At 36.5% G+C, this 72,089-nt stretch overlaps 2 protein-coding genes and 1 long non-coding RNA gene across 3 annotated transcripts; 2 read left to right on the top strand and 1 right to left on the bottom strand.

Annotated features, from left to right (window-relative positions):
• Window positions 1-3,131: 3,131 nt before the first annotated feature.
• Window positions 3,132-7,573, bottom strand: LOC137813994 (uncharacterized). The gene is made up of 4 exons (XM_068616507.1): window positions 7,365-7,573; window positions 6,926-7,259; window positions 3,609-6,809; window positions 3,132-3,450 (listed from the first exon to the last, which is right to left on the bottom strand). The coding sequence occupies exons 2-3, from the start codon at window positions 7,247-7,249 to the stop codon at window positions 3,669-3,671; spliced, it is 3,465 nt and encodes a 1,154-aa protein (XP_068472608.1). The 5' UTR covers window positions 7,250-7,259; window positions 7,365-7,573; the 3' UTR covers window positions 3,132-3,450; window positions 3,609-3,668.
• Window positions 7,574-15,211: 7,638 nt separating this feature from the next.
• Window positions 15,212-16,090, top strand: LOC137816162 (uncharacterized). The gene is made up of 2 exons (XR_011081772.1): window positions 15,212-15,437; window positions 15,790-16,090. It is a non-coding gene; the product is annotated as an uncharacterized LOC137816162 (long non-coding RNA).
• Window positions 16,091-36,744: 20,654 nt separating this feature from the next.
• LOC137813992 (triacylglycerol lipase SDP1) lies at window positions 36,745-41,804 on the top strand. Its single transcript, XM_068616505.2, has 3 exons — window positions 36,745-38,795; window positions 39,791-39,934; window positions 40,614-41,804. Exons 1-3 carry the CDS (start codon window positions 37,377-37,379, stop codon window positions 41,574-41,576), a joined length of 2,526 nt encoding a protein of 841 aa, XP_068472606.1. The 5' UTR covers window positions 36,745-37,376; the 3' UTR covers window positions 41,577-41,804.
• Window positions 41,805-72,089: the final 30,285 nt, after the last annotated feature.

The raw sequence follows: 72,089 nt of genomic DNA, 5'->3' as shown, positions 1-72,089 counted from the left end.
CATGGGATAAACTAAATAAATTTGGTGTTCCACACAATTATATTAAGATTGTAGTGAAGAATTTTAGGTTATTATCCTTCTGCACTTTTAGTTATATACTGAACATAAGATTTTTGTATTAGTGAAGAGATTATATAAGGAGATCAATAACTTATATTTTTCTAATTGATGGTCATCATATTGAATGATGTGTCATCACTACTTTACATCCTTATAAATAAAGAGTATTGTATACATGTCACTTTAGATGCAACAACTACAACATAACTTCTAGTGTAGCATAAGGATGCATTCATAAAAAGTGGACATTGTTGAGGTGGACATATGTGTCTTAGTTGGTTGTGTGATGTATATGAGGATATCACATCAACAATCTTAAGTAAATATAACGTATACATGTTAGTTGTGTATGTATTATTTATTAACACAACTATATTAGATGTATTTAGTAATTTCACTGAATTTGATGTGTCAAAAAAAATTATCTCTAACAACTCCTAAACTCTCGTTAAACTTATTAGTTGTTACATTATAATTTTTTATCCTCTTTCTAATCTTTCATATTCATACATCACATTGTAATTTATTTTACAGTTGTGACATTATCTTCATTGTACTCCTTCAAAGTTAATAGAATACTTATAGACTTCATTAAACTTAGTCATGTCAACAAACATATATTTCTAATTACTTCTTAATCTTCTATCATGTGGATGACCAATTAATACAACTCATCCACCATTTTTCATTGGGTTTCCACTCAAGTTAGAAGGACAATCACATTTTTTTGCTCCACTATAAATTCCTTTTGTAACGCATGTATTTGCCACTTTTTTCACACCTAACAACACATATGTCTTTCCTTCCTTATTGATTGTCAGTTGTTTCTCACCTCAAAATGACAATGACAAATTCAAACTAAAAGATTATCCCTCAATTCAAGTAAGTCTTCCCATGTACCAAATGTTTACACAAATACGTTACAACATATGTATGCATTACTTGCTCACATTTTGAGTAAAAACAATAAAATGCATTATTTGTCATGTTTGTTGTTAAAACATCATTGCAATTCCCTTTAACTAATGAATTTGTAGCTTAACCAAATTTCATAATATCACCAACTTTATCCATATCAATCAATATATCAACTTTTATTTGATATTTTACTCAAAAATTGATTACCTGTTGCAGTTTTGTCAAACAATTTATTATATTCAGAAAGATAATTACATTTCGGAACAAATGGTCCAAAAGTGTCAAAAAAAACCTTCAAACCACATAATCTATAACACTTGACGACATCATTCTAGATTTGTCTAGATTTATCAATAAGAATTTGTTAAAATATTTTTCGGATTGACTATTTCAAAATTTATAAAATATCTTCCAAATTAGGTGATCTAGAAGAACCTTATGAATGAATCTATTTAGAATTTTATAAAACACTTTCAAATTGCTTTATCTAAAATAATTCCAATGAGATCTTTTTCTCTCTATTAGTGCAATTAAAAACATCTACCATTATAATTATAGATTGCACTTTTTGAATAATAATTGTGGCCTTCTGAAAAAGTACAGTTTGTAGCAATACAAAATTCGGATTATTTCAGATTGCCTTATCAAGGCAACTTCCAAATAATGTAATTTAGGAAATATATAAAAAACAATGTTGGAAAACTCTGGGCACTTTCCAAACTATATCTTAACACCTACCAAATTCAACACATTGGACTCCACCAACACTATTTGTCAATCATTGTACCATCCACCATTAACCACCACATAGGGATAAATTGAAGTCTCAATACAAATTAAGGATGATAAATCAAGTTAGGCTTGACAGATCGAGTTGGTCTTTCTAACTCGATGGGCTAGTTATTCGTGTTTTTCAATTAAAATGAAAAATAATTTAAAATATTAATTTTTTTATATAATATTATTTGAGTGATACAAATATGCAATAATATTATAATTTAAATAAATAACACTTACAAAGTAAATTTTCATTATTAATTATAATAGAGTAATTTAACAAATAAAAGTAATAATTCTTTTAATTTAACTAATTTGAAATATTAACTAATCAATTAAAGATTTAGAAAATATTTATAACGAGTTGTCATTAGCCTATCCTTTGGAGGACAAACCAAGTAAGGCTAAAACAATTTAGACTCACTTCTTTTGCCACCCATGTTGCAAATGTAAAAGAGAAAGAGGAAAGAAAGAAGGTCTTTTTATTAATTTTCTTTACACTTAAACCCTAAGTGACTCAGTCTATTATATTATAAGTTAGGTGTCTAATTATGTATATTAAACCTAAAACCCAGCTCAATCTCCAAAACTTACTGTAAAAAGATGTTCATTATTTGATAATGTTGTTATTTATTTTTTTTAGTTTTAATTATTAATTTCTAGCTATAGTTTTTTTGTTTAGTTTTATTTATAATAATTATATAATTTATTTTTAAAAAATCTAAAATTTTATTGTAAAAATGTTTAGAAATTATAATATTTTTTTTAAAAAAAAATCTAAACTTGTGATCCAACTCAATCCAGTTAAAGAACTTGGAGTGAATCTAAAAGGAAACACAAAAACTCACTCGAGTCCTGTGGATTGGGTAATGGATTTTTGGCAGTAGTTAACTGATATTCTTTTTGTCGGTTTTTCTTTCTTAAGGAGATGCTACTTGCTAGTAACCACTGTCATTGTTCATGAATATGTTGGCCAGAATCAAGAGGGCAAAGCTTCATTGCATTACTGCATGGCTTTAACATGCGTTTTATTTAACCTTATATTTGAGTAATAATCGTCTTTAACAAAAAAAAAACACTTTTTCAAAGTAAAATTAGGCATTATATACTTTGCATATTGTAGATTATCAGCAGAAGGAGTTGGACTAATCCCATATAGTAACTAATGTAATGGACAAGAATTGGACATTAAGACAGAAGACATTATTTAAGTCCATGTAAATAAATTCAGTGTTATACTCCAAAGAGGAGAAGATATTAGGCAATCATCACTTTTCATTTTGTGCTAATTTTTTAATGTTTGATAACAGGATAAGAAATCTTACTATCAGAAGAGAAAAGTATAAATATGCAATATATATTTGGCCATTCTGAGGTGTTCCACAAAAAGATGTAAATGGTCTATGGTATTTGTATTGCAAATCTTTTATACAAAACATCCACCTGAGAACACCAAGAAAAATATGAATGGGAAACAAGGGGGGAAATATATACTGTGTTTAATTTTTGTTGATGCTGAATCGTGAAACATTCAATTGTGTTTAATTTTTGTTGATGCTGAATCGTGAAACATTCAACACTCTTAAGTTTTTTACCTAAGAGACTATCGAAATATACCAGGTCTGACAAAGTTTTCACAAACAAAAAACTCCAGATATCCCAAAGGATTAGGATCATCCATATCTCCTTGTTTACCTGCACATTTAGAAGAAACAGTGAATCAGATTTATCAAGATAGTATGAACACAACTTGAGACTATTGGTTAAAATGCGTGAATCTTCATGGAAATCATTCATATAGAATTCGTTTGCCTCAAATAAAATTTATCATATGACAAGAGAGTAATTTTTACCTTCCAGCTTTAGTTTATTTTGCATATAAAGCTATTCACTCTCTGCCAGTTTGGCCAATTTTAATTTTTGATGGTTGGCATGACTGTTTCAAAAGCTTCCACTAGCAGCCCCACTTTTCTTTTCCTAGCCGGGGTTAATTTGGAAACAACCTGTCGAAGTGCATAATCAAGCATCCATTCTTCAGTTCCTTTTCTTTCTTCCATGTCTTGATGCCTTAAGTTAACTTTTTCAGCTTCTGAATCAGCCTCTAGAGGTAGATGTCTGGGCCCTCTTGGGTTGAACTTCCTTACTTTTTCCAATGACTTGATGAATCTCCTAAGAAGGATAACTTTTTTAAGATTGCTCCAGCTTCTTGACAATGGCTGGTTTGTTTTGTTTTGTTCCTTTGGTGCTGATTCTTCTTGCTGTTCCTGGGTTATTTCATTCCCAGATTCCATCTTTTCTTCTTTTTGTGTCAGGCCTTCACTGTACACTCTTTCAGTTCTGTCAGATTGTTTGGAGTTGTCTGATATTTGGTTGCCAGTGAGTGGCTCCTTGTCTGCTAAGTCATCCTGATCATCTGGAAGAATTGAATCAATTGCTTCTTCTACCATCTTGATGGCTTCAATCTTTTGGAGTGCAACTTCTGGATCAGATACATCATGGTCCTTGAATTGCATCTTTTGATCACTCAGAGGTGTATCTTCGTGAGAGATGGAAGATCCTCGTGTTCTACTTCCATCAAAATTTGACTCTTTCTCATCTTCACCATCAATCAGTGACTTGGGATTGCTTTCATCCATATTTGATACCATGTGTTTATACACCAAGTACCACAATCCTGTGTTGTTCTGTTTCTCCAGAGGGGTCTGAGGTTCTACAGCAGCACTCGTAGGAGCTTTAGATTGTTGCTTTGTAGGGAACTCTTCAATGTTCTCGGTTTCCAACTTAGCTTTTTCAGTTCCTTCTTTTCCGTCAGCTGATGATTCATCTAATAGATTTGCAGGTGCTCCTGAACCAATCAAGTTAGATCTGAGTGATCTAACTAGACCTTCTACGATTAAACTTTTAGACATGGAAAGCTTTTCACCATTATCGCCAATCAGATTCTTGGTTTCAACATCTCTTCCAGGTGACTCAGATTTGATATGTTGATTTTCTGAATTCAAACTGGATAGCAAGTCTTCTGAAACATCATTGATTACTGCATTGGTTGAATCCTCCACATGACTGCTTGTAAATTCAGTTGGCTTATTTAAGGAACTTGATCTGGTATCTTTGATCTCTCCAAGAATAACATTATCATTGTCACTTGATAACTTCTTCTCATTATCATAACTGCTGGCTAAGCATTGCTTTCCATTTAACTCTTCTCCAATATCTCCAAATGCAGGTATATTACTGACTGTCTCGGTCTCAGGATAGTCAAGACATCTTTCTTTGAGCATAGTAGCATTATGCATTTCTATCTTTGGATCATCACCAGTAGTAACAGCCAGTTCCATGGTACTGTTATGAGAAAGTGACGCTTCTTCCTTGCTATGATTTGAGGAACTGTCAAGGGATTGAATTGGATTTGATTGAGGCTCCGTTGTTGCAGAAAACCGTGTACCATTTTCAACATCTTCAAATGGCTGAACTGTTTCAAAAGCTTCTACTAAAAGTGTCACTCTTCGTCTTTGAGCAGGTGCTAGTTTAGAAATAACCTTTTGAAGTGCATAGTCAAGCATCCATTCCTCAGCATGTTTTTTCTCTTCTGCTGTTTGGTGCTTGAGAAAAACTTTTTCCATTTCAAAGTTAGCATCAGAAGGAAAATGTCTTGGTCGTTGAGGGTGGATATTTCTTACCTTCTCTAATGCTTTTACAAACCTCTTCCAGAGGATTAACTTTTTCAGATTGCTCCAGCTTTTCGGTGCTCTTTGGTCAGATTTGGTCCCTGTCCTCTGTGCTGTTGGAGAGTCTGTGGATTCTGAGGTTTTCCATTCTCTCTGGCCTGCACTTTTTTGTAAGAGTACCTCATCTGAATCAGTTCCTTCAGATTTGGAATTATCATCAGAAAAGAGGTCTTCAGGTTCTGGGAGAAGAATTTCATCAAACGCTTTCTGCACCAGCTCAATTACATTCTTATTCTCATCATCCATATCCTGATCTGTGTCACAATCATTGCGACAATTAGAGTTGTTTACTTCATTAGTTGCAAGGAAATCTTGCTCTTTTCCTTTCTTGTCCCTCCCATCAAAGGACTGCTTGTCTTCACATTTCCTTGTGTCACTTAATACAGCATGCTTGTACACTAACTGCCACATGTTGATAGACTTTTTATCTCTTTCCTGCATTCCACATGCTTTATCAGTAGTGCTAGCACTCACCTCCAGTACTTCATGATCTGTCTCCATATTTTTGCCTGTGTTGCTTACTTCTCCCTCCGATATCTCAATACCAGGAGAAGAAAACTCGACTCCATCTGTTGATGCTGATTCCACACTTTCAGTAACTGTGGATTCTGGAGTGTCATGAGGCCTAATACATGAGTCCCTTGCCAGCTTTTTCTTGTTTTGAAAATGAGATTTGCCACCTTCTGTGTGGACAGTTTGAGTTTTCTGAGTGGCTTTCTTTGCATTACCAAACTGATTTGATCTAGTAACAGGTTGATGATCCATTTTTGTTGGCTTTTGGCTCTTGGATGTGCGCCTCCTCATTGACACAAAGCGCTTCAGTGGAGGCAGATTCCCATGGCGGTGACCATGAAGTGAGCAGTAAGAATATGGACAAACCTTCACAACAGCTGATACTCCTTGAGAGTCACTTTCCTCTTGAGGGATGTCAATGTGGTCAGGAAAATGGGAATCCTTCAGAGCAGAAGAGCAAGTGGCTCTAACCAAGTTTGTGTCTGGGGATTGAGAATTCTTTGATTTGAAACTGGGAATCTTTGCTAAGATCCTCACAGGCTTCAAGCTTAATCTTCTGGTAATGACTCTCTGGGTTTTGTTATCAACATCACTTGCACTTCTCCAATTCTTGCTATCACTGCCATAACTAGATTCAGATGACTTTCTTGTTGACTTTTGGCCCTTGACAGTTACAAATATGATTGATCTAGAAGGCTTCAGTTTCCTCTTTGGTTCAGTCCTTCCAGATACTTTTCTGGTCAGACTCCTCTTCAGTTTCAAAGTAGACATTCTTCCCAAAGTCTTCTTACTGAACAATAGTCTTTGTGTATTCTGCCCAAAAGCAGCATTGTATTTTTCTTATTCTTACTATTCTACCAACAATTGAAAACCATTCAAAATTCCAAATCACTTTTACAAATTCAGAATCTTCAAAATCAAAAAATTACCTGAACACTATCCTTTGCATGAGAACTGCTGGTACCCTTCATGTAATGTGGTGATGCATCTGCCATATCAAGTGGTGTTACCCCCTCCAAATTATCTGTGCTAACTGATGAGGGAATGGAGAGATGATCATATTGGGGTCTCCCTCTAGTGGATGATCTCTTGCTTGGCAGTCTTACAAGCCTTCTTATCGACCTCACTTTCTTCAGTTTCTTCTTGGATTCCAATCTTCTATTTTCTGGTTGGCTGGAAACAGATTCATCTGTTCCAGACACTCCCTGAGATTCAGCACAGTCACTCTGGTTGCCTTCAATTTCAACCTTCATTCTGCAGAATCTGTACAATTCATGGAATCAAAATCATGGAGTGAAAAATTATATACACCACATCAATGAAATCAAATCAGGAAATGAAAAAAAAGAAAAAAGAAGTCTTCTTTACCTAACTATGAGTTACAAATTATGCTGGAGATGGAGAAATGGTCTTTTTTTCTACCCTTAAGTGGGGATGAGGAAAAAAAAGTGTATCTTTGGGAGAACAGAGAACAGAGAATAGAGTTATAGGCAAAGAAAACTGAGATAGAGAATCCAGAGTGTGGAATTTTCAGACATGTGTCTTTGTTTTCTGAAGTTGTTACAAGACCAGATATTAATCTTAATATTAAAATTGTTAGAATAATAGACCAAAAAGAAAAAAAAAGGTGGGTTTTGGCTTTTAATTTCAGAATTGAACGTGTCAAAAGATAAAAAGTAAGCAAAATGGGACCTGGAGGTGCTTGACCAGTAGGTATGAGAGGGAAGAGTCTATTGTGCCAAATTGACTTGGCCTGGTCAATTCAATTGGCTCGTCGTGGAAACTACTCCTTCCTATTTACATTATTCTCACAAATGTTACTAAAACTTTCTTCAACATACACACTCATTTTATGAGGTGTTCCTTCCTTTTAACTTTAACTCAGTTAGTATTATTAGTTATTTATTAAATAAAAATGTCATGTGAAATTTATGAAGTGAACTAATTAAGTAATTATTAGCATATATTGATTATAGTATTTTTGCTTTGGTGACAGTGGAGATCCGAGAACTAATAGTTGGCACAGATCAAGTGAGGTGTGTGGAAAAAGATAACGCGTTCATCATTGATGAGATCAGAAAGGTGGGACCCACAGATTTTCTCAGAAGCAATGCAAGCAATTTATTTTCTTTATACCGGAGACAATTTTATAGTTTAAATTTAATTTGGTAAGAACGAAATTATTTAAATTAAGGTAAATAAATATAAAATAAATAGAAAGTTTATTAAAATTGTAACTTATTTAATAGATATAATGAATTTTTAAAAATTATAAAAATAATATGTATATATATATATAAAATAACTAATTAGCTTATATTGTTATAATTTAAATTTAACTAAAGTTAAGATAATTATATAATTTTATAATTATTTAATAATTTTAATTTTACTATTATTATATATTTAATTTTATTTAATTTTATCATTATAATTTATTATTTATAATTTAATAATTATTTTATTACAGTTATTAATTCATAAATTTATTATTAATATTTTTATTTTTATTATCATTTTATATATTTTCTAATATTTTAATAATTATTATTATTTATATTATATTATATTATATAATTAATTAATTATTTTATTATAATATAAATATAAATATTAAATAATTAATAATATAAAGATATATATTTTATTCAATATAATAATTAATTATTTTAGTTTAAAAAAAATAATTTTTATTTAATAATTTTCTTGAGTATAATATTATTAATATTATTTTTTATTAATATTATTAGTATTAATCTTTTTATTATTAATAATAATAATAATATTATTATCATTATTAATCTATACCTATATATAAATCTATACCTATATATAAAGGGAATTCTTCTCATTTCTTATTTTTTTAAAATATTTAAAATAAATGGAGCAACCGTTTTGAATTAAAAGAGATAATTTATTTTGAAAATTAATTGTATAATGAGAGAGAATGTGTCTGTTTTATGAGAGAGAAATAAATTTAAAAAATAAATGCAGCAACCGTTTTGAATTGAAAGAGATAATTTATTTTGTAAATTAATTGCATAATGTGAGGGAGTGTCTGTTTTATGAGAGATAAATATTAGGAAACTAAGTAGTCGTCAAAAGTGAGCAATTTTGAAAATTCTGGAGTATATTGTCATTTTCTCATTTTCCATTATTACTGAGCGGTTACATAAAGTAGTTTTCAGTGGTTGGTTTGAATGAGTAGTTTTCAGTGGTTGGTTTGAATGAGTAGTTTTCACCAGTTACATTCACTCCTTACGAATGAGTAGTTTTCACCGGTTACATCCACTTTCTTTTCTCTTTTATATTTCGACTCCAAAGAAAAAAATGGTAATAAATTTTTTACACATCTTGAACCCTCTTCCTTTATGCTCCATGTTCTTCTCCTACTCTCACCCATCTCAGTCCCTCTTCAATCACCACTGTACAACAACAACCACCATTGTTTCCTCCTCTTCACACTTCCGAAAGCGTTCGAAGCAGAGACGCGTCTCATTTTGTAAGGCAATTAAGAGGAGAGTTCGACATGGAAGCAATCAAATTGAAACCACAAATACTCACCAAAGAGTTCAGTTGCAGTGTCCCTCAGAGTCAGAGAACACCTAAAGTTAAAGAGAATCAGCAATACCCAAAGAGAGAGGAACCCGAACAAATGGTTGCAAGTGCGAGAGAAAGAAAAAGGATATGAGCAAGTTATGCTTGTTTTTTTGTTCATATTTGGTTACTTTTTAATTTTTATTATTTAAAATTAATACTATTTAATAGAAGGTTGTTTCAAATACTATGTGTTTTGAAGTTCGGGAAGGTTCTTTACTGGCAATAGACGTCGAAGCCACATCGCTTAGTGGAGATTAACTTGCCAACCGTTTAGGGATAAAATCGGTGAAATGTTTCAATGGCTCTCGATGTCGTTTTGAAGTTTTGGAAGGTTCTTTGTTCGCAGTAGTCGTCGAAACCACGTTGCTTAGGTGGAGATTATGATGCGAAAGCCAACCATTTGGGAATAAAATCGGTGAAATGTTTCAATGGCTCTTGAGGTTTGAGATGTAAATGAATAGGATAATTAGTACAGATTCAGAGTTTTATAAAAGAAGTTTCAAAGTTTCATTTCATTCACTATTATAGGATTTGAACATTTTTGTTTCTATTGCTTTCTTAATTTTTATTATATTTTTGTATGAAAATGTTTATTGACAGATTTGAGTTTTCATTTACCATTCAATTCTCTCTCAATTCTGGTTTAATTTGAGCGATTTCCTTGCGTTCCACTCCAAAAGTACACACCTAACAAAGCAATGGAAGATTTTTGAGTTTTTTTTTCTTTTATATGAAAATTTTGGATCCTGAATTATTTTTGGCAAGTTATTTTGTTTTCATGTCAGATTTATGTATTTAGTAGTGTTCTTGTAAATTTTAGTGATCAATCAAGTCGCCAAAGATATTGTAAAAAAATTAATAATGGATAATTTGGTGAATAATAATTTTTAAATAAGATGTTAAATTTAGTGAATCCTAAGCCCAGTTTGCGGGCAAAACTTTTATGCCTATTGTTGCTTTGATCTATTAGATATTACATAAATTGGAAGTTTGGTAATTTGTATTTAGTTAGTTTATTATTTTATTTTTTTCAACTTCTTTGTCATGGAAGACGCGAATCCAATTGATATGGTGATATATTCTACAACTTCTAATATACAACCATTGCATAAGGCATTTGATGAACATTAAAGTTAGTCTAAACTTGAAATGGGAAGATCTTGAAGAACATTACCATCTGCATTATGTTTTGACATTGTTTGCTGCTCCAATTTTTTTAAGCCTTAATCTTAATCTTGATAACCTTACAAAGTTCAACATTACACTCAAATCAAATCAAAATTTAATATTCACAAAACAATAAAATAAAAATATAAAAAAATTAATGTAAAATCTTAATAAAACTATTATCAGTGGTGCACTTAGATAATTTACATGACTTCTCATATAATTTAATATTGATTAAAATTAAATAATATATAAATAATATAAATGAAAAATACGAATAAATAAACACTTAAGTGTCTGTGTTCCCACTAATAATAATAATTATTATATTAATCTGATTAACAATAATATTAATAATAATAATATTTTATTAATAATAATAATCAGATTTAGTTGGCGTAAAGCTGTTAGATAATACATAAATTTTGATTACGAATCAAAACACACATACGCTTGAATATTCTCTTCTGATGTTTATATATAATTTAACATATTTCAATAACTGACTTTTTAATTAATTTGTAAGTCAACTAACGCACAATTGAAAAATAAAATTTCATTTTGAAAGAAACGGATTTATCATATGTAGTTACATATGAACAAATTCACAGGTTTATATATGAATAAATTCATAGGTTTATGTATGAATAAATTCATAGATAATTAAATACGGATAAATTCATAAGTAATATACATATATATAACTACATATTAATATTACTTACGAATACCATTAATTTACTTTTAAAATCTACTGGTAGTAGTTACTTATATCCAGTTTATTTATAATTTTATTTTCATAATCCGTAACTTCCTTGCCTTTGTTTATTTGTCATTTTTTTATTATTATTTATAGACTTTTGCAATAGGTAATAACAAATTTTCTTGTAATATATTTTATGTCGGTTCATAATATAAAAAACATGTTTGAGTGGTGGGAAGAATTTTTAAACGTGCAACAAAAAAAGATAACAAAATGACCTTTCCAACATGTAACAACAACAAAGCAACATGTAGGGCGATTCAGTGCAACTGTGGGCAGTGTATGGGACAATAACAATCGCAAAATATGACACAACATGGGACACGAGAAGAGACAAGAGGTGGGAGCAAGAACGACCTGGTGTGTCGACTAGGTAGGGGGAGTGGGTGACACATGGATGACAAATATGGATGGATGTGACATCAAGCTCAGAGACGGACGCAAAAGTGACAACACGAATCATGAACAAAGAAGAAGACAAATGAGTAATGACACAAAAGAAGAAGTGTCATGAATGAAGTTTTTTAAAAGAAGTCAAACTTTTTACATTAGTTCACCATAACTAATGTAGATAGTCATTTCTACATTAGGTGCAATAATGAATGATATAAAAAATTTAAGTCTGCATTTAGTTACCAAAATATCATTGTACATATTGTTTACAGTTGTTTTTTGGCCATTCAACATCAAAAGTGTAATGTAAATGAGTTTTCTACACTAGTGAACCCACAAGGTTGTTGTTAGGAGGGATTTAATTTTTATGCAAAATAAACTAAAAAATGAGCATAAACTAAAAAACTTTAAAATCAAAAAAACTTAGTTTGTAGGTTGACCAAATCTCAAGTACTAAATATTTGATTCCTTTATTATTAGTCTTGGTTACATAACTATTTGGTAAGAACGAAATTATAGTTTAAATTTAATTTGGTAAAAATGAAATTATTTAAATTAAGGTAAATAAATATAAAATAAATAGAAAGTTTATTAAAATTTTAAGTTATTTAATAGACATAATCAATTTTTAAAAATTATAAAATAATACGTATATATATAAATTAACTAATTTGCTTATATTATATTGTTATAATTTAAATTTATCTAAAGTTAAGATAATTATATAATTTTATAATTATTTAATAATTTTAATATTACTATTATTACTATTATATTTAATTTTATTCACTTTTATCATTATAATTTATTATTTATAATTTTTTTAATTATTTTATTACAGTAATTATTTAATAAAATTTTTATTTTTATTTTTATTTTAATTATCATTTTATATATTTACTAATATTGTAATTATTATTATTATTTATATCATGTTATATAATTAATTACTTATTTTATTATAATATAAATATAAATTAATAATATAAAGATATATAATTTAGTCAATATAATAACTAATTATTTTTGTTTTTAAAATTAATTTATATTTATTAATTTTCTTGTACTATAATATTATTAATATTTTTTATTAATATTATTAGTATTAATTTTTTTATTAACAATATTAATAATGATAATATTATTATTATCATTATTAATATTATTATTAATAATAATTATATTAATCTTATTAACAATAATATTAATAATAATCAGGTTTAGTTGGGCGTACACACCAAGAAAAATTGTTTTTATAAACTAAATTTTTAGATTTTAAAATGATTAAATTAGTCACTAACTTAATTAGAAACTAATTTAGAATCTAATAGTGGGAAGTGGCTAAAATCATGATTGCTAATTTTAGATACCAATTTAGATTCTAATTTAGAAACCAATTTAGTTACCATTAAATAAAAACTAATTTAGTGACCAATTATATAGAAACCAAATTAACAACCAATTTCATTGAAATCAATTTAGTTACCAAAATATATAGAAACTTATTTACTGACCAAATATATAAATTCCAAAAAATGGTCACTATATTGGTTTCTAAATAATATAACTTATTATAAAATATTATTTTATTTACCTTCTTACTGTTTCATATTTTATATTTATTTGTAGATTTAAACATTGTGCTTATTTCTCATTACTTTGTTGTTGCTAGTTGTTGCTAACTATTGCATCTATACCCTTTCGTAACTTAAATTTTGTTCCTGCTTTGTGTTTGGCTACATTGAGGAAACTCAAACTAGAGAAGGTCGTGCACTATTATTTTAAAAATAACTAGTGCAACATTAGCTACTTTGCATGTCATTCCTTATGTATTTCATATTTTGTATTATCTAAGGACTTTTGCAATAGGTAATAACAAATTTTCTTGTAGTATATTTTATGTCGGTTCATAATATAAAAATAATTGACATAAAAAACATGTTTGAGTGGTGGGAAGAATTTCTAAACGTGCAACAACAAAATGATAACAAAAAGACCTTTCCAACTTGTAACAACAACAAAGCAACATGAAGGGAGACTCAATGCAACTTTCGGGGCAGTGTATAGGGAAATAACAATTCCACAATATTACACAACATGGGACATGAGAAGAGACATGAGGTGAGAGAAAGAACGACCTAGTGTATCGACTAGGTAGGGGGAGTGGGTGACACATGGATGACAAATATGGGTGGATGTGACAACAAGCTCAGGGACAGACGCAAAAGTGAAAACACGAATCATGAACAATGAAGAAGACAAATGAGTAATGGCACAAAAGAAGAAGTGTCATGAATGAGGTTTTTTAAAAGAAGTTCAACTTTTTACATCGGTTCACCATAAGTAATGTAAAAAGTCATTTTTACATTAAGTGCAATAATGAATGATATAAAAAAATTTATGTCTACATTTAGTTTCCAAAATGTCATTGTACATGTTTTTTACCGTTGTTTTTTGGCCATTCAATGTCAAAACTATAATGTAAATGAGCTTTCTACACTAGTGAACCCACAAGGTTGTTGTTAGGAGGGATTTAGTTTTTGTGCAAAATAAACTGCAAAATGAGCATAAACTAAAAAACATTAAAAACAAGAAAACTTAGTTTGTAGGTTGACCAAATCTCAAGTACTAAATATTTGATTCCTTTATTACTAGTACTAGTCTTGGTTACAACATATTTAGTTCACACTTGTATCTATTACGATAAGTTTGATGAGAAGGATTTTATCATCTTAGTATTATATATGAATGATATATTAGTGGTAAACTCCAATAATTAAAATAAAGAATTGGAGACAAAGATGACAAGCAAGTTTAATATAAAAATTTAAAAGCAGTAAATAAGATTTTAGGAATACATATTTATCGAGACAAAAAAGACAAAAATGTTTGATTTTATCGAAATAATTACTTTTTCTACCTAGTTTGATCAATTATAAGGTATCCAAGTAACAATGAAGAAAATAAGAACGTTATGCCATTTTTCCTTGCTGAAAAGGTTGTAATGTTTTTTTTTTCTTTGAGCAAATTGGGTTCACAGTATAGATATCTTCTCAATTCAACACATGACAAATTGATTAATCACAAAGCAAATTAGCGTTGGACCACGAAAGGTGGAAGAAAACAAGTATTTTAAATTATTAATCAATTTGTTTTCAAATTCTTTTCTTAAAGTTAGGATACTCTAACTATCAAGCACCCCAAATTTTAGCAACAGACGTTGACTCTGTTTGTGGTTCATAAACCATTTACACAACTATATATACTCATCTATCTTTCAAAACTAAGGTAAGGGAAGGAGGAACATAAGCCACCAACAACAGGACAAAATAATTAAATGGCAAACAAATACGTTGCATTGTTGTTGGTGGTGTGCCTCATAGGTGTTGCAACAGTTGAAGCTCAAAGAAACGAAACTACATGCTTTAACAATTGTATCGAATATGAATGTCCCGAACACCCCTCAAAGTTTTGCAAGTTCATATGTCATTACGGTTGTTCAATTGGATTGACAAACAGTAAGTTAATTTATTTATATACATGCATGATCTTTATTTTGTATGTTCTGTGAAATATTGGAATAAATTTTTTTAATAAAGCCTCAATTGTTTTAATAAATTACATAGTGTATTGATATTTTGATTCATTTTATTTCTTTATTTATTATCAGAGTATTTTAGTGTATGTAATAATATACAAGATAATTGTTTATTTTACATAATTAAAAATAATAGAAATAAATAAAACTATTCTTATTTAAAATAGTTATTATAGTTTATAGACATAAAGAGGATTGACTATGTTTATGTATGTAAATTTCATAAATATTTATTATTCTTGAGTTTGTGATTTTAAAAATGTACCATGCAGCAAATAAGGTAGGAGTAAGGGCAAAAGCACCAGAGTCATCATGGGCAGAAGCACCACAATTCTCAAGGAAGGTTCAAGTATAGTTGGAGAAAGACTATAAAGCAGAAATGCAAGGCTTTCACTTAGACATCAAAGCTTTGGAGCCTAGATTGGGCAAAATACAATTAATAAGATTTAATATGAGGTTTTCTCATTAACAAGAGGACATAATATTGTAATTCATGTCCTTATCCTCCTTTCCTCCAATTATTTATTATCATTAAATTAAATATTATTCATCTCCTTCTCATTCTTTTTTTTTTATTTTCCGACCAATTCCACTTATCAATGTTAACTAAGCGTAAGTGCTACAACTATGCACCAATTTACATAAAAAAACATGATCAGTGTCGCTAAAAAATAATTACATTGAAAAACATCAATAATCTATTCTGAGTTGAGTTACATGTTATAATAGAAAAATAATTTTAATTGAAATTAAGTATAAATAATCATAGTTGACTTTAATTGAAAAAAATTATTTGACATAATAGAGAAATCTCATCAATATTGATTAATGTTTGTTGAAAATTAACACTAGCTTGCATAAGTAAAAAAGAAGTCTAACGATGGTTATCACAATGGATTTTGACCTAAAATAACTTTTTGTTAACATTCAATCTAAAAAATAATGTTGAGTGAAAAGCTCTAACTTTGACTGGTACAACAATGTCTCGACTTCGATGAAGCTACCAACATTCCAACATTATTTATTGACACCTAGCCAAATCAAGATAGTAACAATTTAACCAAAGTGGATGAGAAAGTATGGAGGAAAAATTGTTCGTATGAAAGGCAAGAAAGTATACAAAATTTGAAACTCTTATTTTTTTTTCCAGCAAAATTGTTATCTATTTATAAATAACAACACTTAAGGTGCTCCAACCCATATACAAAAATTGTGTAAGATAATATGTTAAAAAAATCAGCTTATGACACTCAAATTCTTGCCTAACCTACACAATAATGGTACATTCCTTTTCAGACTTCATAAAGACAATTTTTATTAGCTACACAACTACCACGTGTACTTGCCTTTGACTAACATCTTTTATATAACTCCCTTGCATTTAATATTTCATTATCTAGAATATCACCTGCCATTTCGCTTTATTGCCTTTCCATTAAATGTATTGCTACTTAGACTTAGACATTGTGCTTATTTCTCATTACTTTGTTGTTGCTTGTTGCTAATTGTTGCACCTATACCCCTTCATAACTTCAATTTTGTTCTTGCTTTGTATTTGTCTACATTGAGGAAACTCAAACTAGAGAAGGTCGTGCACTATTATTTTAAAAAAAACTAGTGCAACTTTAACTACTTTGCATGTCATTCCTTCTGTATTTCATTTTTTTGTTGTTTCTACATTCATTTTGGTTTTCCTTTTTTTTTTGCTATGTATGCCTTTTCACCTTTGATAATGAGAATGTGCTTGTAGATTGTTGTTCATCTTAGATCTTCCCCTTAATTTCTCAAACCATCAACCTTCCATCATGTTTCACTGAAATTTGGATCAGTCTCAATGTTCCTATCTTAGACTTCATATTCCTCTTATAACATGGTTACACCTTTTATGTCTCCTTTCACCTCCATTGTGAGTCCACTTTATTCATAAGAAATTCTAGTATGTTTTCATTACTTAACTTGTCCTTTAGAGTTGTCCTCAATATCCTATACACAATGATCATATTCTCTTAATGGTCTATTACCTTTCATGCTGCTTCTTGGACCTATATATCTCCTTCTCTTTCAGTTTCATATAGGTTTATATCTGCACTCTGGGACCATCTATTATTTAGTACATCCACTAAATTCAACCTTACTCATGTTCACATTGATTTTGATGTTTCATCACCCATTTGTTTCTCTTTCTGATGGCCTTTTGCCTTGTCTATTGTTGTTGGGGACCTATAGTCCTCCTACCCTTTCATTTTCCTACTGATATTATGTACAATCGAGTATTAATCAGTTAAACAATTTTTTTTTTCTTTTATAAAATGACTATGTACCTCATTACCCATCTTCCCCTTCATTTGTGATTTTCCTTCTCATTGATCCGGTTCTGGATTATTGAATATATTCTAAACATGCTAAAGGCTTTAAACACCAATCTGATAATGAGTAGGATGTTGTTGGATATTCATTGGTTATCCAAGCCCAAACAATTACTTTTGTTTTACCAATAACATCTTTTTTATTATTCCTTTCATTCTTAAATATTAATCCATTTTTATACTTCCAAATATTCTAGATAATGGCTACCACATGCACTTCTAGATATGATTACCTTTCCTTTTCAGGTTTGGAATATAGAATTGGTGAAAATGCTGAACTAGTTGGTTAAGATGTGTTGCTTTAACACATATCCTTATATTACACATATTCTATATTTTACACTATACACTCTACCTTAGAATAAAATAACAAATGACATAATGTCTCATCGGTTAGACCGCACATAGCACACATTTTATTGCCACAACTAACTCTCTTATGACATAAATTATCCCTAGTGTCCACTCTATCCAAAAATACTTTCCATACCAAAATTTGAGCAGACAATAATGTTTATATTCCAAAAATGGCTATAAAACATGCCATCCTATCCATTATCCTTCTTTGTAGTTTATTATATCCAACCTAACAATGTACACCTGAGTTTATCCATCCTTCCATAACCATATATCATTCCTAATTCTAATAGGCATGTTCTTCGTTAGATCTTGCATAAACATCTCAACCTATGGTTGTTCCTATTTGAAGCATACTATTCTCCACCCCAAGCACCATTCCTATACATTACCTTTCCATCTTCCTAATTCTCCAGCCTTTGCATTTTATTGTATAATCTCATATATCTATGTATTAATCCTTTCCATTTAGCCATCTATCGTCCCAAATTATTATCTTAGTGTCATTTTTGAGCTTCCATGTGGTATTTTATACATACTAGCTTGCCTCCTTCCTTTTCCCACACATTTTTCTTAAATCTCTCCACCACCATGAGTCATGTTTTGACATAGAAATTTCCTTTAAGCCCTTAATTTATTCTAAAATATCTATCCACGTGCTTTGACTTTCTATTTTGAATTCTCCATTCCATATTTGTTAAAAAGGCATAGTTGAACATATTCAAATCGTTCCTACCTAGATTGCTCTTTTATTTTGGCTTACAAATATTTTCTCCTTTATCCAAGCAGTTTTCATGCCATTTTCTCCCTACTTTTGTTTATACTTTCCTCAATTCCTTTCTCACTTTCAAAGGCATTTTGAAAAAGGGAAAATAATACAATAGGAACACATTAAGGATAAACTTTATTAGACATGTTCTCCCTACAAAGGTTAAGTTCCTTCCTTTCCATCTCACTAGTCTTTTTCCTGATTTTTCCATTTATTGCTTCCCATAACTTATAATTCTGAGGATTGTCCCTAATTTTCATTCCCAAGTATGTAAATGGTATATTCATCATATTAGAATTTAGCATAGCTCAAAATCTATCTAGAATTTGTCTCTCTACACCCGCACCCTATATTTTTCTTTAGGCAAACTTGACCTTTTAAGACTCGAAATCATATAAAAATACTTGAGCGTGCTCCTTACATCAAGAACATTTTGCCTCACACAAAAGCAAAGTATCATTTTCAAATTACAACATACTTACTTCTATCTCTTTAGCTCCCACTTTCACCCTTCTAACATTCTTTTTCTTAGTTGCTTGTTTGACAACACCTACTAAGAATTCAAACATATTAAGAGCAGAAAAGGTTTAAATTTCTTTGTAGGGTTCCCATTGTTTAAGATTGAAATTGTGGAGGACTCTAAGCACTCCATAATCTAACTAATCCATCTTGTATAGAATCATAGTCTCTCCATCATAAAATAGAGGAACTCCCACCTAACTAAATCATATGCTTTTCAGAAGTCAACTTTGAGTATAACATAACTTTTCCTTTTGCGCCTCACCCCCTCCACAATTTTATTAGCTACCAACATACCATCTATAGCCCTCTACCTTATATAAATGCTAATTGTGTACTATTAATGACCCTGTGTACCACTCTTTTTAGCCTATTTGCTAGGACTTTTGGTAGGATCTTGTACATACTTCCTAATAATGATATGGGTTTATGTTCATTTAGGCCTTAAGGGTTATCTGTCTTAGGTATAAGTGTAATCAATGATGCAATACATCCTTTTGGCCATTTTCCATTATTGCTAAAAAGAGTTAATTGTCCTAAGTATACTCTCTCTCAAGATATTTTAGAACTTTTTTATGAACCTAAATTTGGAACCATTTAGGCTTGGGGTTTTACTACTATCACAACTCCACACGTCATCTTTAATCTTTGCATCTATAAATTTTTCTATTAACTAATATTGTCCTCTACTGTTAGTGATTGGAAATATATATTTAACCTCAGTTTTTCATTATTGACACATCCTCTTACCATATTCGGTGTATGTAGACTCCACTTATCCCATTTCTAGTTCTCTTCCAGTTTATAATTGAATGGAATAATTAGTGTTTAAATTTCCTATAGCTATCCGATTAGCTATAGATTTTTGCCAAAGTAAGGATTCCTATCTGAATTTGTTTTGTTTTAGATAAGCGAAATTTTTTTTCCTTGCCATCTTATTTTTCTCATCTAGCCTATTCTCCCTTGTCGATAAAAGAGAGAGCCTATTCTCCCATCTAGTTTATCTAGCTCATTCATTCCCATGACAATATTATGTTTTGTTTGATGAACATTTCCAAACATTTATTTATTTTATACCTTTACAAATATTTCATTTTGTATTTCAGATTAGATACACATGTTTCATTGTAAATCTTCCAAAGATCTATGACTATGCCATCAAGTCTACAATTTGATTTCCAAATATCCAAATTTCTAAATGGTTTGGGTCCCCAATCCATCTAACTGGGCTACAATGATACGGAACTATCTTATCAAGTGTATATTGCTTACATCCTAACCATTGGTCCATCTACTCTTTTGATACTAATATTTTTTTCAATTATACTCTTGGTTGTGTCATTCATTTTATACTAGGTATATTTCCTTCCTATTAGTAGTGTGTCTAACATTTCTATACTCTCAAGAAAATTGTTAAAATATTCTATCTCCTTCCTATTGTTGTCATCATTTTTGGAACCTTTTCTCTCATCTAGTTTCCTTATGGCATTAAAATCATCTGTTATCCACTAGAATTTGTTGTTTATATACCTTCTTATCTTCATTATTTCATCTCATACTCTTTTTTTCTCATTATAATTGCATGGAGAGTAAATATTAACTATTGTTATGGGTACACCTTCCTCCTCCCACCTCCTGCAATGACTATATATCATTTAAAGATCACAACAATGATATTTACAAATAGGTTAAATAGATTTTGTGTCCATATTTTAATATTTTTAATGCCCTTCCATGTTCTTAATTCAATTTTAATTTTATTTAAAGCGATGTAATGCCATTTTTTTTATTAAATTCAAAAATTCACTTACAATCTCTACAAGAATAAACTCCATCAAATTTACACAAAAAATATTCATCCTCCACACATCCTTAAAATATCAATTTGTTGCTCCATAACCTACTTCCAAGTTTCTCTAACTTTCATACACACTTCACAATACCACAAAAGGAATAAAGCATGCCAAAATCCACAACCATCTTATTATATATTCTCTAACGCTCAATTTATTTTAGGTTCGAGATCAATTTACAAATTCTGGATTAGATTTTTCGTACCTGACGACTTTGGGGTGTTATCTTATTTATAGAAGCTTTCTTGGACTTCTAATGGTACAGGTGAACGAGTTAAGCTCAACAGGACCTCATAGACCAATTGTATCTTAATCCGAATTTGTAGATACTTTATTATGTACTAATCGTTAATAACGTGATTTAGTTCTTTCACACCAGTCACATGCAAAACGTGCCAAAATGTCGATATAGGTTCGATGTTCTCAGTACTCTGGATCCTAGTAGTACATTATATAAAAGTTTTTCTTTTCTCTTTCCATTTCCTTCCCTTTTCTACCTTAGCCAAGGGTGGGCAAAAAATCCACTTAGGCTAATCTGATCCAATTTTTGCAATGCTCTGATCCATTATAAATTTGATTATTTAAATCTAGTTTTTGTTTTGATCCAAATTTTATAATTTTTCCAAATCAGATATCCATTTTTTTATACAGATTTAAAAAAAAATAGAAAATCCAAATTTTCAATCCAAAAACAGATATTCATTCCGCTCTACATCTGAAAACTGTGAAACACTCTTTCTCTACACCTCTGCAAAACGCAACGAAGCACTTGTTGTCCATCGCCTCCGAATCTCTCTCCACCGCCTCTGAATCCCTCTCCATCTCCTCTGACGCTCTCTCCATCGCCTCCGATTCTCTCCACGACCTTCGACTCTCTCTCCACCACCTCGACAAATTGATTTCCTTGCATCAAAGCACTTTGTCCCTCCACCGCAACCTATAGTCTAATTTTATTTTTCGATTTCAAAGAACTTTCTCTCTCTCTTCACCACCTCTAGCAAAAGCAACTTGCAGGTATGTTTGTTTTCATCCATGACCACTTCTTTTTGGATGGTTGTTCTTGATGCATCTTAATATTCTTTTTAACTCATGATTACTTCTATGTTTGCCATATTTTATCTAAATATGAGTCACCTCATCAGTTCCAAACCAAGACAAAGCGCCAATAACAACTAAATGGTGAACTGGGTCTGTGTTAGAAATTGTTTGAGTTTTTAGTACCAATAAGAGGTAAGTGCTAATGTTGTAAATGTTCTAATGATATAAAAGTTTAATTCAACACCTTATGAAAATGTCAGATAATTTGATATTATATTGGTATGAGCTTCATTTAGATATTCTAATAAGTGACTTTATATTATTGCATGTATGATTCATTTTAGTAGCTCATAAATTATTGTTGAACATTAAAAGGTGGTTCATTGTACATTTACACATTTATAGGGTGTTTGCTTGTTTGGGGAACTATTCCCTGCTGCAAAATAAGCAAAATAAACGTATGGGAAACTAATTCCAAGCTTACTAGAGACTAGAAAGTGATATAGTCACAATTTATCTGTTCTGCATATTGGGATGTTCATGGTCTCCACTATTATTACACAACAAGGTAGAACGTGTCTGGGCCAACCTCTTTTGGTAGCAAAATTGTGACTAGTAAGGTCTTTTGTATATCAAGTTTTCTTAATAGATTATTAGCTCATGTGTGCTTATAATTTTTGCAGTGCCCATATCTGTTTATATTCTTTCCCTTCCATTACCATATCTTCTTGAGGGAACAAGCTTGAGTCCATTTTTTTTCTTGGTTGTGCAATTCTTTTGTATGGTCTTTTACTGTACAACACATCCCAACCTGTAAGGAACAACTCTGAAGTGGACTGAAACCGTTCCAGTTCTGAGGAGGAACTATCAGCTAGGCACCCTGTCCAATTATCAATTTGGTATTCAACATATCCCTCCTTAATGAAGTAAAAACTTCTTTTGCGATTGTAGCATCTCTTCTTGTAATATTGTCAGGTACTTGTTAACACTACATCTCACTTGAATGTTTTTCTATGCATTCATAAACATTCATGAATAAGATCAGAACCTATACACACCATTTAGACACAACAACTAAGTAATCAACACCTCTTTGGCTCAATATTTTGTTCCATTTTAGTAGCTTTATTCTTTCATTCATTCTTCATATGGTTTCAATTCCAAAGAAAAAAGGTATGCTACTTTTTATCTGCTATGCTTCTTAACAAAGTGCATCACACATTAATTAATCTCAAAGGACCACTTAATTCAACTGTATAGCCTAACTTTGATGTGGATCATTGTGCTTCATCCAATTTATTTTCTACCAGTAACACTTAATTGGTTAGTTTAGTCTCTAAATTTATGATCTCGGCATTTTCTTAAATTTTAAGACAAAGTCTAAATGAACAAAATGACTATTTGTTGAACTCTAAATAAAAGAAATTTTGGTTTTATTGTGAATTAAAATTTGATGTTTTAAATATGTTGGAATCTATGTACTGAATGTTGGAAAGAAGATAACAAGGAGATGAAGACAAATAGGTGTTAGAGTTGGAATCTTCTAAAAGACAACCCTGAAGCTTCATTAACAACTCACTAGAAATAAATGCATGTCAGTTTATACTATGAATAAAACATTTTTTCTCCACTATTATGGGTTTATAAATCTGCTTGCTTGTTGGGCGAGACTCTCTATAGGCAATATGATGCTCCCTCATACAAAGATATATGAAGCTTAACTAGCTTTATGACCATCAACGGTTGCAATAGACTCTCTATAGGCTTTATAGACCTAGTATGATGGTCCTTCATACAAAGGTATATAAATATAGTACACAAGTACACTTGTGTAACACAACCTTGAAATTGACAGCTACCAACTTATCTAAGATATTGCATCATCTAATTGAACTTTTAACTATAGAGATAGTTAGACGCAATAATTTTTTTGGGTACAACAATATTAGGTTGTATATTTTACTTTTATTCAATGTCATCAATGCACGAGGAAGATGATTATTCAAGGTCTCAAAACCAATTGAGCATGTGGTTTCTACTCCACCAACGGTCTCTAGCTCTACAAATGTGAGACCTCCTTGCCATGAGGGAAGAAAAAATCGTTCAAAAGCTTGGAATCATTTTATTCAACTAGATCCTAAGTCGGATAAGAGATCTCAATGGAAGTATTGTGATATTCTTATTCGATATGAGAAAGGAACAAGTGCAATGCGAAATCATGTGTTGAGATGTCCAAATAACCCTAATAAAGAAGAAAACAAGAAGCAAAAAGTAAGTGCATTTTCAACCGTTGATGGAAATATGAACTCTCCTTCTTATTGTAGATTTCAACAAGAATTTTGTCGAGAAGAACCGGTAAAAATGTTTGTGGAATACAAAAGTCAAGATAAGATATTTCTTTGAAGTTGTTGTTTGATTAATATAAAACTCAAAAATGGGGGAGCTGAAAATAACACACAACAAATACATGCAGAGATACCTAGTTATAAGAATGATTTGTATGGTTGGAATAAATTTTCGCAAACAATTGGGTTAACCTCTTCAAACAAATCTGAGCTTCAAAAATATTGAGAGGAAGAGTTTAATACAAGTGCAAATTTGAATATTCTAGATTGGTGGAAAATTAATTCATGTAGATTTCCAATCCTTTCAAACATAGCACGAAAATTATTAGCTATGCCTATTTCTAAAGTAGCATATGAGTCTGTGTTTAGCATAGAAGAGTGTTTGATCCATATCGAAGTTCTTTATCACATCAAAAGGTGGAGACACTTATTTGTACATAGGATTGGCTAAAAGATACACCTTTACCGTCATTGTTAGACTATGATTTTGAAGAGCTTCAATGAGTTGACCAAGGTATGTTGATGTTCCAATTATGTATTAATGTTACAATTAAATATGTATTAAGTAACAATAAGTTTTTCATTTCTTATAGAGTTGGTTTCTCAACAAGATGTTGGCGGATCAACCAAAATTTCTCCTAAATAGTATGTTTGTTTTCATGACCACAACTTGATTTCTTTGAGGTTAGGATGTTATGATTCACCAATGATTTTGAATCACAAAAAGTAAATAAATTAAATTTTCTTTGATTAATTTTTTATTTATTTTTGGTGTTGCATACAGGTTGTAGAAAGGGACTTCTTGATCCTTTATAAGCATGAAATCTTGTGAAAAATATGCAAATATCCAAGTCACATGAATTTATTTTCTTAGCTGATTTTGTTTTTAGGAGTCATGCTGTTTTTGCTTATAATTTTTCAGTTTATGATACATGGAATATTTCAAGGTTGGAGTGGAGACAAGATAATGCACGAAGATAACAAATATGTATTGAATTTGTTTACGGCTATTTTTTTCTAAGGGATTAATTATAATTATTATGGTTTCACTTCTTGAAGTTATGGTTGCAGTAGTCGTTACCATCCTTACACAAGATAGTTTGATTACTAAGCTTTGTAGTATAATTTGCATGCATGTTTAAGAATTGTCTAGACACAAGGCATTTACTGTAGGTGACCAACATCAAAAGGTACTTCTTATTTAATGCTTAGACAACATAAGGTAGAAACAACATCAGTAGAGCTTCCTGAGCATCATCAATCTAGAGATTCCCATCAGTTATCAACGTATATGATTTTAGATAGGCACATTGTGCTTTTGCGATATTTAGATGTTTGCAAGTTAGTCGGTCACAATTCCGGATATGATATTAAGTTAGAATCGTGGTGGAGTTGTGTGATTGTGTACTATCGTAGGTCATACTTACTAGAAATTTGTTTGAAAGAGTACTTGTTCTTAGTTTTTCCTTAAGTTATATTTGGCTAGCCTATGTTAAAGATGTTGACTCAACCTTTTCAGGTTAAACTAGTTGCTGCAATTGTCGTGATTTAGTTACTTGCCTAGTTAGATCATATCTATGAGATAGATCTTACTTAGTCTCGAAAGGGTTTCTCATGTCATGTTCTAAAAGCAATTTTAAAGACTTTTTTGACAGCATTCCATGTTAACATTTGTAAATTGGATCATAGAGAAACAAATTACTGATTTGAACTCTTTTTTCTCTAAGACACTTATGAATTTAGCATTTAACATTGAATGGTAGACATTTTCTCCATGTGCAAAGTGAAGTTAAATTCATGACATTGCCAATTAGACATTTTATATCCTATGCTTCTGCTACCTCTGTACTTAAATATGAAAAAATTAACTAGTTTCAAACTTCTCAAGAATAATAATTATATTTTTTGGTATTATTAAATTGTAATTTTATTATATTTTTTTAATATTTATATGATTAAACTTTTGATACATATTTTTATATTAATATTATGTTAATTTTTTTAGAAAATATAAATTTAAATTTAAAATCCAATTATTTTTTGTTTATAAAAATAAGGATTTGGATTTTAAAATCCAATCCAAATATTTGAATTTTGGATTGGATTTTCCAAAAACTAGCATGACCATCTTAACCGTACCTTTTATTAGCTCCTCCAACCTCCTCTTTAAAATACAAATCTTACACATTAAAATTAAGAACAAAATCCATACAAAATTAACATCAATATAAAATTCAAGCTTTTAAGTGAACATTTATTTTAAATATACTTTCACATAAAAGAAAATAAGAGACCCCGATCTAATAAGTGAAGGCTAAGAAAACCATTTCTTGTATCTAAAGGATCGTAAAGAAGAACTAACTAGAATTGAAACTCTTAAAATAAATAGTTTGTAGGCAGCGTTAGAGTTTATATAGTTAAAGCAGAATCAGGGAATGGAAGCAACAAGGTACACAGAATAGGGTTTATTAAAGACAAAAAAAAATCAAGAAACTTTAACTTGAAATCAACAAAGGAAGCAAATTAACACATACTTATTATGTAACATTATCACTCATAATCAATCTAATAGAAGTGATCAAATTCACTAATTTCAAACAAATCTGACACCACGTTGAGAACTTTCAAACTATAGGACTACATTAATAAAAAAAAGTCATAACACAAGAACTAAGAAATAATAATTTCATTCGAGTCTTATTTTTTCCTTATAATAATTATGAATTCAAAATTTTATAATAATCCAGATATATGCACACTCCACAAAAAAAATCTTCTATATTTTTTTAAATGGGTTTTGTCAAAGGAAGGTTTTTATTATTTTTAATTTTCTATCATAAGTTTAATCGTTTAATTTTTTTTTCATCGTAGTATTCATATAATTATCATCAACGGTATCTAACAATAGTAAATTTTGTAACGATACGATAAAATATTAAACCAATAGTTATTATGATTTAAGGTAAATTGTTACAAATTTAATTTTCATCAAAAACTTCATTTTGTTAGGTGACTTTTATTGAATAAAAACTTTATACTAAATTTTATTACTATCTCGTTTTACAAAATATGTATATATAAATCATATCACTAGTAAATTAATATTCTCAGCATTCATCTGAAAACCTTCTATGAATCTATAAAAAAAATGTTTGTAAACCACTCCTAACTGAGGTCTATCCGTAAAACTTTTTAAAAATTATAATAGATGAAAATTTATTTTTAATTTTTTTAAAAATATCTCTTCAGTTTCTTAAATTTGGGTTAGCTTTTCTTTTAATTCACAAATTTAAAAGTAATTTTTCTAGTGTTCCAAATTTAAAAATAATGTTTTATTCCCTAAATATGAAGAGATTTTGTTAATCTTTAATTTGAAAATGATTTATTATGATTTAAAATAATTAAGATAGTTAACATTGTGATTAATTTTATAAATATATTATATCAATTTTAAATATCTTTTATTTTATTTTTCTGTTGCGGTTCTTGTTCTCCTATTTATGGAGGACCATCCCACATATCTAGCCACCTAGGGCTTTCTCCATGCATCTTCATACATTCTTCCTATACCTTCATATTTTTTTTAATTCCAACCATACCCTTCTAATTTTATGTTAGGATTTTTGTTTCGGTGGAGAGTGTGGTGACTTCGTCATTTCCAAGTGGTATTGGTTGCTTGAGGTGGTTGTTTTTGGTGGCCGATGGTGGTTGGTGATTGAGGTATGTTTTATGGTGATTTTACATTCGTTTTTTGTTCATTTATTTATTAATTTTTTTCATGTATACCGGATTGTAAAATCTGTAACACCCTCTAACTATAATATGTATTTAGGATTAATTTGGGATACATATTAAAATTATATTTTGGATTATACAATCCGGAATACATATTATCGTTAGGGGGTGTTACAGTTTGTCATGGATGAAGGAGTAGAAACTGGATGAGCCAAAGGCCTTGCTGAAATTTCAGAGGCTTAAACCTTTCCTAGAAATAACAGAAAAGGTATATCCCAATTTGATCAAGGTGTTCTACACAAATCTCAGCCTTGATGGGAAGAATCTGGTTTCCACTGTGAAAGGAGTCACTATGATGATAACTCTTGATGTTTGGAGCAACATTGCTGGATTCAAATACAATGAAGTAAAAGTTGGCAAGGGAAATATATCAGAAATTAGTGAGTTCAACAAGATGCAATTCTATACAATGGAGCAACCAATTCATTCAATGAGTTTCATTTAGGTACTCTAAATTTAACACCTAGATTTTTAGCCTATATCATTGCATGGCGACTAACACCTAGGGGGGAGGGGGCAACCGTGCTATGCTGAATGAGGAGGACTTGATCTTAATGTATTGCATTATGAAAAAGATCAAGGTTAACTGGATCAATATAATGAAGGAACACATGCTCAAATCCAGAAGACTCTCTTATTACAAGTTTCCCTATGCAATTATGATTTCCAAGTTCATAGATTACTTTGAAGTTGATATGAAAGATGAGCTCAATGAGACCATCAAAGCTGGCAATGAAATTGACTGCTCAAACTTACTGGAAATCAGATTCCAGAAGCATAATGATGTGTGGGTTAGCAAAACTAGTGCAACTTCAAGTTCTGAACCTCCCGAATTAAGCAATGCAACAACTAAGTCTCAAGCAAATGAGATGAAAGCTTTGATTGCTATGTGCCACCAATGGAGAAGGAGAACCTTTGTCAAGCTTAGAAAGAGTGATGCTCAATAGGTTGGATACAATTTCTACTGAGTAAAGAGCCTACTATGAGATGACCACCTCAAGATTTCAGCATCTTGATGACCAAATTCAAGTTGTACAAGAGCAATTGTCCGAGCTCTACCATCGTGAGCAGTAATATGTTTCTTTTAACTTGTTATTTCATCTTGTAATTGGTTAAATTTCATATTTCCTAAACTAATTATTTTTCTACTTGTTATTCTAGACTGTATGGGTGCTGGTTTTGCACCTTGAACATTTTCTATCCTCATAAGCATGGTTATCACTATTATAATTGTTATTCTTTTATGATTATAAATTGTTTGATGGATTGGTACATCCATTTAAATAGCTTTTATTCATTGTTTTTGTTTGATGAACACAACGAGGGAGAAATACTAGAGATGTTCTACAAGACAGGGGGAGTAGAAGTTCTTATGTCTATGTTCAGTGAAATAAAGCTCAAGACAGGATTCAAGACATGCTGGATTATTTGTCTCCATCAAACAAGGGGAAATTTATGGATATCTCAAGGTTCTCAACTAAATGTGTTTGATGAAGCCAAGTGTGAAACTTTGAAATGAAGATTGTTGCCACATAAGAGTCTAGATAGCTTAGTTTAGTATATGGGTGTCTTGACTTATCTTCTATCTTGATTAAATAATGAAGGGTCCAAGAACAAAATCTCTTTCAATAGTTAAACTAGTTTTTAATTTATTAAAACGTTTTTCAATCGATTAAAAATGTATTTAAATGATTAAAATTTTGTTTTATAGAAAATTGTAGTTTTTCAATTGACTAAAACTATTTTCAATTGATTATAATTCTAACTACTTGAAAGATGCAATTTTTCAATTTGTTATTTCGTAGATCAATTGATTGAATTTTTTTTGAAGTGTTTTTAATGAGTTAATCTCAGAAAACTGTTTTTGAGTTAGTTTTGTTTCAAGCTATTTCAGTTTAACTATTTCCTTTTATTCAAAATAAGTTTTGAAGCTAACTATGTGTTTTAAGTAAAATCAACCTATTGTTTCTAGTTTTAAATTGTTGATCTTATTAACAATACTCAAATCTGTTTTAAATCTATTTCAATTTTGAATCTATAAAAAGGAGGGCTTGATCTCTAAAAAGATATCCCTTCATTACTCACACACAATACATCGTTTAGAAATTGAGATAATTCTAAGTGAATAGCTTTTTGGAGAGAATTAGTCTTTGAAAGTCTTTGAGTGTTCTTGGTTCCTTAACTTTCATCATTCACTTGAGGTCAAAGATTTTTCAAAGTGTGTTGTGGATTTGGAGATCCTCTTGAGTCTTTTGATTCAAAGCAAAGGTGATTTCGTTCCCGTACTTTGCTGTTTTGATAATTTTGTGTTTTTAGATCCACGATAGAGTTTCTTGGAGTGTTACAGAGTTATGATAGAGTTTTACAGTGTGTGTTTTGAATTTTGTAGAGTTCAAAAGTTGTTCTTGAATAGTCTTTTGTAAAAAGATATTTGTGATTTAGTGAAATCCATCTTAGTGTGAGGTGAGACTGGATGTAGCTCATTTTTGAGTGAACCAATATAAATCTTGGTGTTCTTTAAGCTTTCCTCTTTACTACATTAGTATCCTGCATAACTCTATTAACTGATATAAAAAAGAATCTGTTATTTTAAAATTCAATCGATTGTTTTTTCACCTGCCACTTATGTTTTTTTATTTCTAAACTAAGTTGCTTTAATGTTCTTAGTTTTTTTTTTATTGTGCTACTATTTGTCTGGAATTCTTAAGAGGGTTTTAAAGCTTATGTTTTTTTATATTTCTAAACTAAGTTGCTTTAATGTTCTTAGTTTTTTTTTTATTGTGCTACTATTTTGTCTGGAATTCTTAAAAGGATTTTAAAGACTGAAATATATTTTGTCTTAATTGAAATCATAAATTTAATCTGTTATCTTGATATTTAAGGAAAAAATGATATTTTTGTCTGACCTATGAAGGTGAAGTTGGAGCTATGGAGTTGGAGGAAGAAACAACTGTAAATATTTGTAAAAAGTATATTAGATTTAATTGAGTCTTGTATTCTGGGCCAAGTAGCATATGGATCTATTTTGGGCCTTATATTTGGCCATATATAGAATAGGTTTGAGGCAAATTCTCCCCCCACCTCCATATTAATTGTGAAAAGTCAATTTTAACCATTTTAAAAAATTTAAATAATCCTAAATAAAGAATAACCTCATATTTTTAAATAACCTCAGTTGCACCCTCGCACCCCCATACCTCCCTTCCAACCACAACCCTTCCATTCTCCTTTATTCGCAGCGTTTAAGAGAGTAGTTCATTTGAGCGTGTGTGAGAGGGTTGACGAGAAGATTTGTTGTATTCGACGTTTCCCAGTGCAAAAATAATTTTTTTTTGTTTTGTACTCCATTTTTGCACATCGTTGGTTTTTTGTTTGGGGTTTTGTGGCTTCCAAAAAAATGAAAAAAAAACAAGTGATAAAAAACACAACCACCACTAGTAAAAACACCACAAAACTTACCTCAGCCACCAACGTTGACCCTTGATAAGTGTCATATTTCAGTAATATTTCATATTAAAAGACAAGCACTTATGTATATTTATTGATAAAATAACTATAATTTAACCCCTATTTTATGAATTTAAACATTTTTACATGTTTTGTGATTATAATATAAATAAGAATGATTTATTCCCAGATTTGTGTTAATTTCAGGATTCTAGGGGAAATGGAGATCAAAGAGCTAAAGGATAATACACAAGATGAAAAGGGAAAGTTTGAACGCTCAAAACTCGCCCAAGCCAGATCACTCTAGAGGAACTCGCCCAAGCGAGCCCAATCTTGCCCAGGCGAGATCACTCCATAGAAGTTGGGTTTTTTCTCGTCCAACTCACCTAAGAAAGTTGTAGCTCGCCTAGGCGAGAAGTCACTTAGCCCAAGACCAACTAGGTTAAATATGAGGCATGAGACATAACCCTAGACATCATTGAGAGAATAAAAGGAGGTAGAAAACCCTAAAGGAGGTAGCCGTCAGGGAGAAACATCCTGGATCTTTTTTTTTCTTGTTTTCCGTGCTTGTAATGGCCAACATGAGTGGGTAATTGTACCGTTTGGGGGGGAGTATTTTGTTCAAACTCTTATATTCTTAATTGATGATTGATATTGTCATTTTATTCTTAGCGCTGGTTTTATAATGATTTTGATCCTTAGATTTGACTAGAAAAAGTACTTCTAAGCTTCTAACCTAAATGATAATGCTTAACATATTTGAATGCTAGGAATAGATTTGAAATGTTCATTGCTATCAACATCTGCTTGTAACAATAAAGAGTTTTTATAAATATGTGAAGAATTGATATTTAGGAGACTATCTTAATAATTTTATATGCGATGAATCGATATAAATGAATTTTATACAGACATCAATACCAATCAAAGATAGAATATTATTATGCTTTTCAAAATACAAAAAAGTAAGAAGGATGAACCACAAAAATCCCAATTTTCCCAATTGAATCAAACAACTCTTTATTTTGCTTTATTTACATTCTTGTAATCTCATACACAACAAATATCCAACAAAATTGTATGTATTATTTTCTATTTAGTCAATCTTATACATGAGAATTCAACTATTCCTTGTGGGTTTGATATCCGTCCTTAGGGACAAATTTATTACTTTTGACACAATACACTTGTCGTAAAATAGTCATCAACCACCAGTCACTACAAGCAACCACCACCACTTGAAAATAAAGAAGGCACCACATTGTCCACCATACTCAGAAGGGTATTGTTGAAATTAAAAATAGTATTAAAGTGTTGGGAGAAGGTATGGAGGTGCGGAAAAATTTGCCTAGGTTTACTAACTTAACTCTAGGCGCCACTTATGAGACTTGTGGGAAACTTGCTCCACAAGTTAGGCTTAGGGTTTGAGAAACTTGCCATGCAAGTTTTCCTTCCTATAAATATGACCATCTCCTCTTTTATTTTCAACCTTGATTTTGGATAATGAAATTCTGCTCAATTTCTTGCAGATTTTCTACTTGTCTTGGTTCTCTCTAGAGTAGTCTTCTTGAAGACACTCTTCAGACTGCTCTCAAGTGTTGACCTAACCTCACTCTAGGAACTCAAACATTCCTTTTCACCTCACAAAGTATGACTATACTACTCTTCCTACACGTTTTCGCCTTGTTCATCATTAAAAGAAGAAGATATATCAATGAGCAAGTAACGACTTCCATCAATATAGTGGTGAGTGTGACAACAATTTTTACCTTAATGCTTTGTTTGGATTAGGGTGTGGATTTAAGATGATTTGAAGAGAAAGGGTCAAAATGTTGTTTATATTAAGGTAAATATAATGGAAAGTGTAGGCAAAGTTTATGAAAATTTGTGAGTGATGTGATAAGTGTGATTGAAATTATATTTTTTTAATTGATAAAAATGTAAGATTACAAACTTGTCCTTATATTTAAAAATTGTTGGAAAATTAATTTGATTCCTTTATTTGTGGATTATAGTTGTTTGTAATTTAAGCATTATTTTCAGTACTTTCTAAAAATTATGTAAAATTGTCAGAACATATTTATGATTAATAAAAAATTTATTTGGTTCAATTAAAAATATTCGTGGAAAATTGGGAATGTAGTAAAAAAAATTTATGTTGAAGTGAATTCATCAATAAAGTACCTGCATAATAAATATATGAAACAAAGTACATTGCAATATATATGTAAAAATAACACAATATTATAATAATGTCTCGGAAAATAATAACAATGATAGGTCAAATATGTATAACTCAAAAGACTCCTGGAAGTCATGAAGTTGATGTTGTAGGTCATCAATTGTTTCATAGACCTTGTCAAAACGTCTGTTGATGTTTAGGTTCATAGTCTTGATCGATTCCTGTAACTCTCGAAATCCACTCCAAATTTGTGGTATCATTTCATAAAATGATCCTGGATTGGGGCCTGGGACGCAGTGCCATAAACATGGTCGTTCCGTATTGTTGGGTTGATGTCATCTCCATCATTGATGGAACCCTGAGAGTTAGAGCAACCACTAAGCTAGCCCATCATCATCTTCATCTTATTATTGTGTTTTCTCTTTTGCTTTCTAGAAGATAACCTTCACACTTAGTTAATCACTTGGTTAAGTTTGTATCCAATGACAATCTTCTTAAGCTTCTCACCATATTCTGCTAATTCAAAAAAAAAAAAAAAAAAACCTTAAACAAAGGTGTAACTCCTAAAATGTGTCAATCTAAAATCAACTCACATCAATCATCCTTGTGTTAATCCCTCCCACGTTGCCAAACACCATGTAACTGATGGATATTTAACTTCTTTCAATGTTTTTTCCCAAAAAATTGGTTCATCTGAGCACCATACTTGATTTGATGCATAAATCGACTTCACACGCATTCATGATCATTGTGATTAGCATGACATAGGGAATATGCATGTTGTTGTCCCGACATTTGATCATGTGTTGCATATATAATGGGGTCATTTAATCACGATATTATTTTTTATGACCCATAATATAAAAATATCTTCATGCAACCACTGAGAATAATTACTTCACCGAGAACTCAAGATGTGAACAAACGTGTAATGAAGTAGTCTATCATTTAGTAATATACCACCTACAGTCCTGACATTATGACCTTGCATCCTTGGCCCCATCATGACTATCAATTTCATATCATGATCATAGTTCAGGTCATCAAAAGGGTTTGCAACATTTAATTACAGTCCTTCATACTTCAAATGAGCCAAATGCATCCAATCTGGAAGGGTGACAACAATCCAATTCCGGTTAACCTCGGAATAGAGGACACCATGGTCTGTGATCCTAAGATTTGCATAAAAGACTCTGATCATATCTTCAAAACATTTCAACATCACAAATTATTTAAAACCTTGATGTTCCAAATGACGGTGAAACTCAAACCCTAAAGACTCAAAGAAGGTGAAATGCATTACATTAGGCACAACTGGTTTGAGGTAAAACCTTGTGCCACAGTCCATCCTCTACTCTTGGTCAATAAACAACCGTGACTGGTTTAGGGCTTCCTTAATATCGGGGACTCGTGGAGCAAGAACTGCATCATTTGTAGGGGCTTTTCCCTTACCTTTCTAGTGAGTGCATTGTCTCTTAGTAGATGAAGAAGTCATTCTTGCAAAACTTAGCACATTTTATGGAGGCAATAAGTGAATAGTGGTATAAAATTCTATCATAACAATCAAAATAAAGATATAACATTAAATAAATAAATTAATAGTTGCACACTATATATTTGTAGGTGTAACACCGACTATAATATGAATAACTGTTATTTAATTTGAAATTGAAAGTAGATTTTTTTTATAAGATTTTTTTAGAGAAAATATTAATTATAACATAACTTCAATGTTTTACATTTTGGTAATTATTCACAATATATTCTAAAAATATACAAGTTTTACAATAAGAGTTCTACATCAAGATAAAGAACTATACATATATTTTATACATTCTAGAGATATTAAAGCTAACTTATGTCGGAGTTAAAGATTTTCCAAAATCCTCTCGAACATTTATTATTGAGCATGTTCTACTTTGTACCTATAAAAGAGAGAAAAAAAAGTGAGATCTAAAAATCTTAAATATCATTAAATATCAATCTTAATAAAATTAATATAGAATAAAAAAATAAGGACCTGTAACCTGACTCAACTGAATACTATTTCTCCATTTAAGCTTACATTTTGTGAAGGCATATTACGGGGCACACTTGCATTAATTGCAAAATTTCTTCTTGCAATTAGGAGTAAAATTCATAGTAACAAAATTGGGTGAGTGATGCTGCTCTTCTCAAAGAAATTCACCAACACAAAACTCCAAAGAAGAAAGAGTAAGAAGCCCTTTGTATCAGCAGCAAGAGCTTCAAGATATGGGGTTGTAAAAAGATACGGGATATTTTGGTCTTTCACATACCCCTATGAGGTGCAGATGCAAGATATGGGGGTGCAGAAAGAAAAACCCCATTATCATTGGAGTTGTTAAACTACACATTTTTTGTTGAGTGGCTCGTTTTCTGCTGCTTTCTTATTCTTAGAAGGAAAATAAAGAGCATGTTTTTGTCGTTTGTTTTCAGTGTCTGAAACAAACTATAATTGGATCACGTTATTGTCCAATTACAAAGCTCCAACGCTTCAAGTTGCATCTTAAAAGCAAACCAAAATCATATTTTTCTGTGACATTTTCTTTTTTCCTTTATCTGAGTCAATTCTCTAACGAACCATAAATCTGGATGTTCATTCCACGTCATCATTTTCGTGACGAGGCTCCCTGTCACCCTATGGGGTATCTTATCCCCTCTTCCCAGATTCCAATGCCCCCTTATCCCACTTGCATCCCTTCCTAATTATAAGACCAATAATTTGTTACCCTTTTGGCTCTTCACTAAGATTTGTTTTAGAAATCAACGGTTTGGTTCCTTGGGTTTGATTAAAAATTTCATCTTTTTTATTCGAAAGATTTTTAGGCTTCTTGGGGTCGGAAGAAAAACAAGAACTTGTAGTACTGTTCATTTGCATAGTCTTTTCTATTTTAGTTTCCTTTTTATTTTGATTTGGTTTAAGTTAGGGATTATACGAGTTTTGGAGTTAAACACAGGACAAACACACACGTTTATCATTTTGTGAGATCCTAGTGAAGATTCTTTTCTTTGTAATCTTTTCATCAGCCTTGCCTTTTCACAATGTGTACTATTTGATTCTAACATCGAAGATACAGAGACTGGCTTTATTGTATATTATTAATACGTTGGTAGTTTTTAGTTTTGATTTATGAGAAAGATATTGTTTTTCTTTTGATCAAGGAAGAATGGATCACATTAGTAATGAGGCTAGGGTTTACGGTTTTCCAATCGGTCCTTCAGACATTCTTGGTAGATCAATTGCTTTCAGGGTTCTATTTTGTAAGTCCATGTCACACTTTAAGCACCAGATATTTCACGTGTTGTTAGATCTCTTCTATAGGTTTAGGGGGGGTTTGGCATCCTTTATATCATGGTTGCATCCTAGGAATCCTCAGGGGATACTGGCAATGATGACAATTATTGCTTTCTTGTTGAAACGATATACAAATGTGAAAGTAAGGGCTGAAATGGCATATAGGAGGAAGTTTTGGAGAAACATGATGAGATCTGCTTTGACCTATGAGGAGTGGGCTCATGCAGCTAAGATGCTTGATAAAGAGACAACAAAGATGAATGAATCAGACCTTTATGATGTGGAATTGGTGAGGAACAAGCTTCAAGAGCTCCGCCACCGTCGGCAAGAGGGATCTCTTAGAGATATATTTTTTTGTATGCGTGCCGATCTTGTTAGAAATTTAGGTAATATGTGTAATCCTGAACTACACAAGGGTAGGCTTCAGGTGCCCAAATTAATCAAGGAATACATTGATGAAGTAACGACTCAATTGAGAATGGTCTGTGATTCTGATTCAGAGGAACTATCATTGGAAGAAAAGCTTGCTTTCATGCATGAAACTAGGCATGCATTTGGGAGGACAGCTTTGCTGTTAAGTGGGGGTGCTTCTCTTGGAGCTTCTCATGTGGGTGTAGTTAAAACACTGGTAGAACATAAACTCTTGCCTAGGATAATTGCTGGTTCAAGCGTGGGATCTATTATGTGTGCCGTTGTTGCCACCAGGACTTGGCCTGAGCTTCAGAGCTTTTTTGAAGATTCATGGCACTCATTGCAATTTTTTGATCAAATGGGTGGGATTTTTACAGTTGTTAAGAGAGTCACGACATTTGGTGCTGTTCATGAGATCAGACAGTTGCAAATGATGTTGAGGCATCTAACAAGCAACCTTACATTTCAAGAAGCTTATGACATGACAGGTAGAATTCTTGGGATTACAGTTTGTTCCCCAAGGAAGCACGAACCACCTAGATGTCTTAACTACTTGACTTCACCCCATGTGGTTATATGGAGTGCAGTCACTGCTTCTTGTGCCTTTCCTGGCCTTTTTGAGGCTCAAGAATTGATGGCAAAGGATAGAAGTGGGGAAATTATTCCTTACCATCCTCCTTTTAACTTAGGTCCCGAAGAGGGCTCCACACCAGCGCGCCGTTGGAGGGATGGTAGCTTGGAGATTGATTTACCTATGATGCAGTTGAAAGAACTATTCAATGTCAATCATTTTATAGTTAGCCAGGCCAACCCTCATATTGCACCATTATTGAGATTGAAAGAATTTGTGCGGACTTACGGGGGCAACTTTGCTGCCAAGGTACATATTAATGGACTTGGATTTTTGTGCAAACACAATGTATGTTTATTGTCATGTGTATATTTTCTTCTTAAATGAGTTGTCACTTCTATAGTCCCCCGTTACCTGTTACCATTCCCCCTTCCCCTCCCCAAGCCCTGAGTTGATGTGTTAGATAGTTTATCACTGGTTGACTTACTTTCTAAACAGTTTGCTAAAAGTTTTATGGATGATTACTTCCTTGTTCTTATCATGCTGTTTATGCTGTAGGACCAGTTTGGTTTGAAAAAATATTTTATAGTTTCACTCTGTTTCCTGTTTTCAAAAAGTTTATATAGAAAAGAGAGCAATTTCTTATTGTTTTCTGTATCCTGTTTTCATTTCTGTTTTTACTTTTTCTTATATAAATTTTGGAAGAATAAGAAATATGTTGAGCAAAACATTCTCTCAGACTAATTTGACCCATTGGCTTTTCTATGCTTTATTCATGCATGTTATTTGGATGTTCTGTGCATGTCTCCTTCTGTCTCTGAAATATGATGCGTCGTGTACTTGTTATTTATTGATGGAGAAAATAACCTGTGGAGTTTTACTCCCTGAAAACTTGTAGGGGAAATCCATGCATATTTTTAATCACAATAAGAGATCATTGCTCACCTATTTGCAATATCACCCAATATTGTCGCATCATGCAATTGCATTTTTTAATTGAAGAATGTAGTTACAGGCTATGTTTGTAGCATAACCTATGCGTTGAAACAGTTGTAAAATTTCCCTCATTTCTGTTGGTTCCTCCTATTCGTTCCAGTGACAAAAATGCATTTTAGTCTGAATATTAGCAGCATATATAGGAATTTTTAATTTCAAAATATATACTGTGAAAATTAGGCATGAATAGGAAGTGGTTGTATTGTATGCTTTGCTAGTGGCCATTCATCATTTATAAGGCATCAAACTTGTTAACCACTCTTACTACATAATGATTGTATCAAATTAGGATGTTTTATTTTTTTCAGCTTGCCCATCTTGTGGAGATGGAGGTGAAACATAGGTGTAATCAAATACTGGAACTTGGTTTTCCATTAGGTGGACTTGCTAAGTTGTTTGCTCAAGACTGGGAAGGTGATGTGACTGTTGTTATGCCTGCAACTCTTGCTCAGGTATGTACCTACGAACATTAAAATATCGGCTAGATAATTAAGGAGAAAATAACTTCAGCTAGATACCAATTCAAATGAAAGTGCTAGGGGTTTCCAAGCCTTCGGTTACAAAATAGAGGAATATGTGACAAAATATGAACTTTGTAATGAAACCATGTCTTTTTCTTCTCCTCTGTTTTTTACATTTCTTTTTTTTTGTTTCCTTCTTTTGTACTGCACTCTGTTGTGGGAATCAAAAGACAATTGAACTACAACAACAACGTTGAAAAAGGTGAATGCACAAACGAATTTTATCATTCGAAGCATGCAGATGTTGCACAATATTGGGTGCTTAAAAGAATTGGGATTGGGATAGGTCATATTACATTAATGAGCTAGAGGCATGTTGGTAGTGTTTTAAAATGGTACTTCAATCCGTTGATTCCCACAACAGAGAGTGCAATACAAAAGAAGGAAATAGAGAAAATAGAGAGAAGATGTGGTTTTGTTACACATGGAGAGAACTGAACAGTGTGTGTGTGTATATATATATATATATACACATCATGGTAGCCATTACTCTTTCTCCAATAATACATTTTTACTAAAGGTTTAGGTTATTTATGCATCATTTACTAAAAGATGATTCTGTTAGTTAGTGATTAACTTGTACTCTTGTCTTGCTGGTGTTCTGTTCCAGTACACCAAAATTATACAGAACCCTTCTTATGGAGAGCTTCAAAAGGCAGCCAACCAAGGGAGAAGATGTACCTGGGAGAAACTTTCAGCCATTAAAGCAAATTGTGGCATTGAGCTTGCCCTTGATGAGTGTGTTGTGATTCTCAATCATATGAGAAGACTAAGGAGAATGGCTGAGAGAGCTGCTTCTGCTTCTCATGGTTTGTCAAGTACTGTCAGGTTTAGTGCTTCAAGAAGAATTCCTTCATGGAATTGCATTGCACGGGAGAATTCGACCGGTTCCCTTGAGGACCTTATTGATGTTGCTTCCTCATTGCACCAAAGCATTAGCAGTTCTAATGTGGCCAGTGGTAAAACTTGGAAGACCCACCGTGGCATACACGAAGGAAGTGACAGTGACTCTGAAAGTGTTGATTTGCACTCTTGGACAAGATCTGGTGGGCCTTTGATGAGAACTACTTCGGCAAATATGTTCATTGATTTTCTCCAAAACTTGGAAGTTGACACTGAACCAAATAAAGGCTTAGTGAGTCATGCTAACCCTAATGATTTTCAGTATCGTAACCCCAGGCTCACAACACTGGATAGGAACTCCGATAGCACAGAATCTGAGCAAAGGGAAATTGGCAACAGGGTGGTCAATGGGTCCCGCATACTGGTGACTGCAGGTGATTTTTTGCAGCCGGAAATGATCCATAATGGTATTGTGTTTAATGTTGTCAAGAAAGAAGACGTGACACCCTTAAACAGGAGTCATGATTTTGAAAATTTCACCAATGAGATTGCTGAATGTGTTCAAGATGAGTGTCCAGGGAAGGAGATGGATGCTGCTAGCTCAGCCTCTGAACATGGAGATGATGAATCCACTCCAGCTACGTCCTTTACTGCATCTCCAGATTATACTTCTGTGGACCGTCATTCGGGCACAGATTCAAGTATGAATGGGAGCATTGTTGATGGCTAGATTCAAGTACCTATTCTTTTCCAGTGGCTTTTCAATATTTTGTTCTTATTGCTCTCCCTGTCGTAAATAGTATTCATGATATGATGTGAATAGCTCCTCACCATTTGATTTACTCATAAATATAACGAAGATAAAGAAATTTTGTACAAAAATTTCTCGACCACATCCATGTCTTTGGTCACCCCTTCTCAGATGAATGAAACACGGTTTTTTTAGTTTCCTGTGACAGCTAGCTGTGTTAAAAGTTTAAGAAAGGCAAAAAGATTATATGACCTACGCTAACTCCATCTAGGGGTGTTTATCTAACACTGTTACCATACGTGAGTTTATTCAATTCAATTATGGTTGCATAAGAAATTATTTTTCAGTCTACAATAAACAGAAAGAGGAGGAAATAGATGCTACTTGCCCTGAAACTAGAATTTTAAAAAATAAAAAAATCAAACTTTCACGACCAAAATCAACTTCATAATCACAAATTTTCAGGCCCACGTTCAGATAAAATCAAACTCAACCAAAAGACCCACCCTGCACTCCCCTTCAAGCACAAGTTTCTTATTTATTTTTGTGGGTCATGTGTAAGCTTCTATGTTTAGTAAATTTCAAAATTGATGGGTTGGAGAAAAGAGTTGCTCAAATTATAAAAAGCTAGATCTGCACAAACAATGTGTAATAGTGAGATCTGCGTAAGACCTAAAGTACCTTATTCTTCTTTTTCACAAGTAATGCTACTAGGGGCAGTTACTACAAATGACTTATGAAATTATTCGTTTGTTTTATATTAATAAGTGAAGATGATTAAGTTTAAATTAGTCCAATCATAAGCATATGTTACAGAGTGTAAAATGGATTTTGAGCTTTGAACTTAGACCAAAAATGCTCAAATAACTGAATAAATCAAGTGAGGACAAACTTTTGAAGGTGTTGTGAATATGGGGAAACATAAATGTGGACCATCATCACTCACAACAGAAGTGTGTCGCAATGTCTCTGCTTTAATTTATTGCATGACAGTATATGCAAGGATTTCCTTTTGGTTTATTAAGCGAGAGAGGTACATAAAATAGAGTCTTATCCTTAAACCAAAGTCCTCATACTAATATTCCATTAGCTGTAAACGTGTTATTCTCCCGTGGGAATGTTTGAAAAAGTAATGCATGAAAATCCTTATTGTTTTGTTCCTTTATTGCATGAAATAAAAACCCTTCAATCAATCATGCCACAATCACATCCATTACAACTCGGATCTTTCATTACAGCTGAGATTACATAGCAGCTCCCATAAAATTATATTCAAATCTACACTTTCTAAGATGTAATACTTGGTCTAATATTTTTACCAAGATTTTCAAACTTCATCATATTCTATAAGATAGACCATTATCTTAAATGCAGGCTGAGCTTTTTCATTTTTTGTAAATAGTTGCAAGTACATTGTATTATTGCGTCAATTCTATCCTCTTAACAGCTAAAGACTCAAGTTCACAGGTCATCATCATATAGAAATTTTATACCACAAAAAGTATGGCGGTCATGATGCTTAAATACTCAATGAAATAGATTAATTGATTTAATATCAACGAGCAGACACCTAATATGATATTTTCGAGTTCTACAAAGTATTTTAGTTGCAAACATATAAAAAAGGCTATATTTGATATAAGTCTATGTAGATATGTAGATATATAGACTTATATGAAAATAAATGATACTTGTCAACATGTCTCAATCAAAGACTTGTAAACTATCTAAATCAACCGGGCTCAATCAAAGAGTTCAATTCTTCGACATATTGACCAAACAATACGAACCGTCTATTAAATATTTCGGTTACATATATTAATTATTCATGGGTCAACGTCATGATAATGTCCTAATTAAAAATCTTAAACAGGAATCAAACCGTTAAATAAGTCATTATCATGGATTAATGAGGAGGTTGAGCTTGGATAAGGTCCTTAATAACAAACTCACAACTAAACAATATAAATAGGTGACTTGGAGACAAGTAAATATTAGATTCAACAACATTTATGACTCATTAATACCTTCTACTTATTTGAGCATCAGAGTGCTCTTTGCCATTTGTCCAGAAGACTGAGAGGACAAAAGGAGTGTGTTGGGTACAATTGTATAGGAACATCGTAATTGGGGTTGTACTTGAGCTTACATTGCCTCCGGCGGAGACCCTTAATCTCGCCTTGGAGTCGTTCTTCTTCGACCAACATGTTGGAAATAAGCTCTTTCGATACCTTTTTCTAAGCGCCACACTACAAATGAGCCTCGGTTAGAGTTCTCAATTGCCCACTAGAGAAGTATTGGCATAAGAGTGGCCCGAAGAGAATGACGCGAGTCAGCCAACTTCTTCTTCATTGGCTAAACCTCATAAGGCGATACTCCCTTATCGACCTCCTCTCCTAACCTTTGCATAACAAAATGGCTAGGGTAGAGAATTCTATCGCAATGTAATCTAGTGAGCTTGGAGGGGTTGACCGAAACAATTCCAATTCTGGGTCGTTCAAGTTGAAGGAGAGTGTCTTCGACAACCTTAAGTTGGTGCAAAAAAAATACCCATTGGAAAGGGAGTTGAGGAATCTCCTAACCCCTGCCAACTCCTCTTTGGTGAACGAGTTGTTGGGAAAATCAAAACTAATTTTCCCTCTTTAGTGTAGATACAAAATGGACATTTGCAGAAGCAATAAGAAAATAATAGAAAATAGAGCAAATAGAATAATGACACAAGAGAATTTTTAACGTGGGAAAACTTCATCAACTTGAGAAGTAAAACGCACGAGACCTAGTCCAGAAAATGTCTTCAGTATGAAAGTAGGATTACAATAACTGTTTCTCTCACTCTTTGAGGATAACACTCAATCTCACCCAACAAGGATGGAATACAAAGTCTCTCTAGCATCCCACTAGGATTTCTAATCTCACCCAAGAAGGATGGAATACAAAGTCTTTCTAGCATCTCACTAAGATTTCTAATCTCACCCAAGAAGGATGTTATATAAAGTCTCTCTAGCATCTCACTAGGATTTATAATCTCACTCAAGAAGGATGGAATACAAAGTCTCTCTAGCATCTCAGTAGGATTTATAATCTCACCACTATGGTGAATATTTATTCTCTCCTTTCTCTCTATGTTGCTTTTCTCACTTACTTGTTTTTCTCTTCCCAAAAGTTTCCTTTATACAGAGAATGAGAGGAAGGCTTCTTCATAAAGAAATTAATGCTCATTACATTTTCAAGAGAGAGTTACAATTCCAAAAAACTTTCGAATAGCCATCATTGAATATATTCAATGGATCAGTTACCAATATTCATTGGTCATGGTCTCCCATTAAATTAAGGAGGGATCCCTAACAATTCTCCCCCTTCTTGACTTAATTGATGGGTATTAATAATTTAGCTCCCCATAATAATGTTACCAATATTCATTGGTCATTGTCTCCCATTAAATTAAGGAGGGATCCCCAACAATTCTCCCCCTTCTTGAATTAATTAAGGGGTTTCAATAATTCAACTCCCCCACAACAGTATGTTAGCTTCTTAGCTGAAATTGCCTTGGTCATCATGTCAGACCAATTGTCATCTATATGAACCTTCTCTAACTGTAACGCTTCATCCTCCAAAGCATTTTGTATCCAATGATAACGATAATCAATGTGCTTTGTCCGAGAATGAAATGTAGGATTCTTAACTAGGTGGATTGCACTTTGGTTGTCACATGGAGAACATGTCTTTCTTGAACATGACCCAATTCATGCAAGAGATTTTTCATATATTTTACCTCTTTGCCAGCTTCAGATGCGACACTGTACTCTACTTCAGTTGTTGATAAAGCAACACATCTTTGTAACTTGGATTGCCAAGATACAACTCCCCCTGCAAAAGTAGTTAAGCATCCTGATGTGGATTTTCTGGAATCTGCATCTCCAACCATGTCTACATTTGTGTATCCTACCAACATAGGATCTTCATTACCAAAACATGAACATCTTTCGGTAGTTCCCCTCAAATATCTCAATATCCACTTCACTGCATTCCAGTGCTCTTCGCCAGAATGGGACAAGAATTGACTCACAACACCAACTGCATGGGCAATATCTGGTCTGGTGCAAATCATGGCATACATTAGGCTTCCTACCACAGAAGAATAAGGCACTCTGCTCATCTCTTTCTTTTCTTCTTCATTAGTCGGACATTGCATTGTGCTTAGCTTGAAGTGTTCGGGAAGTGGAACACTGACAAGTTTTGCCTTATCCATGTTGAATCTCTTGAGAGCTTTCTCAATGTACTTCTCTTGTGATAGCCATATCAACTTCTTGGAGCAATCTTTGATCACCTTCATCCCAACGATTTTTTTTGCAAGATCCAAGTCTTTCATGAGTAATGACTCCCTCCATCTTGTATTAGAACCAAGCTCTGATACCACTGTTGGGAAAATCAGAACTAATTTTCCCTCTTTGGTGTAGATACAAAATGGACATTTGCAGAAGCAATAAGAAAATAATAGAAAATAGAGAAAATAGAATAATGACACAGAGAATTTTTAACGTGGGAAAACTTCATAAACATGAGAAGTAAAATCCACGAGACCTAGTCCAGAAAATGTCTCCAGTATGAAAGTAGGATTACAATATTTGTTTCTCTCACTCTGTGAGGATAACACTCAATCTCACCCAACAAGGATGGAATACAAAGTCTCTCTAGTATCTCACTAGGATTTCTAATCTCACTCAAGAAGGATGGAATACAAAGTCTCTCTAGCATCTCACTACGATTTCTAATCTCACCTAAGAAGGATGGAATACAAAGTCTCTCTAACATCTCACTAGGATTTATAATCTCACATTATGGTGGTTATCTATTCTCTCATTTCTCTCTATGTTGTTCTTCTCACTTAATTGTTTTTTTCTTCCTCAGAAGTTCCCTTTACATAGAGAATGAGACGAAGACTTCTTCATAAATAAATTATTGCTCATTACATTTTCAAGAGAGAGTTACAATTCCAAAAAACTTTGGAATGACCATCATTGAATATATTCAGTGGATCAATTACCAATATTAATTGGTCATGGTCTCCCATTTAATTAAGGAGGGATCCCCAACACGGGTAGAGGAGCGCGAACGACGCGAAGAATTTTCCTTTCTCTTATGCCTCTTTTGGATGCCGAGAGACGGATGATTTTGGGGATATAAATCAGGAAATCGAGTAGGGGTCAACACCTCTCCAACCACTCAACCCTTCTTGGGCCCTCCCTCTTGCTTCTTCTGGCAGAGATTCTAAAAGTACACCTTCCCTTTAGGATCAATGGACACCAATATTCCTGCATTAGAAGAAAAAATTCAATGAAGTTAAAATTTACTAACAAAAATAACAACTACCAAAAACTATCCATAGCATTTAAGTCATCCCCAGGACGTGGAGATAAGTAAACACGTAAGAGGTTCCAAGTGGGAGTTTTGAGGGAAGTTGATCAAGGACCAAAAGCGTCTCCAAATCCTCGATATTCATCTGGACCGAGGCTACGAGTTATACCTCAATGGATCCCTTTCCTAATAGAACAGGAACTTCGACACCTTGTCATTATAGAAGTATTTTCTTTTGCCACGCTCTACAAGGACCTTGAAAAATCGTCCCTTGAAGTTTTAGTAGGACGACAAAAAAGGAGCAAGCAAGCTAAACTTCGATTGGCTAATTAATGAAAGCCAACCCACTCGCTTGTCTAGCCAGGTACTACAAAAATGAAAGAACACTTGAGGAGTCGACCTCAAGTTTAGTGCCTCGCACAGTAGTCAAAAGCTTGGAGGGATGCCTAACTGTTGGGGTGAAGTTGGGTCGGCACCACGTTTAACACCTGAAGCACCCCCATTGTGAATTCATTAAAGGGGAACCACATGTTCACATCAGTCAATAAACTCGTGTAAAAATAAAAGAAATCCTCGGATGCCCCCTCACAACCATGGTATAAGTTTTTTATACTTTAAATACTTAATTTAGATAAATCAATTTACTTTTTAAAATTTTAAATTTTGAATCAGGATATGATCATTTAATTTTTTTTATAAAAGTTTTCATGTTAGGCATCATTATGCAATTTGACATCTCAACTAGACTGACACCTCAAGTAACAACAATCATCTGCTATCACATGACAAAAGTTTTATTAAAAAAAAAAGAAAATACAAAAAAATGGAGGGACTAGACCAAAACCCATATGTTAATAAAAACTATATACAGGTAGACTATACCTATTCATAAGGAATTCTAAGAACAGACTAGATTGAAGCCTATTATACCAATGAAATGATTCTCTATGAATAAATCCTAAATTGGCCAACTTATTAGCACACGCATTCCCTTCACAAAAAATGAGTAACTCTAAACCTGATTTTCCATAGTAATTAAGACAAGTATTTTATCGATTACGAAGCATCCACGAAACATTAGTCATAACACTAAATGCAACACAAACCAAGGCAGAATCATATTTAAGCCATTTTTTATCTTCCTACATAGCATGTATAAATCCATAAAACACAACAACCATAGTAGTCTGAATTTAAAAATAGTAGAGAAAACACTAATAAACTCCCCCATACTCCCACAAAAAATTCCTCCACAAGTAGCAAGACCAGGATATCCCTTAGCAGCCCCATCGATGTTAATTTTAACACAACCTGGTGAAGGGAACTCTCATCTATCAGGAAAAGGACGAAGAACTTTACCATTACGAGTATTAATACCAAAAAACTTAAGCATGTTGAAGCTTTAGACGAATTTCCGACTTGACAAGTTATATCTTTAATTACCGAAATTCCTCATATACCAAATCATCCAAATAGAAAAAGTTATCACAACAAGCTTAATCAATTTAACCAAAGGACTACCATCACTCTTAATAAAAGAAAGAAGATCATCCTTATTAGAGAAATGAGAAGTAAGAAAAATCTGTTGAACCCAACTCCAAATATGCAAAGCATTAGAACATTCAAAAAAATAAATATTGAATAGATTCCTCGTGCTTTTCACAAAACGTGCACATAGAACATATATTGAAACCTTTATTCTGAATATGTTGATATGTAGGAAGCCACCCATGAAAAAATTTCCAGAGTTTTGGATGGTGAAATATATTTGGACCAAATGAATTTACCCCAACCACCGGGAATTCCTACTTCCAAGAAAAAAGTCCTAGTCGATAGTGAAACGAGGAAACTCATCTAGAATCCAATTAGGAAGATCCTGTTCCCCCCTAACCATGATATGATTAAAAAATGAGGCATCTACTGTAAAGATAAGGGAATATTCCAATCACAACCTGTCCAAAACTGAGAGACTGTATCCGGAATGCTAGCAACATCAAATAACCCTGCAATATTTGCTAAAGAAGTAGTAGAACACCATTTATTATTCAAAAAATTAATAAAAGAACTTGTACCAACAGCAAAGAAGTATGATCAAGTATAGCAGAATAAAACTGTTTAATTCCGGACCAAATGGATGGGGATCTATAAACCATTCTAAACTTGTATTTTGATTTAAAAACCCTGACTTTCGGGAGAAAAGACCAAGGTTTGCTGCTATAAGCAAAGTTCCAAGCAAGCTTAAGAAGATACACGTTATTTTCATGATGAAGGTTAATGATCTTCAAACCTCCATTCTCAAGAGGAGAACAAATCTTAGCCCAATTAACCGTAGTTATACCTTTTTTCATAATATCACTAGTCCAAATAAAATTTCTATACCACTGCTCAACTTGTTTAAGAAGGGAAACAAGCCATTTATACATATTAAAGCTATAAGCTAGAAATTCAGTAATCACCGTATTAACCAACTGAATCTGACTCATCATGCTAAGAGATTTACCTTTCCAAGATGCTAGCTTCAATTTAAATAAGTAAACAAACATGACTACAAGAAAGAAAACATTAAATTTTGGTGACAAATCTTGCAAAATTATCCATGGTGAAAAAGATACTCTTAGAATTATTAACATATTAACCCAAAAAATGTCCATATAGTTTAAGAAAAACACTCAAATTTCTAAGAGACTTATTATTCGCCCTACACAAAAACAAATATCTCATCAACATATAAAATATGATAGGGAGTGACATAACCCTACGAACTAGCCATATTAGAATGTTATTATCATTCACAAGCTTAGAGATACCTCTACTAAGAACTTCATTTGCAAGACAAAAAAGTAAAAGAGAAAATGGATCTCCTTGTCTAACACCTTTACTACAAGGAAAAAAACCCACCAAACTACCATTTATCCTGATAGAAAGCATAGCTGAACGGAGAATTGTACTAATCCAACCGACAAATAAGGGATGAAAACCAAAACATGTCAAAACTAGTAATAAGAACTTCAAAATCAGAGTGTCAAATGCTTTATGAATATCAAATTTGTAAGCCACATTACCTCCTCTAACCTTTTTAGAAATCATGTTAATAGCTTTAGAAGCAATACCAATACAATCTTGAATTTGTCTACCCTGCACAAACCCATATTGATTAGTAGAAATGATTCTAGTGTTGAACAAGATGCTTTGATGTCTCCAAATCCATGTGGAAAGCTTGAAGACCTTGTTGATGGGTGTGTGTGTGTTGTCTAGTAGTTTTTAACTTGTTTATTCATTCTTTAAGATGATCCAAGTTCATTTGAATCTTAATCTTTTTGAAAAGATGGGTTTTCTAAAAGGGTGTGAAATTTCAACCTGTTGAAATTTCGAATCAACCTGTTGTGTGACACTTAGTGGTTTTTAAAATGGTTTGGAAAAACTTAGCTTTGTTTTGACTTTTTTTATCAAACAGAATCAATCAGTTGTTTCGATAAATCAACTGGTTGTTTTTATGAAAACCATAACAAGAAATTTATTTCAATCGATTGTTTTGGAAAACAACAGGTTGTTTTCATAACAAAATTTTGTTTTGTGTTTGAAATGATTCCAACTGCTTTTGGTTTTTGATTTAACTAGTTTGACCAATTCATTGAGGTTATATAAAGGTTTTTTAACACTCTTTTGTATTAACTAAGAACAAGAGATTATCAAAAACGATTTTAAATATTTCAAAAGCTTTGGATCATCTCAAGTGTGTGGAATAAGATAGGGTTTTGTACTTCTAAACCTTAAGCTTTGTATTACCCAAATGTATTTTATTCCTCTTCTTCTTTGAACACTGTATTTCTGTATTAGAGTGTAAGGTAGTTTTAGAAAGGAAATTTCTGGAAACTGTGTTGCCAAAGAGTGGTATGTGTTCTTGAGGGGTTCAAGATCATCATTCTTGGTGTGTGTTTTGTAATCTAGGTTTGATTACGTAGTGAATTCTCAGTGGTGAGCTGAAGATTGGATGTAGCTCTTAGTTAAGAGTGAACCAGTATAAACATCTTCTGTGATTCTCTTTATCTTTCTCTCATAAATTGTTTTAACTTTTTTTAAATTTCTTATGGTATAAACAACTGGTTGTTTAGTGAAAACAACAAATTGATTTTCTGGAAATAAAATTAAAACATAAATTTTATTGAGTTGAACAGATAATCAATTGGTTGATTTTTCAGAGCTTTGGACTTTACCTTCATACTTTGCGAAGTTCTTTAAAAAATAATTCTCCCCCTCTTGTTTAGGCCTCTAATTCTAACATCTAACCGCCACAATGGCAAGCTTATCCGCAAGTATTTTGGAAATAATCTTAAATTTGAAATTAGCAACAACAATCGGCTTGTAATCTTTAATGGATTCAACACCCTGAATCTTAGGAATAAGAGATACCACATCACTGTTCATTCCAGGAAGAACCCATTTTTATTTAAAAAACTGATGAACAACTTTGCAAACATTTGTCCCAATACTTTTTCAACAAGAATGATAGAAAACAACACCAAAACTATCAGGACCAGGAGCACTATTACCTTTAAGATTAAAAACAACAATCTTGATTTTTCCAAATAATCAGAGCATTTAATCAACATCATATTCTCCTAAAAGGAAACCAGCTCAAGAATATAAGTACCGATAAAATCTTCCATATTACCTGTATCCTGATCATTAGAAACAAACTCAACTTAAAGATTTTTATAAAAATCCAAAATATGATCCTCAATTAGTTGAGGATCCTCATTAACCTCATTATCAATTCGTAGACGACGAATCCCACTAGAATTATTTCTCCTCTTAACCACAACATGGAAAAAACCATTATTTGTGTTCCCATCCTTAAACTAGTGCATCATGGCCCTTTCTTTCCAAAACAAATATTGACAGTGAAGAGCATGATCAAGCTCCTCCTTAGCAATCTTTTCTTGACAAAGAAGTCCATCAATATCAAACAAACTAGTAGTCTCTAAAGTTTATTGAATACCAAGGAGGAGATCCTGCTTAAGAAGCACTACATTGTGAACATTATTACCAAAAAAACTTTTATTTCAGACTCAAAGCTCATTTTTCAACCTTTTTAACTTATGTTGCAAAATAAACATAGGACAACCAACAACCGTATTAGCCTAAGAATCATGAATAAGCTTCATACATGAACTATCCTGAAACCACATAGAAAAGAAACGAAAATTTCTAACTTTCCTTAAACAATTACTAGCAAGACTAGCAAGAATAGGGGAGTGGTTATAACAATTTTTAACAAGAACCTCATAAGTACAATAATCTCATTCATCTAGGCACACTCCATTACATAAAACCCTATCCAGTTTTCTATGAATTCTATGTAACTCTCTCCTCCCATTACACCAAGTATAACAAGGTTCAGTAAAAGGCATATAAGTAATAGTATTATTTCAATCAAGGAATTCATTACAAGAAACCTGATTAGGAGTCACCTCCCCTTTGCAGCCATCAAACGAGAGTACAACATTAAAATCTCCCAAAATACACAAAGATACTTTGAAAAACTAAGATCTCCACAGTACACCAAGATCCTTTGAAAAACTAAGATCTCCAAAATACACCAAGATCCTTTGAAAAACTAAGATCTCCAAAATACACCAAGATCCTTTGAAAAACTAAATAAATTAAACAACATTTCCATAGTTTTGTGGTTTGCCAGTCCTCTAACGTTCCAAAAAAAAAGAAGAGACCTTCATTGCGACTTTTTGGATAGAACTACCTTAGCAATTTTCCTTGGATTTACCAGTCCCCTTAGGTAGTCTCCCTTGTTTTCTAGTAGTGCGAACAATTTCCGCCCCAATATCACTGGCATTCTCCTCCATCTCACTAGGATCTGCCCAAAATTTGGAGACGACCTGATTTTCAACATTTATGTTCAGAATTAATATCAACAATGGCAGACGAAATAATTGGCGTACTAGTATTAGGACCACCTCTCGCATTTGTAATTTTCAAACCATCAAGAGATGAAAAGTGATTTTTCAAAATGTATCATGACCCGAGGCATCCTCGAGAGGAGGCATATATGCAAAATCATCCTCACCTTCATTTGTTTTATTGGAGTCAAGTTGACCCAAGAGTGACCCTACATTAGTCTCGTTAGGAACATCAGTTATGTTACCAATAGGGCCTTCCACAAGTGTCGACTACAAATCTTTCTTCTGATACTCTTTATGTTGTTTAGGAACCACGGGTTCCCCACAACCTTCCCCTGTTTTAGTTCACCAGGAATTTTCTTCTAAGAAGACTTATGTTGAGATTCAGTAACACAACCCTGAGCATGAATCACGCAACACTGAGCAAGTTCAGGCCCAATCATCTTACAATGAGAGCAAAAAGGAGGGAGTTATTCATATTCCACGTTGGCTATAAATGCAAACCCTGAATGTTCAATCAAGAGTTGATTTGGAAGGAAGGACAAAAGATCAATATCCATCAGCACTCTAGCAAACAAATCCTTATTTTTTTTTTCATGGTATGACCATCCAAAGTCAAAGGAGTACCAATGCCTTTAGAGATGGAAAATATCGCCCTTGGTCTCCATTATTCCAAAGGTAAACTTTAGATTCTAACCCAGGCCTGAGTTTTAGTAGTCTTCATAGTAGATGGAACAAAGTATTTTGTCCAGGCAAACAATCACAAGAAACCAGGAGATAACTGTCATGAACCCATCCCGAGAACAACTGCATGTCTTCTAAAGAAGAGAACTCAAACTCATAAAAACCCTTCCTAAGAGGGATTACTTTCCATAGTCCAATAGCCTTCCACACAAGCTGCAACTTTTTAGTTAAATCACGGTGTGTGAGAGGTTTTCCTATGTCCAAGGCCTAAGCAAAGGTTTTCCTATGTCCTGTCATAGCAACCGCTTTCTTAATGGGAACCACTTCATTCTCTTTCAAACAACCCCATATGATAATTTAATTTATATTTTCAAAAATTTAATATAAAAAATTAGTTAATTTTAAATATATAATGTGAGAAAATATGTGTGAGTGTGAATGCGTGTGCGTATGTTGTGTATGTGTGTCTCTACGAATGGGTGTGTATGTAAAAATGAGAGACTATTAAACATTTATTATTTTTAACTGTTTTAGGTAACCAGTTTTATAATTTTAAATAATTAAATTATTTTTATAATTTGCTTTTTATTGTTTTTATTTATATTAGATATTTTCTTATAAAAATGAATTACATTTAAAACACCATTGGGTTAAGATTTCAAGTGTTTCTTATTCGAGATTATGTACTTTCGTACCCACATTCAAATATGTTTTTATCCTAAATATTAAATAAATAATTTTATACAAAAATAAAATAAAAATATAACATAGAAAAAAATGATATTATCTAGATTCAATGTAAAAAGGACACATTTTCTTTTATTTAATGTCAAATTTCAAGTAAATTATAATTGCATGAATATTAAAATAGATTACTAGATAATAATTGTATAAATGTCAACTAATTATAGAAAAGAGTAAATAATACAAATAATTGAAATCTTATGATAATTATAACATTTATTATTTTTGCAAAATTATTAGAAGAAAAGTACAGGAATTAAGGAAATTGATGGATATCAAACAAGTTGAACTATTGAAGAGAATGAAAACTTGTATAATGAAAGAATAATTCTTCAAATAAAACGAAATAATGAACCATAGAGAAAAAAAAAAAGATAGGAATTCTAGGTTACTTAATAAAATGATGGTTTATACAATTGAATACTTGAAATTGATAGACAAACATTCTCTCATGTAAAAAAAAAAAAAAAACAAATAAAACTATTAAAAAGGAGGAGAATGATAAAATGTGTGTCCAAAGGCATACAATACATCATTTGAAGAAAACTCTACAAATGAATATAAAAGTTGTAATTAGAATTACAATAAAAGAAAATTACCTTAAATTTGATTAAATTTGAATAAACTTGGTGGATATCGAATGAGTCAAACAATTAAGATAAAAAAAAAACTTGTATGTCAAAAGAAAAAAAATTCAAATAAAATAAAACAAAAAGCTACAAAAACTAATAAGTATATTTTTTTTTAAATTATTTGATAAACTAAAAATTGTTTGATAAACTAAATGCTTAATCAGATTCACTATAGAGCGTCTACCACACAAACAAAGAACGATAACAACGATAACAGAGAAAACAACAAATATAGGTTGTAAAAGGTAAATGGTAACATGAACAACAAGAAAGAATCATACATAGAAATTAATGTTGCTCAATTAAAGTGTTAATGAACTTAATCTATGTCCATAGGATAATTCACTAAACTCATATTATAATTTCACAATTTCTTTCACACAACAAACTCTCACTTAAGTACAACTCATGTGAAGCACATGTAGACTAAAGAGCAAGACACATGAACAATGCTTCTCATTATTGAACTACAAAGTCCTTTAGATAGTTTCACCAGACGACTCAGGTCTCAGTAGACGTTAAGAGACTAGACGGTCTACTAAGACCATCTGCCAAATATGAAACTACATATCAAACATTGGACAATCTAACACGATTAGAAGATCTAGGAACCTTTATACAAGATTTTAATCTTCACAAATCTCCTTGGTTTAGCACAAATCTTCTCAATTAGAGTCGCTATCTACCACTAAGCCCATTATAGGCTTAATCACCAATTAACTATATCAAATCCAAGCGATGAAAGAAATTATTTCCTTTCAAAGTTACAAAATCATCGTGTGAACCGACTGTCCTATTAGTAAGGTGTTGAGGAAACCCGAATTGGCAGGTCGAATGATCAGATGGTCGATAGAATTGTTTGAGTCTGGAATCAAGTATGAACCTAGAGGGCCTATAAAGTCACAAAATCTAGCTGACTTTACTTCAGAACTACAAGACAACTTGGAGCCGGAAGCAACATGGATTTTATATGTAGATGGATCTTCCAGCAAAAGCGGAGGAGGAGCAAGGGTTGTCCTTGAAAGGTCGGGAAGCCTCTGCATAGAGAAATCATTACATTTTGGCTTCAAAGCATCAAACAACCAAGCTGAGTTTGAAGAGCTCATAGCTGGTTTGTTGTTAGCCAAAGATATGGGAGCCCGAAAAGTCGAGTGTAAGACAGACTCACAGTTGATAGTTGGTCACATAAATGAGAAGTACCAAGTGAAGGACCCGTTGCTTCTAAAGTATTATCACCGAGTGATGGACATCATGGCAAGATTCGAAAGCGCTACTGTATATCACATAAAACGAGAAGATAACTCTCGAGCTAACATGTTATCAAAACTGGCCAATAATAAGTAGAAAGACCGACATGACACCGTCATACGATAAACCTTGTTTGCTCCGTCGGTTGTAATTGAGGAATGCATGGCAACAGGCAGAGAGGATGTCGATTGGATTTATGAGATTAAGAGTGTGCTGGAAGACCAGGAAGTCGAGAAGGAGTGCAACGATCTCGCTATGAGAAAAATTCCCTCTCGTTTTGTATTAGTAGGTAATGATCTATACAAAAGAGGATATTCTACTCCGCTGCTTAAATGTGTATCAAAAGTCGAGGCCGAATACATATTAAAAGAACTACACCATGGTGCATGTGGAATACACTCGGGAGCACAAACAATGGCAAAAAGAGTACTTAGGGTTGGGTATTATTGGCCTACTTTGAGGGCTAATTGTGTTGATTTCGTAAAACGGTGCCAAAATTGCCAGGAACACGGCCCCTTCATACACCTTCACCCTTGTGATTTGTAAAACATCAATTCTCCATGGACGTTTACCTTGTGGGGAATAGATATAGTCGGCCCTTTCCCACCAGCAACAGGGCAAAGAAAATTTTTGCTAGTGGCAGTAGACTATTTCCTTAAGTGGATTGAAGCAGAATCTCTTGCGAAGATCACTACTGGGCAGATTCAAAGCTTTGTTTGGAAAAATATAGTATGCCGATTCGGCATCCCTCACACCGTCATCACTGATAATGGAAGGCAATTTACAGACCGAAAGCTTGCTGAGTTCTATGACAGTCTCGGTGTCCGACACAAAACAAGCTCGATAGAACATCCATAGACTAACGGACAAGTTGAGTTCGCAAACAAGGTCATTTTAACATGGCTGAACAAGAGATTGGGTAGTGCGAAGGGAAGGTGGATAGAAGATCTCCCTGAAGTCCTTTGGGACTGTAGGTGCACTCCGCACTCAGCTACAGGGGAAACTCCTTATAATCTTACATATGGAACAAATGTCATGTTACCAGTTGAGGTCGGAGAGCCGACTATTCGACGAGAACTTGATAATCTCAAACTCAATGAAGAATACTTGAAAACTGAGTTAGATCTACTTCAAGAAATGCGCGACAAAGAAAAAGTACGAGAAAAAGCATGTAAGCAGAGAGCAGCTAGAAGATACAACTCTAAAAGTATCGAGAATGAGAGGGGAAGCTCGCAAGTCGTCAGTGTTCCGTCCGGTTGACCGGGACGTCTTCGTGCGCGACCTCAACTGTCAGCTAGGTACTCCTCCCACTGATTGCCTGTGGATTCCTGCAAAAAAGAGGACAAAGAGGCGCCCTAGCGGCCGTTTGCACTCCGACGCTCAAGTCAGCCAGCAAGAAACACCAAAACTGTTCACCTCCGTCTCTGAGCACCGCGTGTGGCACTCTGAAGGTGGTAAGAAATAATTGTGTATTGTCTGTGTTCTCTCCCTCAGACAAAAATATTCCCCAGTCCCTTGTTCGTAACCTTGAAGCACAAGCAAGCAACTAGAAAGTTCTGGTAAATTTGCCAAAAGTTCGAACCCCGTTTCCAACATTCTCCGCGCTATTTAAACTACCCAAGCATTTAAAGCGCCTTAAAGCGCTTTTAATCACAAACGTAACGCACTCATTAAAGCGTTTAATTAGAAAACGTAGCGCATTTAAGACGTTGAAACGCTTGGGAGCCCTTATAGTACCTGAATGCTCGAAACGGAAACTGTATTGAATGACTTTAATTACCTGGCACCTGACTAAAGGGTGTTTCTATTCTGACATGGCTGTCGTACACGTGGAGGGCCTCACGACGCCATGACCCCATCTGGGGGCGTTTCTACCCATCTGGGGACGTTTCTACGTGTGAGTCCTCCTGCTTGGGAGTGTTACTGCGCTAGGGGTGACTTTTTGGGTGCCAACTCATGCCCCCAATCATCTAGTCACTTACTTTGAGAGCGTATCTGCCTTCCTTTCGTACCCTGTACCCGGCTACCCTGGGTGTGACCTTCCTCTTGAGTCGTATCTGTCCCAAAGGCGTCTCTGGGGCGGCAGGGGTACTTCACAAGTCAGGCTGCCCTACACTGGTGCTATCACTATGGCCTTGAAGCCACCTTTTCCTTCTCTTTATCGCTGCCCCGGGTTATCGGGATCTGAGGCCTTCCCACGGCGTCGCTCCCTCCATGGTCTTCCCTACCCATGGGTATCGGGGAACCACACTGTGATTGCCTTGCTTTAGTACTGTTTGATCTGGCGACGCCCTGGTTAGGCGACGCCTTCACCTAGGCGACGCCTTGCCTTGGCGACGCCTCTTCTTGGCGATGCTGGCACTTGGCGTCTCTCCACCTAGGCGACGCCTTGCGTTGACTTTGACTCTCCAGTCGTTGACTTTGACGCTGACTTAGTCAACGCCCGGATATGGGACGGTACACAAGCCCCCAAGTCTTAAGCCGAAGACTTGTCTTCAGCGCAAAGACTAAAGCCTTGCCCACGTCGTCCACGTGGTATCCTGATGACGTGTCATTCCCTGCTGACTCAACAATTCTTCGAGTTACTGACGTGACACCTTCTGAACCACAGACGTGACACCTTCTGAACCCCAGGGGTGTTTTTAATGGCTGATTGGATCTCTTCTGAAATGATGATAATAACACCTTTTGGGGCTACCCTTGATCACGCGCCACGTGGCCCATCGCACGGCCAGCTTCCTGAGACCCTTGCGTTTCCCTTGGGTAATTGATCCTTTGACGCGTGGCACGCTCCCACGGCTCTTAGTTAGCGCCTCTTGAGTTGCGAAATGTAACGTTTAAGTTACTCCAAACCCCGCGCTCACCCTACTGTTACATTCATTCTCTCTGCATCTCCGCACTGTTCATCGCCAATAACCCTTTTTCTCTGCAATTGCGATTCTCTCCTCCCTGTGCTCTTCTACTGCCTTCACTCCGATAGCAAAGGTACGATTTCGAGTACTCACAACCTTTCCCTTTCGTCGCATTATATGATTTATTGAACTGCCTGGGACTGTTGTTATTCATGCCTTACTGTGTTTCTCCACTTCTCCTTCCTCCTCTGGGTTTTCTCGCGTGGGTGATGTTTCCTGGGGGCTCTCTCCCCTTCCTGCCATGGCTACACTTGCTAAACCCTTTTTCCTCTCTTTCTCCAGCTATTTATTTACACCATGACGCGCGCGAACGCGGAGCCTGATTCCTCCCCCACGACCCCCAAGTCCAACTACAAAGCCTTCTACCCATGGGCCCCCGACAAGCTCCTGAGCGAATGCACCAGCCTGACTTCCTTCCAGGACCTGGAAGCTCATCGTGGGGACCCCCACTTGTACAACTTTTACGCCTTCTGCCGCACACACGATGCCCACATATCCGTCCGTCCCGGCAGGCTTGGAGAACCTGTTTGTTTGGACGACAGACCTAGAAAGGGGAAACCCTTCTTCTTCATGTACCAGACCGTGTTCAAACGCGTTGGAGTACGTCTCCCGTTCACCCCCTTTGAACGGGAACTTCTCACTGAAATCAATACTGCCCCCGCCCAGCTCCATCCCAACAACTGGGCATTCGTGAGGGGGTTTCAAATTCTTTGCGAACACCTGGGTATCCCCCCTTCTGTAGATGTCTTCCTGCATTTCTTTGAGGTGAAAAAGCAGGGGAAAAGCTTCTGGGTAAGCTTTTCCGGGATCGCGGGCAGGATCCTCCTCTCCCTCTTCCAAAATTCTTACAAGAACTGGAAAGGGAAGTTCTTCAGGGTGTGCAGCGCCAAGCACGATCCCGCAGCTTTGGATGGCTTCCCCCTTTACTAGACGGAGCGCCCTAAACTGCTCAGGGCCAAAACCCTGGAAGAGCTGTCTCCCGCCGACAGGGAGGTTAGCAAAGCCTTGGCCGGGTTGGGGATCGTTTTTGATACCTTGAAGCTTGTTGCTAGCGAGTACAATGCTCACACCCTGACCACCTACTTTGGTAAGGGGACTCTCCCCTCAGCCTTCTTGTTGTGAACACCCCGCTACTTGATGTTGTTCCCCCAGACTATTCTACTCGTTTTATATTGTGCCCTGTTACTTGCATCTCACGCCTCTATATGTATTGTAATAGCTGCTTTGGTCCTAATTTCTGCTGCTTGGTCTGTTCTGTAGGATCGGTGATGGGCGCTTCTAAGAGAATGATGCTGGCAAAAGCAATGAAGGAGGCTCGCGCCGCCAAGGCGGGCGCCTCCTCCACCCCTGCTGCCGATCCGGTTCCCCCACCGACTCTGTCACCGCCGCCTCCGATCACCGCCGAAGCTCCCTTTAGTTCACCTCCATCATCTCCACATAGCCCCGCAGCACTTCAGACTCCCCGCTCTCCTCTACCCATCGCCGTTGTTCCCCTAGCTGCGGCCTCGTCACCGGCTCCAACCCCCCTTGACAAAGGGAAACGAGTCTTGGAGATTCTATCAGATGATGAGGACTCAGAAGGCGTGGCATCCTTCAAGAGAAGAAAATCTGCGCGAGTTCCTCTCTTGGTAGAGGTGTCGCCCCAAGGAGGGAACCCCTTCATGGACAACCCCCCAAGTGCGACCTCACTCCCTCCCATGACACTCCAAGAGGAAGGGGGCGAAGGCGCCGAATCTGCCCCGCCTCCGCTGCCGGCAGAAGCCATTGCTTCCCCTGCTTCCGTCGCTGCCGTCCCCGATTTCATCGCCATCCCTCCTCCGATTATGCATCTAATGAGGGGCTTCAGTGGCGGGACTTTGCCAGAGGGCACCGATAGGAAGGAAGGCATGCCTTTCTACTTGGGGGCCTTCTTGGCGGTGGCCCTTGAATGGCGCGCCCAAGCCAGGAACGCAGTCCTGCAAGCTCAAACTCTCCAGGCCTTGGAAACAAAGGCGACTACTCTGGAGGAGGAAATGAGGACCCTGGGACGCCAGAACGAAACCTACCAAACCTCTCTGAAGCAAGCGCAAGAGTCCAAAGCAGAAACTGAGAGGCAACTGGCAGAGGCATTGGAGCTCCAGGCTGGCTTTTATGCTCGGGAAGTCGCCCTCCAAGTCCAGGTAACGGGCCTTCAGGAATTGGTCAAAACTGATGCAGAAGTTCAAAAGGACCTGAAGGACCGTTGCCATGAGCAGGCTGACAAGATGGAGCGGATGGAGGGGGAAATGGCCACCCAGGCCAAAGCTATGGACCTTCTCCAGGTTGACTACGACAAACTACAGGTCGAGGTCAGTCGGCCCCGCGTGGAGAAGGAGGCTCTGGAGAAGCAGGTGACCTCTAGGGATGCCGCCGTTGAGGAGCTAGAGAAGGACAAAAAGGCCCTCATCCAGGAGATGGCGGGTACTTTCGAGGAGGGGTTCCAAGAGACTCTGACCCAGGCGTCCTGCGAGAACCCTGGCATCAATATTTCGAACTGCGACCCCACACACCATGTTGTCGACGGGAAGGTCGTGCCCATGGACTTGGATGACTGAACCGCTGTCTCTCACCCGCCACCTTCACCTTCAAGCTTAATTCCTTTATACTTTACCTTTACTTTTGACTTTCTCTGTTAAGCTTGTAATTCTTTGAACCATTCGTACTCTTGCTACAAATTTGGGTGTTCGTATGATTGCTTTTGTGCCTTCGCGGTATAAAATTCTGCTTATGTGATCTTATCATCGTTCTTTGCCTTCGCGTGCTTCGGTTGTTTTGTTTGTATTATACTCGCTTCTTTCGCTTCGTTGGGGGGCCTTGTATGACCGGGAAAGGTCGCGTGCCAACCCTCACGCCCATGGAGAGGCTCACCTAGTGACGCCGTATCGTCCACGGGGTGTCTCTAACACCAAAACAGTTCTTTCCTTGAACTTTAGCACCCGGCGCCCACGCCTAAGGAGAGGCCTGCTACAACAGCGTCGTATCGTCCTCGAGTGTCTAAAACGCCGAGTGCTTTGGGGGGGGGGGGGGGGTCGTTCCCTCTATGGTCTTTCCTTCCCATAGGTATCGGGGAACACCCTGCCAGCGATTCGCCGGTGTTTGGCGGTCTTATCTCTCTCCACAGTCTTTCCTACCCGTGGGTATCGGGGAGGCGACGCCAGCGACTAACTCTGCCCCCTTCAACTTCGTCTCCCTCCACAGTCTTTCCTACCTGTGGGTATCGGGGAGGCGACCCTGTTGATATTTGGGTTGGCGACGCCCGCGACGTCTCACGCTGGCATCGCCCTTCACATCCTTCTGGGCAACGCCTCGGGCGTTACCTTTGCTTCGACATTGACTTTGATTCTTGCAAAAGGGCTCAAGGTTTTGTCCGTGCCATCCACGTGGCGCTTCTTGTATGGCTGATGGGACGTTCCGTCACTCGACTTGATCCACGTGGCGCTGCTTGTATGGAGGATGGGACATTCAGTCATTCCACTGAGTCCTGACTCCCGCTGCGCCCCTGACCCACTTTCGACGGCGCATCGTACCACTGGATACTCTGTCGATACAACGTTCTCTGATTTTAACCAGCGGTGCCAGGGTCATCCTTTCATCTTCTGCAACGTGGATCAATCGTGCAGTGCCTCCATTCGCGTCGTTTGGCGCTCTAACCGCTTTATTTAACTCTTCAAACTCTGAAACGATCCTCATCATTTTCTCACTCTTCATAACCTACTTACGTTCTTTCTTCTTGCACCCTTTTCTTTCTCACGAAGGGTTGTTCCAGCCTTCGCTCCCCTCGCTCAACCCTTGTATTTCCGGCAGTCCCTACACCCTTGACTATCCTTGATCTTGTTACAGGATGTCTTCTCATGCTGCTTCCTCCAGGGTCAATCCCAAGGACTTGTACCCTTGGGCTTCGAGTGAACTTCTTGACGAGTGTTCATGCTTACTCTCTACCAGGGCCATAAGGGAGCACAAAGGGGATTCGTGTTCCTATGACCATCGGGCCTTTGCGAGGAGGCATGACGACGACATCGTTGTGCTCCCTTGCACTCTAGGGGAGCCAGTATGTGAAGACGAACGGGCCAACGACGGGGTCCACCAGGTGGTGTTCAAGACCATCGGAGTGCGCTTACCCTTCTCCTGGTTCGAGAAGAAACTGCTGACGGAGATCAACGTTGCTCCGGCCCAGTTATATCCCAACAGCTGGGACTTTGTCAAAGCCTTCGACATTCTCTTCGGGTTTCTGGGTTGTGCACCCTCGGTTGACCTCTTTCTTCACTTCTTTGAGGTGAAGAGGCAGAGACACAACCTCTGGGTAACTCTCAGTAATGTACCCGGGAGAGTTCTCTTCACACCCTTCCAAAGCTCGTTCACCGGGTGGAAAGGCCGGTTCTTCAAGATCTGCCGTACTGACCTTGTTCCCGACGCTCTGGATGGGTTTCCGCTGTACTGGGTGAGAGAGGAGAGGGCCCTCCCAAACCCCTCAAGAAGCTGGCTCCAAGTGATCAAATAGCTTGCCGGATTCTTGCTGAGGCGGGAGGTTTTGACTCTGCTACTTTGATCAGCCTGGAGTTCAACGCTGGGACTCTCGAAAAGTACATAGGTAAGAGTCGCTGCCCTAGAAACTCCGGCCTTTGTTGTTTTCTGTACGTGCATGTCTTGCCTCATGGTATCTCTGACACATTTATCTCCTTTGGTGCAGGTTCGAAAATAAACCAAGAAAGGAGGACACGACTTACTCGAGCTCTGCGGGCTGGGAAAGGGGCTTCGCCTTCCTCCAGTGCTGATTCTGATGACCACTGAAAAGTGACTCTTCTGTGACTTGCATGAGTTGTAATATTCGCCCCATTTGGGCTACTTCAATTGTATTGAGCATTGCTTGTAACACCAACTTTTTCTATATCAATTGATTTTTGTAACGTCACTTTACTCTGCATACATTTCGCATATTGTGCGCTTTCCTTCGCCCTGTTCATCAACGGCGCCCGCCTCCATTCAGGCGACGCCTTCTTTCTTGGCGACGCCTTCTTTCCTGGCGACGCCTTACCTTACTTCAAACGGAGAAAGATACAGGCTAAAAACCAAGGCACTTCTTTTTTCTCAAATTGGTTTTACCTTTTATTAGGGTGACCTCATTAAAAAACCCCCGAGAGGGAAAAAGAGCGTCCCCTTCAACTAAATTGTTACATAACTGCTTACATAAATCAACTGAAATAAAATTTTAGGTTGGCAGCATTCCAACTGCGCGGGATAGGACCTCCATCTAAAGTCTCCAGGTTGTACGAACCGTTGCCCTTAGCCTCAGTAACTCTAAAGGGTCCGGTCCACTTGGGAGACAGCTTATTCTCCAACTCGTATGGGTGAGCTTTCCTCATCACTAGGTCGCCGACCTGAAACTGTCACGGCTTTACCTTAGAGCTATATTGCCGCTCTACTCTTCTCTTCATCGCTTCAGCTTTTATTCTAGCTTCTTCCCTGGCCTCCTCTAGCAGGTCCAAGTTTACCCGCCTCTCTTCATTGGATTCCTCCGCCACAAAGTTTTGAAAACGTGGTGAGCTTTCATGTATTTCTACTGGAATCATCGCGTCCGACCTGTACACCAAACTGAAAGGCGTCTCCATAGTAGAGGATTGGGGCGTGGTGTGGTATGCCTATACAATTCTCAGAACCTCTTCCGCCCACGCCCCCTTAGCTTTCTCTAACCTTCTTTTCAACCCCCTCAGTAGGACTTTGTTTGCTGACTCCACTTGTCCGTTGGTCTGGGGGTGTTCAACCGATGCGAACACTTGTTTGATTTCTACTTCAGCACACAGATTTCTCAACTGCTGACTGGCAAACTGGGTCCCATTATCAGATATCAGGCGCCTAGGTACGCCAAAACGGCACACAATATTCTTCCACACGAAATGTTGTACCTTGTGTGCAGTGATCTGTGCAACGGGCTCTGCCTCTATCCACTTAGTGGAGTATTCGATGGCGACGATCAAATACTTCATCTGCCTGATCGCCAGTGGGAAGGGGCCCAGGATGTCGATTCCCCATGTATGGAAAGGCCACGGACTGTATATGGATCGCAATTCTTCTGGCGGCGCCTTGTGTCAGTCGGCGTGCTTTTGGCATTGCCTACACCGCTGGGCGTGCCGTGCGCAGTCCTCTTTCACTGTTGGCCAGAAGAAACCTGCGCGTATTACCTTGGAGGCTAAGGATCTTCCCCCTACGTGGCTCCCGCAGATGCCTTCGTGGAGCTCCGCCATTATCCTGGTGCACTCATCGCCACTGACGCATGTTAGGATAGGGTGAGTGAAACCGTGCCTGAACAGCACCCCATCCACCAAAGTATATCTTGCGGCGTTTCTTTTGACTTTTTTACCCTATTCAGGGTCAACTGGGAGAGCCCCATCCGCCAGGTACCGCTTATAGGGCGTCATCCAGGTGTCTCCTTTGGACAAAACGCATACCTGCATCTGCTCTTCCTCAGGCACACCCGCGTACATGCTGATGCGGGGCGCCCTCTGCGTATCTTGGGTCAAAGAGGAATGACTCCTCGGCCTTCCCTTTGATGTATAAATCTGGAGGACATCCACCCTGTTGTCTTCCACGAATCTACGCGGAGCTTTGAGAGTCTCCTGGATCACTGTCCTCTGTCTACCCCCCTTGCCTGAGCTGGCCAGCTTTGCGAGCAGGTCAGCTCTGGCATTCTGCTCCCTCGGGACATGTATCAGCTCAAGAGCGTTGAATGCTCCCTTCAACAACTGGACGTATTTCAGATACGTCGCCATCTGTGGGTCCTTCGCCTGGAACTCACCCGACACCTGCCCCGTAATCAGCTGGGAGTCACTCTTCACCAGGAGGTTCTGTGCGCCCATCTCCTTGGCCAGGAGCATTCCTGCTATCAGGGCTTCATATTCTGCCTGATTGTTACTTACCTTGAAGGCGAAACGCAGGGCCTGCTCGATCAGTATGCCGTCGGGTCCCTCCAAGACTATTCCCGCACCGCTCCCTTGCTGGTTGGAAGAGCCATCAACCGAGAGCAGTCAGTGCGAACTCACCCCCACCTCTTGCTCACCTCCGGGCGACAGTTCTGCTATAAAATCTGCGTACACCTGCCCTTTGATGGATCCTCTAGGCTCATACTAGATGTCGAATTCTGACAGTTCCACCGCCCAGCGCACCATTCTTCCCACCACATCAGGCTTCTGCAGCACTTTCTGTATATGGAGGTTGGCCATCACCACCACCGTAAAGTTGTGGAAGTAATGACGGAGCCTCCTGGCAGAAAATACTACCGCTAGCGCCGCCTTCTCTAGCGCTTGGTACCTCGTCTCAGCTCCCTGTAACGCCTTGCTTACAAAATAGATGGGCTTCTGACTCTAGTCCTGCTCCTGGACTAACACAGAACTGATGGCCCGCTCTGTTACAGTAAAATATAACCGGAGGGGCATGCCCGTTACCGGCTTGCAGAGGACCGGCGGCGTCGCCAGGTACTCCTTCAGCTTAATGAAAGCCGCTTCGCATTCCTCAGTCCATGCAAAGCGACTGTTTCTCTTGAGGCACTGGAAATAGGGGTGCCCCTTCTCTCCTCCGGCGGAAACAAACCTCGAGAGCGCCGCCATCCGCCCTGTCAGCTGTTCCACCTCCTTTACCGACGTCGGGCTCCGCATGGCGATAATCGCCGCGCATTTGTCGGGGTTCGCCTCTATCCCCCTCTCTGTGGGCATAAAACCCAAGAACTTTCCGGCCTCTACCCCGGAAACACACTTCTCCGGGTTCAACTTGAGGCGGTACTTGGATATTGTGACAAACAACTCCTCTAAATCCATCATATGCTGCGCCCTATCCTGTGACGCCACCACCATATCGTCGACATAGGCGTACACATTCCTCTCGAGCATGGGCGCCAGGACCTTGTCCATTAGCCTCTGGTACGTGGCGCCCGCGTTTTTCAGCCCAAAGGGCATCACCTTATAGCAATAACTGCAAGTCTCAGTCATGAATGCAGTTTTGTTCTCACCTCTGGGGTGCATCTTGATCTGGTTATACCCTGAAAAGGCGTCCAAGAAACTCAGCACCTTGCTGCCGGACGCACTATCTACCAAGGCGTCGATGCTGGGTAGCGGGTACGAATCCTTCGGGCACGCCTTATTCAGGTCCGTGAAGTCAACACACATCCTCCACTTTCCGTTTGCCTTTTTCACCAAAACGACGTTGGCAAGCCACTCAGGGTACTGAATCTCCCTGATGTGGCCAGCGCTCAACAGCTTCTGCGTTTCGTCTTTCACCACTTGCTGTCGTTCCTCGTTGAACTTTCTCCTTCTCTGACGCACGGGGTGGACCGTGGCGTCCATGCTGAGGTGGTGACACAGGAAATCGGGATCGATGCCGGGCATATCCGAGGCGGACCATGCGAAGGCATCCAGGTGGCGTGAAATCACTTCCACCACCCCTTCCTGTTCTTCTGGGCTCAGCGAACTCCCTAGCTTGAATGTCTTGCCGCTTCATCTTCATGTGACGGGTGGAGGACACCGCGTTCAGACGGTTTAATGCCGGTCTGCCCAGCAAAATATTGTAGGCAGAGTTGGCGTTCACGACAAGGTACCGGATGCTTTCGGTACGGGAGGCCTCTCCGTCTGTGAGCGTAGTCCTCAACTCCAGGTAACCCTGGACTTCCACCTGGTTATCCCCGAACCCATACAGGCATCCCGTATAGGGACTCAACAGATCGGGGGACAACCGTAACTTATTAAAGGTCGACAGAAACATGACGTCTGCCGAACTTCCTTGGTCAACAAGCACTCTGTGGACCTTCCTTCCGGCTGTGACGACTGAGATGACAACGGGGTCGTTGTCGTGGGGTACCACATCTCGGAGGTCTCTTCTCGTGAACACGAGATCCGACTCCCATGGCTCCCCCGAGAGCCTCTCTTCGACTGAATTTACCCCCCTCGCGTATTTCTTCCGCTGGGAGGCGGTGGGTCCTCCGCCGGAAAAACCTCCAGCAATGGTGTGGACTTCGCCAAGCACCGGCATCTCGTGTGCTGGTTCTTCCGCCTGCGGCAGCGACAAGGTGGTGGTCGTCGTGGGCTCCGCGACATAATCCTTCAAAAACCCAGTCCTCACCAGCTCATCTAGCAGGTAGCCCAACGACAGGCAATTATCAATGTGGTGCCCGAAAGCCTCGTGGAATTCGCACCAAGAGTCTTTACGGGGCCCCAACACCTTGTCGGTCTTCGCCGGTCGCCTCAGCCTCTCAGCTATGTTAGGCACGGCGATCAAATCCTTCAACTCAACCACGAAGTTGTACCTCGCCGGCCTCGCTCTTTCTCTGGCCGGGCGATCGCCTCCTGCTAGACCCCGTGGCTGGGGCTTTCTGGCTTCGTAAGGGCGTCTCGCCTCTAGCTTCTTTCTTCCCGTCGTGGTCTCATTGACCCTGACGGGTTGAGCTCGCGCCGGCCCTCTCGGGCGTGAGGGTACGACGCTGGTGCGCTTCACACACACCTCCCCTTCAGAAGCAATATGTTCTACCGCCCTACGCCGTAGTTCAGCGAAAGTCCTAGGGCGGTTGCGGATGATGGATTCTCCAAAGGGACCGGGGCATACGCCTTTCACGAATGCGTACACGATCATAGGCTCCTCCGTCGTCCCGACCTGAGCCCCGAATCGATTGATGTACTCCTTAAGGGTCTCCCCTTGGTATTGCTTCACATCAAACAAGTCGTAGGAAACTGGTGGCGGGGCCTTGTTTGCTAAGTATTGTTCCCTGAACAACCGTGACAGTTGGCGGAAAGATGTGATATGACCATCTGGGAGGCTGATGAACCAATCCATGGCCATCCCGGTCAGGGTGCTCATAAAGAGCTTGCACTTGGCAGCGTCAGAACCGCCTACCAGGACCATCTGTGTGTGGAATGCAGCAAGGTGCGTCTCTGGGTCCTCCATCCCAGTGAAGACCACCTTGGGCCCCGCGAACGTGTTCGGGATCACTGCATCTAGGATCTCTTGCGAGAAGGGAGTGGAAAACTCCCTTGGTGGGGAATGGTTCTCCATCTCGTCATGTCCAGGCCGCCTCCGGTCATTTCTCAGGCCCTGGCGCAACTCCTCATTTACGCGGTGGAGCTCTTCATTCCTCTCATGCGAGGCATCGAGATCTGCCTGCATGCGCTCCTGCTCCATCTTCGACTCCGCCATGTCCTGCTGCAGCCCCCTCATTATCTCCAGGACTTGTTGCATGGATAGTTCTGCCGGGGTTGCGCGTGCTGTCCTTCGTCTGGTGGGGGCCATTGTCACTCCAACCTCCTCCAACGTTACTGCGACTTAGTAGACTTTCTCGGACTTGTGATGGGACCGAATGTTTTATATCGGGCCCCACGGTGGGCGCCAAATGTTCCGTCCGGTTGATCGGGACGTCTTCGTGCGCGACCTCAACCGTCAGCTAGGGACTCCTCCCACCGATTGCCTGTGGATTCCTGCAAAAAAGAGGACAAAGAGGCGTCCTAGCGGCCGTTTGCACTCCGACGCTCAAGTCAGCCAGCAAGAAACACCAAAACTGTTCACCTCCGTCTCTGAGCACCGCGTGTGGCACTCTGAAGGTGGTAAGAAATAACTATGTATTGTCTGTGTTCTCTCCCTCAGGCAAAAATATTCCCCAGTCCCTTGTTCGTAACCTTGAAGCACAAGCAAGCAACTAGAAAATTCTAGTAAATTTGCCAAAAGTTCGAACCCCGTTTCCAACATTCTCCGCGCTATTTAAACTACCCAAGCATTTAAAGCGCCTTAAAGCGCTTTTAATCACAAACGTAACGCACTCATTAAAGCGTTTAATTAGAAAACGTAGCGCATTTAAGACGTTGAAACGCTTGGGAGCCCTTATAGTACCTGAATGCTCGAAACAGAAACTGTATTGAATGACTTTAATTACCTGGCACCTGACTAAAGGGTGTTTCTATTCTGACATGGTTGTCGTACACGTGGAGGGCCTCACGACGCCATGACCCCATCTGGGGGCGTTTCTGCCCATCTGGGGACGTTTCTACGTGTGAGTCCTCCTGCTTGGGAGTGCTACTGCGCTAGGGGTGACTTTTTGGGTGCCAACTCATGCCCCCAATCATCTAGTCACTTACTTTGAGAGCGTATCTGTCTTCCTTTCGTACCCTGCACCCGGCTACCCTGGGTGTGACCTTCCTCTTGAGTCGTATCTGTCCCAAAGGCGTCTCTGGGGCGGCAGGGGTACTTCACAAGTCAGGCTGCCCTACACTGGTGCTATCACTATGGCCTTGAAGCCACCTTTTCCTTCTCTTTATCGCTGCCCCGGGTTATCGGGATCTGAGGCCTTCCCACGGCGTCGCTCCCTCCATGGTCTTCCCTACCCATGGGTATCGGGGAACCACACTGTGCCTTGCTTTAGTACTGTTTGATCTGGCGACGCCCTGGTTAGGCGACGCCTTCACCTAGGCGACGCCTTGCCTTGGCGACGCCTCTTCTTGGCGATGCTGGCACTTGGCGTCTCTCCACCTAGGCGACGCCTTGCGTTGACTTTACTCTCCAGTCGTTGACTTTGACGTTGACTTAGTCAACGCCCGGATACGGGACGGTACAGTCAGCAAAAGGAAAGTTCAGCTCAAAATGGGAAGGACCATTCAAGGTAAAGGAAAACTTGCACAATGGAGCTTATCGTTTGCAACATCTGAATGGATGAGAAGTTCCAAGGACGTGGAACACAAGCCACCTTAAAATATATTTTAACTAATATGTAACGACGATGTACTCTTTCCTACTATCAGTCTTTTTCCCCAAAAAGGGTTTTGGCTGAAGTAGGTTTTAACGAGGCATCATATTAATGAAAACAAGCTTGTCAGCTATATGAAGTGAACTATTACCAGCAACACGTTAAAGAAAACCTCTCGACCAAGGTCGATTCACCTAAGTGAATCCCTGCCGATAGCAGGTTAAAGAAAACCTCTCGGTCAAGGTCGATTCATCCAAGAATCCCTGTCGAGAGAACGTTAAAGAAAACCTCTCGGCCAAGGTCGATTCACCTAAGTGAATCTCTGCTGAGAGCACATTAAAGAAAACCTTTCGGCCTAGGTCGATTCACCCAAGAATCCCTGCAAAGAGCATGTTAAAGAAAACCTCTAGGCTAAGGTCGAATCACCTAAGTGAATTCCTATCGAGAGCACATTAAAGAAAACCTCTCGACCAAGGTCGATTCACCCAAGTGAACCCCTGCCGAGAACACATTAAAGAAAACCGCTCGGCCAAGACGATTCACCTAAGTGAATCCCTGTTGAGAGTATGATCCCACCAAGAGTACAATAAATAAAATTCTCGACTAAGAAGAAGGAAATAAGAAGACGCAACATACGATTTAATAAAGTCCATCAAATTAATTAAAGGTCGATTGGCCGTCAATTTACACGATGGGGCACACGTTTACAAAAGAACAAGTACGTGTGTCTGATCAAAAAGAAGAGGAACAAAAGACTTAAGCCTCTAAGTCTATCCTCTCGGCTTCTAGAGTCCCTAACAGAGCCAACACGAGTTCTCGGGCACTCAGAATCTGATCAATTGGTAAGAGCTTACCCTCATAGAAGTCCTTGTCAACAACAAACTTTCCCTCGTCCAAGGGAATGTTGTAGAAAGAAGTCGCTTGATCGAGAGCCTTTTGGAAGTTGAGTTCGTGTTGTTCTATGACGTTGTTCTCGGCAATCTCCAGGTCCTTCAACAGTTTTTCCACCTTCTCCTCAGACCAGTAGTTCGAGAGGGACATATCCAAAAATCTTTCCTTAAGCCCTTATATCTCCTCATCTGCCTTCTCGGCCACCTCCCTTTCAGTCCTCTCGGCCTCAACACATACATTTTTCCATTGGTTCACCTCATCCTCGAGGTTTTTGTTCTTAGCTAGGAGATCATTGTTCCCCTCTAAGGCCGATTGAAGGTTGGCGGCCGACTCCTCTAGCTGAGAACGCAAACTCTCCATCTCGACAACATTCTTGTCCCTCTTCA

Source organism: Phaseolus vulgaris, chromosome 1 (assembly GCF_051622355.1).
Source record: "Phaseolus vulgaris cultivar YP4 chromosome 1, ASM5162235v1, whole genome shotgun sequence".
Classification (NCBI taxonomy): Eukaryota; Viridiplantae; Streptophyta; class Magnoliopsida; order Fabales; family Fabaceae; genus Phaseolus; species Phaseolus vulgaris.
This window is presented reverse-complemented; position numbering and strand designations above follow the sequence as displayed.

Bases quoted from the DNA above. Each gene is read 5' to 3' on its own strand.
- LOC137813994 (XM_068616507.1), bottom strand. From the start codon at position 7,249: ATGAAGGTTGAAATTGAAGGCAACCAGAGTGACTGTGCTGAATCTCAG. The intron at 6,810-6,925 runs GTAATTTTTTGA...GCTTTTGGGCAG, and splicing joins ATGCAAAGGATAGTGTTCAG to AATACACAAAGACTATTGTT.
- LOC137813992 (XM_068616505.2), top strand. From the start codon at position 37,377: ATGGATCACATTAGTAATGAGGCTAGGGTTTACGGTTTTCCAATCGGT. The intron at 38,796-39,790 runs GTACATATTAAT...TATTTTTTTCAG, and splicing joins GGGGCAACTTTGCTGCCAAG to CTTGCCCATCTTGTGGAGAT. The intron at 39,935-40,613 runs GTATGTACCTAC...GTTCTGTTCCAG, and splicing joins TGCCTGCAACTCTTGCTCAG to TACACCAAAATTATACAGAA.